Here is a 57,397-nt window from a genome sequence, read left to right on the forward strand (position 1 = left end):
TTCTTGTGTATGAGTTTATGCCAAAGGGAAGCTTAGAGAGTCATCTATTCACAAGTATGAATTGAAGACAATTAAAACAGGTTAAAGAAAACTTCTCTTGTTGACTAAGTTTAATTCATATTACTTGTCTTGTTTCTGAGCAGGAAGTAATAGCATGGAGCCGCTTTCTTGGAACACCCGGCTTAAAATAGTTATCGGTGCAGCTCGGGGATTAGCTTTCTTGCACGACAACGAAAATTTAGTCATATTCAGAGATTTCAAGACCTCAAATGTACTTCTCGACAGGGTCAGTTAGTTTTTGTTCGCTGACTTTCGTATGCCTTTTGTCGTACTGGAATCCAGAGCTAATACACTATCAAGTTGGGATAAATGGACAAATACTAATTTGGACCCCATCATTTGTTTTACGAGCCAAACTCATTTTGAAAAAGCTTAACTCCATCTGTTAACATGTAAACCTAAAAAAAGGCAATATCTTGATTCTCATTGTCTATTTCTTGGTGTTTTTAACACTATTGTCCCTGGACGAGTTGAAGAATATTACATGATGTTAGGAGTGCATAATAGTTTTAATGTACGTGCTGAATTCCTCGTAATTTTTGTAAGGAATTGCTTTTTATCGTACAGAATTACAATGCAAAAATATCAGATTTTGGCTTGGCCAGAAAAGGACTATCTGGGGGACAATCACAGGCTACCAGGATCATGGGCACATATGGTTATGCCGCTCCAGAATATGTCGCAACAGGTAACTGTATCTGCACATAATTGACAATTCAAGCAGCTTTAAAATATGTTTTTAATTTATTAGTGTTTCACAAAGCATAATATGAACAAGATTTGCATATGCAAGAAGGAAATGGAAACAAAATGTAGGGAGAATGAACGGTTTATTTGGTGTGAGGAAGTATTATTTGTTTTTATTTCACATGTAATTACTTAAATGACACCTGACTTCTTGATTTCAAAGACATTGTTTTGTGAAAATAAGCCAAAGACGAGAAAACAGAGAAAGTTTCCTTAAAAGGAACAGACCTTAATGTTATAGTAGTAAAGCAATGAATGTATTTGTGGAAATGAAGTTAGGAAGGTAATAAGGAATAATGGAGTCCAATGCTTTGACCCACCACAAACTAACATGTGTTTGAATTGTATGAATATTTGAACAGGGGACTTGTATGTGAATAGTGATGTGTATGGATTTGGTGTGGTGCTTCTTGAAATACTTACAGGCATGAGGGTAATTGACAAAAGAAGGCCAACAGAGCAACAGAACCTGGTTGAATGGAGAAAACCATGTCTCTCTTCCAAAAAGAAGTTGAAAAGCATTATGGATGGTAGGATAAAGGGTCAATATTCAACCAAGGCTGCTTTAGAAACAGCAAAACTTACTCTGAAATGCCTAAAGCCTGACCCTAGACAACGTCCTTCAATGAAACAAGTACTTGAGCGATTGGAAGCCATTGAAGATATTCATTGATATCCCAACTTAGATAATAATTTAACTTCTCATACTAGTATTGAAATGGTTAAAATTAAAAAAAAAAAAAAGAGTGGAAAATACCAATTCCAGCAATTGAGCAAGTTAGAACTCTGCAATTCAAGACTATGCTGTCATGACGTTGGCTATGATTTGTACTGTTGGGTGTGCTTGTTTCAAGGAGCTCCATTAGATTTTGTTCTTTTGAAACGAATTACTATTAGAATAGATGAGGAGAGATGAATTTACGAATAAATAATGTATTTGTATTTAATGATTTGTGTAGAAAACAGAGTAATGATTTGCAGGATTAAGATATTAATTCATCTCGCTGAAAAGAGAAGATCTGAAAGTAAAAAAAAAAAAATTTACATTATTGCCCCAAGTTTAGAATTGGTACTGAATGAATTTGCATAGGATTGAATTTGGTTCTAGAAAGAGTGGAACCGATCCTTCTCCATTCGCTTTATATATATTAGTGTAAACATAGGCGCTATCGCACATATGTGTATGTATTTTTTAAATATGCGTGATATTATATTAGTAGATCATAATGTTGTAATGTTATTAAGTTAATATATAAACTAAAATTATATTTATTAAAAATAAAGTGAAGTATATCAAAACAGATGAAAAAATAACCATTGATAAATAAAGAAGAAGAGATAGTCGATTTTATAAAAAATTTGTAAAAATAACGATCAATTTTTAAAAATTTAATAAATTATTATATTTATTAAATTTTTAAAAATTTAATAAATTTAATAAATTATTATATTTAAAAATTTAATAAATTATATATATATATATATATATATATATATATTATAGATAAAATAAAAAATTTGCATCACATCATACATAATAACTATTCTTCATATTTTTTATTTATGTCAGTGAAAAACCAACACGACAAATGTACCGGTCGCACATAGCAAATAATAAGTATTTTACCGTTCTCTCCCAAAGGCCTTGTGCAACGCATGACAACTCTCGCAATTCACGACTCAATTAGACATAAAGTTCACACAAATACAACGAAAACTCTTTTTGTATTTTATGAAACAGTTGGTGTGCAACAAGAAATTAACATAGTGTATTTACAATTTGTCAAGATTAGGCTTCAACCATTTCATTCTCATGCATTATAAATCATCCCAATTCCATATTCATGTTAAAATCAATTCACAAGAATACTCAAATCCTATTCCTAGAGCCTTTGAGCCTATGATTACTCATCAAATTTCAATTCCTTGAATCCTCAACAAGTGAAATCATGCATTAGTTTCAAGAATCTAAGATTACTAATGAACCAACTTCTATTCCTAGATACAAGCATCCATTAGGTATTTAATTTCAAATCTAGATTCTAAAGATGTTTCCCAACACCTCAAGAATCATAAATCAAGCATGGGAACAATCCACATCAAGCATTAAGCATGGAAATCAAATACTAACATGAATTGGAAAAGTATATAAATTAACAACACAATTTTACACAATAATTCAATGTTTTACATCTAATCTCAACAAATAGAAATTGCTCTCCATGGTGGAGAACTTAGGGTTTTACAAAATTGAAGAATAGGAAAGAAATTAGAACCATAAAGTAGAAACAATCTCTCTCCCAAGGTTCTTGAATACTTCTCCATGCTCCAATTACGCCTCCCATTCGCTTCTCCGCCTCCAATTTTGTAGCCCATCATCCTCTCCAACCCAAAAGGGGTAAAACCTCCATGGATGAAGAAGGAAACCCAAGAAGGAGAAGGGAGAGTTTCCCAACACCCCTAATAGCCTCCAAGAGTCTCTCCCAAGCACGCAGGGTGTTTCTATTCGTGAAAAATGAGGAATCCCCTAATACTCTCGTAGAAACATGATTAAATAACCATATTTGTGTATTGGGGTCGATATTCTCGCCCAGCGGCTTCACACTCGCCCAACGAGGCCTAAAATCGACGTTCTCAGACATGTAACTCGCTGGGCGAGCCATATTTTCGCCCAGCGACCGAAATACTGCAGTTCTGATCTGTCATTTTCGCCCAGCGAGTTAACAGCTCGCCCAGCGAGTGACCCTGACGCCCAATGGTCGTTTTTTGGCCTTCCAAGGGTGGTCTAAGGCAGTATATACATATAGGTGAGTCCTTTCTCCATGTTTACAGTGCTGGACTTAATCTCAATGCCCCCTCAACATGATTATTTGTGTAAAAGTCAATCTTTCATGTCCAATCATGCTTCCTTGAGTTTCAACTTGTTTTCCTTCACTAGAATTGCTTCCTATTGTTTTATTTCAGACACTCATAATAGAGATTAGAAATAAAAAAGTAAAAAACAACTAAAATACGAAACAATGCAAAAACAACATAAACTAGAGGATTAAATAAGATAAAAGCTATGTAGGATTGATTTTATTCACGAAACTTAACATTAATAAAAGGTGGAAAACAACGTTATCAATTTATTACACCTATTAAATTTTTATTTAAAAACTATTCATCAACACTTTTTTTAAATTAATTTACACTCATCAAATTTTTATTTTATATTATTTTTAATTATAAGGATATATTTGTAATTTTAAATTTTTATTTATTAAATTTTTTTTATTCATCACATCTATCAAATCATCACAAACTTTCACAAATCTTACCTCCATATCTATTCACTTTCACCTCCAAATCTTTAAAAAAAACACAACTTTTATCCTTAAATTTATTCAAATTCATCCGGTCACTCTCTTTTAAATTCATCATCTCAAATAAACAAAGCCTTACGCAATGTTCGTTTCTGGGTATGACATTGTTTAATGGTATTTGAGAGAGCGGATTTTCATGTATAAGTGCGTTCGTTTTTAATGATTTTCGCGGATTAATTCATCCATCCCCTCAAAACAGTGATGATACTATAGTGGAGTTAGGCAAATGACAAAAATGCCCTTGTTAAGTTCATGGAGGGGGAAGAAGATGAGTTGATTGAGTGTGGTGGGCGAGGAAGAGGATGAAGGGGTGGGTTGTGGTTGCACGGTGGTGGTGGTTGTGGTTGCACAAGGTGGCGTGGTGGTAATATGCACTGGTGCTACAAGTGTGCAAGTGTGTGTTGTGTGGATGGCATCGGTTACGACACCGGTGTCTTAACATTGAAGAAGATGACACCGGTTACGACACCGGTGTCGTGTGTGTGTGTTTGTTTTTTTACTTTTTTTAAACTTTTTTATTGACTTTTTTTAACTTTATTTATATAACTTTGTATAATTTTTTTAAAATTTAATTGGATAAATTTTTTTACATTCATAAAAAATTAGTTTTTTTTATTTTAAATTTTCATACAATTTTAATATTTTTTAATTTGTATTAATTAATTATAATTATTTTTATAACATCAAATTACAAAATTATTCTCTTTTTTCATCAAGGGTATTTTGGTAACTTCTTAATTCAATATATTTTTAGAATTAATTTTATCTATCACATCAATCAAATCTCTCACTAACTTTCATACAACTTATCTTCAAATTCACTCACTTTACTTTCTAAATCCACTCAGAAAAACACAAAAATTCATCAACCCAAATTTATACAAATCCATCTTCACACTCTCCCCCCATATCCACTCCCTCAAACGAACACACCCTCCATGTCTTTGATTCTCCTTTTGCGCACATCATGTCTAAAACCTTCAAGCAATTTTTAATCCAACAGTTTTTTAAGACCCACACTTTTAATAATTTTTTTTAGGTTCGCCTTTCTTCCTTCTTCCCCTTTACCCCCTTTAATCAAACTCTATCTATCTAGCCTATATAAAATAGGCAGTCGCAGACACTCTTCTCAAACCCTAAATCCTTACTATAGAATTCACGGAAAATATAAAATTTAGCTAGTCTTTGCTATTTCTATTTACCTCCTCGAACGTGGCAGCAACGATTTCTTAAAGAAAGAAACCAACAGAAACCGTAGGCACTACTGCAACCTAAATCCTTATGGGAATAACAACTGAAATTAATAAACATTGTCTATGGTTTTTATCTCAAATGGCAGCAGAGATAGTTAAAGGTGTTGTCACTTTCAATGACGAGGAGACGAATTCGAAGCGGAACAAAGAAATTAGGCTTAAATAGTAGTTTGGTCTTAGTTTTTGTTCTGTTTTTTCAATGTGGTCCTACTGTTTATTTTTTTTTCAATTTGGTTCTAATATTGATAAATTTTTTTCAATTTGGTCCTTTTCACTAACACCGTTAAAATAGTTAATGGATGTGAACAGTAACCGCCACGTGTCATTTTTGAGATTTTTTTTTTAAATTTTTTTAATTTTGAAAAAAAATGTATACGTGTCAAGCCCATATCATGCCACGTATCATTTTTGTGATTTTTATTTTTTATATTTTATTTTTTTTTAAATTTAATTTTTTAAGTTTAAAAAAAAAATCCACATGTCAAGTTAATATCATGCCACGTGTCAGAATCAGTTTTTTATATTCAATTTGATCCCAATATTCGTTAATTGTTTTCAATTTGGTCCTATTTTTTTTTAAATTTAAAATTTTTGTTCTTCTCCAAATTGAGACAAAATTTAATTTGTATATATTAAAATGTATATTTTTTGTTAAATATTTTTAATTTAGAATTAGAGTTAGTTTAAAATTAAAACGAAAAAAGCAATGACACCATTAATTTAAAATTTTAAGAGGTTAAAAATATTTAATTTTAAACCAACTGTAATATTAAATTAAAAATATGTATTTTAATAAGAATATCCATATAACATTTATATACAAATTATATTTTGTTTTTGGATAGGAACAAAAATACTAAATTAAAAAAAAAACTAGAACCAAATTGAAAACAAATAACGAATATTAGGACCAATGAATATAAAAAGTTGACTCACGTGACATGATATTAACTTGACACACGGATTTTTTTTAAATTAAAAAAATTAAATTTAAAAAAAATTAAAAATAAAAATAAAAAATCACAAAAATGACACGTGGCATGATATGGACTTGATACGTGTATATTTATTTTTAAATTAAAAAAATTTAAAAAATTTAAAAAAATTATAAAAATTATAAAAAATTAAAAAAATCAAAATTAAAAAAATAAAAAAAATCTCAAAATAACACTTGGTGGTTACTGTTCACTTCCGTTAACTATTTTAGAAAAGGACTAAATTGAAAAAAAATTACCAATATTAAAACCAAATTAAAAAAAAAATTAACAAAACTACATTAAAAAAATCGAATGAGAATTAAAACCAAACTACTATTTAAACCAAAAAATTAAATAAAGGCAAGAAAATGAGAACCAAACAGTAGCTTAGCAGAAAGAAAGAAATTATAAACGCTTCAGTTGAGATTACCAGATGAATAAAAACTAAATCAAACATGAGGTGCGCTTCAGTGATGGGACCGCTTCCGCTTCCCTCGTTGGCGTTCTCTGTCTTTCACACGCGTTCATTTATTTCTCCACTCCAACATGCAGTTAATTTACTGCATCACGCAACTTCAAATTATTCAAAAACAAAAATAAAAATGTCACTACATGTAGCGGGTTAAAAAGAGGTAAAAAATACCAGGTTAATTATCCTTTTAAAAATTAGGTGGGAACGGCAGAGACCCACTACACACCACCACACCGATTATCGGAACGACAACGACGTCACAAACTGCGGCAACAACGACGGCGTGGAGAACAAAGAGAACGACAACGCCTCGCGAACAAAGAGTGCCTTCTGTGGGGATAGGTAAAGAGAGCCACGAAAGCGTCCGCGAGTAGAGGCTTCTATAGGAAGAAGGAACCCTACCCCGCGAGCAGTAGATGTGATGAACGAACTCTAATCCGGGTGAGTTTTGTTTATTTTCACGCGAAACGACAATGAATGGCGTCGTTTAAAAAAAATACCCCTATGAACTCGCCAACTCGATTGCAAGCTCGCGAGTTTGGCGGAGCTTACCGAGTTCTCAGCGAACCCACCGATCCTGCTCCAAAGTCGAGTTTGCTTACGATTCAACTCGGGCAATGTTTGTGGGAACGTATAGTCGTCGTACGTTTTTTACATTTTTTACAAGTTAACAGTCGAGTTTAATAAGCATGACTATTTTCTTGGGTGAATTGATTTTTTTTAATAAGTCAAATCCCATTTATAATTTACCGTTTATAATCATAGGACGAAGCTCAAATATTTTATTCTCTTATTTTTGTTTTCAGAAATCTCTTCAGAAGTGTTTGATTGTGGTGAAGGTTGAGTGATGCAATGCGTTTGTTGGCTTCATTTGACGAGAGAAAATTGTGGGGATGCTTGTTTCTGTCAATTGGTTCTGTTTTCTTTGTTGGGTTTTTCTTTGTTGCTGTGATTTCCAAGCTTTTGCCACCTTCTCATGTTCCCCTCATTTCTGCCTTGCAAAATGACTGGTAATTAACTATTGATTGCTCCTAATATTGAAATTCGTTGCTGTTTTGTTTTATATGCTGATTATAGTGAGTGTGTTATATTGTGCGTCTCACGAACATGTAATTCATGATACACAATAAATGGTTACTGTATGTCCCATTCATGACATGAATCTGACTTGTTTAGTTTGAAATTTGTGTTTGGTGATGACTCGAATGTGGTAATAAATTAGACAAGGTTGTGTTCTTGACTTTCTTGTCACTTTGTGTATCCGGTAAGTGAAATATCGAGGGTTGTACCACGTTTGAGTCTGCTTGTTTCATACATCTCTGAGGGGAAAAAAGAGTTTGTCTTTTAGATCTATATTAGAATAAGAAAAGTGTCTATGGCTAATGGAAAGTTGTTCGAATAGATCCCAAAGTTGCACATCACTTAAGAGTCAAGATTAAGGGTAGTTTATGTACACCGTCTCATAAAACATTTAATACTCTAATACAGCCTAAACAAAACAGCTTGGATACTCAAGGCAGTGAATTTGGTAGCGTATAGCCTCACTGATGATGCTTTGAAAATAAAATATTGTTAGGGAAATGATCAAATCAGAAGAACCAACAAATTGTTGGACTTGAGGAGAGAGGTTGTTTTATGATGAAGTAGTTAATGAAGTACCATTTTACTCTTGGTCCAGCTTGATGTTTGTCCTAGCTTCCTAAGTAATTCTTTCTTTCTTTCACCCTCGTTTGGACTCTTGGACTAAAATAAGAAAGATAAATTTGACTTGTTTGATAATCTTGACAATTAAATATATGGTTGGAATAAATTCTGTGTTGTTGCTATCATTTTTTGTATAAGCAGTTTCTTTTGTAACTAATATTGTCTCTCTGACTGAGGAAGAAATAAAAACTAATTGTTTTTCTGATTTTGTTTTTAACAAATATAACAGGTACTACTGCTTTTTGGTGCCATTGACTCTCCCTATAATTGTTGTTGCTGTGTACTTTCATTGGCTCAGCATGAAGTTGTTCAAGCATGCTTAGCATAACCTTTTCAGATTTTGAAGGCAGAAATAAATGTATGCTGTTGGAGCAACAATCACCTATATCAATTGCTGCCTTGTTAGATATCTCTGCAACTTGCACTCCTCTCATCACCTAAAAAGAGCATAAGGATTAAGATGTTAAATGTGATTTGATGTGTGAATTAACATGCGAAATTGTTCCTATTTAATCAAAGGCCCCGGTTTTAAATCCTGAATATGGTGCTAAATATTTGCACAAGTCTTGTTTCCCAGAGCGATCTTATAAATTGAATGCACAGTACAAATGCATTTAAATATTGAATATGTAAACAAATATATAAAGGGTGCTTATATGTCTACTATAGAACAAGTTTACGTGCGGAGTTAACAAGGGCATGGGTGTGCTCCTGTTTATTGATTGTTTCCACGTATATTCTTTTGTTGATAAAGTTTAAATTATAATTCCTCTGATATATTATTGTTAGGAAAATTTGATCCTTTTAAATAATGTTTTAAATCCTACATTTTTGCTTTTGCTTCATTGCTGCAACAAACTTATAGGAGTCCCAAATCGCATAGTTCCATCCGCCTTTAGAGCACTGATACTTAAATCATCAATGGAATGGAATATAATGTCATTTGCTGTTCGGGAAGTTGATTTTAATGCATATGCTGTAGCGGGGAGGTACCCAATTTATTTGGTGCCTGAACTATGCCATTTATGAATTTTCTTTCTTTATATTTATAAAACTTTGTCTCTGTGTTTGCAATTCACAATATAGTCATACTTTCTTCTTACAAGATGTTCAAATGTTGTTGCTTTAACACTTATCTCTACCTTATAATGAAATTCCTTTTAAACAGGTTTATGTTGGACTCTTCAAGTTTCATAACCTAACAGTTCAATGCAGAAAAATATTGGAAATATTATAGGCCAATTGTTTGCTGGTTTAAATTGTTATGTAAGAAGATGTATGCTTGCCATTTTATCTGTGGGTCCTGTACCAAGTCATATTGCTTTCATCATGGACGGGAATCGGAGGTATGCAAAGAAGAAAAACATGGAAGAAGGTGATGGCCACAAGGCTGGATTTAATGTTCTCACGTCCCTCCTTAGATACTGCTATGAATTAGGAGTGAGGTATGTAACTGTCTATGCATTCAGCATTGATAACTTTAAAAGGAAATCTACAGAAGTTCAGTCCTTGATGGAACTGATGCAGAAAAAGATTGAGGAATTGCTTGAACAAGAAAGTCTCATTAATGAGTATGGTGTTAGATTACATTTCATTAGAGACATGCAACTATTGACAGAGCCTGTTAGGGCTGCTGTGGAGAAGGCAACGAGAGTTACTGCCCACAACAACCAGAGAGTTCTTTTGATTTGTGTAGCGTATACTTCTCGTCACGAGATTGTGCATGCTGTTCAAGAATGTTGCAAGGAAAAATTGAATGAAGTTCAAACGAGAAAAAAAGTGAAAGTTACAAATAGTGCGTTTTCAAGAATTGATCAGGGTCTGAAAGGAAATGATTTTGATTTGCTTTCTCAAGATTCATGTAAAGAATATCTAAATGCAATCAAAGCACGCAGTAGTGAAGTAGAATGTGCTGCGAGGAAAGATGGTTTGTCTGAGAGTAATGTCGAGAATGATATCGGTAACTACAGTGAAGCTCAAATGATATCATACAATGGACTGGTCGAAATGACTGAAGAGAGAAAGCATAAACAGGATGAGGTTCCTTTTATAAAACTGGCGGATGTTGAGAAGAACATGTACATGGCAGTTGCACCTGACCCAGACATCTTGATCAGAACTTCTGGAGAACCTCGCCTCAGTAATTTTCTACTTTGGTAGACGAGTACATGCCCTTTGTATGCACCGACTGCACTGTGGCCTGAAATTGGTCTAAGACACTTGATCTGGGCAGTATTAAACTTTCAGAGACACTATTTTTATTTGGAAAAGAAAAAGAAACAGTTTTAAGTGTATTCTTGTTGGCCAAAATTCAGAATATGCGCAACAGGTAAATTATAACTGCATACATTTGGCAATTGGAGCAGCTTTAACTGTATGTTTTTTGGCTGTAGTAATGACTACTAGGCATAATATGAGGAGATTATTTACATGCTATGCTATGTAATAATGAAATGGAAGCAAAATATGGTAAATAACGAACAACGTGGAATTAATTTCAGAATTCTTTATTTCGTTTTTATCTCCAACTTAAACTTATAATTACTAAAATACCTCTACATTTTTTGTTTCAGAGATTTATACAGAAAAACAAAAAAGAAAGGACTTGTGTCGTTTTCACCATTCCTGTAGTGAAAAACAAGAAATTATAACAAAGTCTCCTCAAACAATCAAGCTTTATGGAAGATGAAGTTGGGGAAGAGGGAGTCTAGAAATAGAAATCTAGTGTGTATAATGCTTGAACATTTGCCTATGAACTGTATAAATATTTAAACAGGCCACTTGTATGTGTAGAGTGGTGTGTGTGGGTTTGTGTAGTGCATCTTGAAATGCCTGACAGGCGTGAGTTGATTCAACGTCCAGAGAGCAGAAGAACCAAGCCTTGTTTCTCTTCCAAAGAAAAGTTGAAAACCATAATGGATGGTGAGATAGAGGGTCAATATTCGCGAAAGAAAGCGATACAAGCAGCACAAATTACTCTAAAATGCTTAGTACATGACCCTAAACAATGTCCTGCATTTTAATTTAGTGCCACTAGATTTGTTTAAAAAGGGGTTATCCCTTTTTTGTTAAGATATTAATTAAGTTGTGTTATTTTGTAGAGACCCCTATATGCTTTACCACACTCCACTGTTTGCATATCTTCATTTCTTGATCAACATCCAAAGTTGTGTGAGCCTTTGGGAACACTATATGATTATTTCTGCAGTAACTTTTTGACGCATATTGGTTTTCTTATCAATGAGGTCAATGTATTCTTTTGGTGCACCTTGGTATGTGACAACATTACCATACTAGTTGGATTTGACCACCATTTAAATTTCTGTGTATATTGGATTATATATGAAGAGGTCAATGTAATTTTTTGGGGGTAAACTCTTCGTGAGAAGAGACCATGGTTGTTATTCTACAACATCTATGTTTAAAGATGTTTTTGACAGCAAACGTTGTTCTGCCTATTATTCATTGTGGTAGCATGTTGTGTTTGTACTATATTGTTTAAGTTCTCACTTAATTCGATTATATTTTGTTAACTACGTGTGTGATATATGAAATTAAAATCTAACTATTTTTTAATAATTATTTGCTAAGTTACAAATATATAATAGATTAAGCGTGTCTTACATATATTAGATTTTAATAAAATTTATTGTAAATAATATTTTAATTCACAAGATAGTCGAACTAACTCATCTATGGTTAGTATCTTTTATAAGTACATTTGAATTAATACATTAAATAATTTCTGAAATAGTAATAAGTAAGTATTCAGGACAAATTTTTATTGAGATTGTTACATTTTCTTTTTGTTTTGTAGTAAGATTCTCGAAATTTCCACGTTGAAAGATTGGATCTCATTATAGTTTCAATGTTCCGTTATTAATTTTGTCAGGCTGTAGCTGAAAAAATGTTCAATTCAACCTGAATAACCTTTTTTTAGTAACTTGTACCATCCGGTTGGTTGGTTATTTTGATTTTGTAATTTATGTTTTATATTTATATAATTTGGTAAATAAATAAGTTAATCATTTAAATAATTCAAATCTTATGAATAATATTCTATTATTTCAAAATATCATTTTGTGGATTTATATAATTAAAAATAATAAATATTTTAATAAAAATTTTATAAAAATGATAAAAATACTAATACAATATTATTATGATAGATTATAAGTTAATCCATCTTTAACTTAAACCTGTTTAACCTAGGGCTGGGCAAAATAAACCAAACTGCACTGAACTAAAAGATTGTTCGCATGAACTGCACTGAACTAAAAAACAATTCAGATGAACTAAACTCTTATTCTTAAAAATAAACTGGACTGAACTGTACTGAATTACACTATAATATAAACTGAACTGAACTGTTATAAACTAAATTGTTTTATGAACTGCACTACGTCAGAACTGAACTGCACTATTTTTGGATTGAACTGCACTAATTTTTAACTTAACTACATTGTTTTTGAACCGTTTTTGAATCGAATTGCACTGATTTTGAATAAACTTCACTCTTTTTGAACTGAATTGTACTATTTTTGAATCGGATTGCATTGATTTTGAATTGAATTACACTATTTTGAATCGAATTGCACTAATTACATATGATTGTACTACACAATAATAATTTAAAGTTTATAATTTGAAAGTGCTTAGAAAATAATACTTGAAATATGCATCATATTTCAATACACCAATTAACATTTTTATAATTTATTTTATTTATATTAAAGTTTTCCGTAACTTAAAATGTAATTAAAATATTAAAATTAATATAATAAATATAAATATCGGTATTAAATTACTTTTTATATTTTAAAATATTATGTAATATTACTTTTTACTTTTACAATGTTTATTATGTTGCATAAAAGTTTTTTAAATGAATTTATTTTAGAAAATTCTCAAAATTAATATTTTTTTAACATTTGTATTCATTAATATTTGTGTGAAAAATGTTATAGAAATTTTATGAAGTTCTAAAATTAATATTTTAAGAATTTTTTAAAATAAATTCTCTTTAAAAAAGTTGATGCCACGTAATAAATATTTTAAAACTAAAAAATAATATTACATAAGATTTTAAAATAAAAAATACGTTAGTACCAATATTTTATACTAATTTCAATATTTAAGTTACAAAAAACTTTAATATAAATAAAAAATTATAAAAATGTTAGCTGTCACAAAATTTAATTTTTAAAAATAACTTCTGTAAAATCATAACATAAAAATAACATTACATAGTAAAATTCATTCAAAATAAAATAAGATATTGAATTAATTTATAATTTTTTTTAATAAATTAATTATAAATATTTTATATTTTTCTCAAAGAAAGAGTAAAGTAAAAAATTAAGAAAAAATAAAATAAATATTTCAATATGAAAGAGAAAGAATAGAACGTAAAACATAAAACACATAAGTCTAATTCTTATCCTAATATCAATATTTTATTTGAGGTATTTTGCTCTTTCAATCTACTATAGTTTAATAGTTAACTTAGTTAACTTAACATAAGTTTAGTTTCTTAAAACTGAACTATTTTATAGTACAGACCAATTATTATTATTATGAATAATTTAGTATATTTTAGTTTAATATAATACAATTAACTATAGTTTAGTAAATTATGTCTAGCCCTAGTTTAACCTATGAATTAAGTGAAATTAGATTCACTTCAACTCACATTAAAAAATAGACTGAATTTTTTTTTAATATAATCTGATTCGAATATACGATGAACCGGTTTAACTTATAGATAAAAATTACATCTCTAATATTGTGTATTCTTGTAGTTAAAATACCAATGTGGATTGTAATTGGATTTGAAACTAAAGTGTAAATTTTTCTTCTTCCTTATTTATTACTTGACTTATTTTAAATTAAAAAAATATCTAAAACTAAATTAATATGCAGAGGAACCTTTATTTAAAAGAAAAAAGAAAATATATATATATATATATATATATATATATATATATATATATATATATATATATATAGGGATTAGTTTCAATATTGTAAATAGAACAATATTTCATATTTACTGTTTACCGTATATAGATTCTTAGATTTTACACAAATTTTCATCAATTAATTTTTAAAAATAAGAAAACTACTTTATATCAATTCAAGATTGTAATTAAATGATTCTGATCTTTCTTTCTCAAAATTAAACCAAGTTAACCTTAGTTGTCTGTGAATTCGAAAACTAACTCATTATAATAGTCAAATTTTGTTTCAGCCTTTTTAATGAATACATATCTATTTCTGTTAGATTTATTTAAAAGCCTTTTGAATGAATACATCTTTTCTATTAGATTTATGTAAAAGCAACTTTTATTGACCGAGTATTTCTTAAAATAAAAACTAATAACCATATTGTTTTAATATTAATTACATTTACTTAATTTTTTTTTTAACTCAAAGAGAGTCTGTGAAAGTTTATCTGAGTTTAAATAGTTTACATAAAAAAGGTTCCACGTTGAGTTAATTCATTTTCCATATCTAAGATCTTAAAGTCTAAGAGTTAACTCGAGATAAGAATTTATATTTATCTAAGAATGGGTAATACTGGAATTAGATTTCTAAAGGTTCTAGATTTCTAGTCCTGGAAATATTTGTAGTGCAAAATTAAGAATCATTATATGATAAAAATCAATAAACTTATCTTACATAATACTTTATCATTAAACTAAAAGCATAAAGTTGATATATTATTTATTTATTCTTTTATTTTTTAAAAAGCTGCAAAATAAACACTAAATCTTGATTCCTAAGGGGTTTTTTTTTTTTTAACTACAAGCTCAACCTTTTTGCTCCATCTCCCTGCTCATTTTTTCTTTTATCGATTTTATTTTAACTTTACTAAAAACGATGGTAGATTTTCTTCGTTTTTGATATTTTAAATTATTGGTGTTAGTCTATGATCATAACAATAGTGACTTAGATATGCTTAATTGAAATTTGTCATTCATTTGGGTTCTATTTGTTCTGTCTTTTTCCTGGATGACATAAGTTTGATTTTTCTTCTGGGTAAGTGATTAATTGCATGCAAGTGCATCTGCTACTTCTACTGTCATATTTAGCCTATGATATTCATTATTTATCAAACAAACAATTGCAGATTCAACGAATCTACGTTGTTTTTTGTCATCAAATAAGACTAACATAAACACTTTGCCACGTCAGTTATGAGAATTATTCACTTGGCTTTGGGAATGAAAACGTGTTTAGTAGACGCTCTCAATTATTTGGGCTTTTGCTTCAATTCAGACCACATGTAAATTTTCCCTCCTCCAAGGTGACTACGGCGACTATTTTTATTTTTACTATTATTATTATTATTTTAATTTTAGGTGAGGGTTTTTCCGCTGGTTCTTCTTGTTTCTATACTGTATGAGATGATTTCTTTGTTACAGTGTTTTCATTTTGCTCCTTACTTTTATAAAAGAAGTGTTTTCTTCCTTTTAAGCATGACTTGTTTCCTTAATTATTCGTACTTTTGCTGTTTTTGTTTCAATGTTTAGTACTAATTATTGGTCCCCGGAAGTTGCTGTAAGATAGATTTCCAGAGCTTTTTAAAATGATTTTTGTCTTTGGAACGACTGGGTGTTAATTTTCCTGCACCTGCCAAGTGTTTGAAGGAATGCATGAATGAATTTAATAGTTGAATTTTTTTTCAATAGTCTCGTTGACTGCATATCTTTCTTTCAATACTGTTTTATGGGTCCTTATTAGTGCACTAGTACAGGTTTAACAGGGTTTTACTATATATTTATCAGCTTCTGGTTATCAACCCATCAGTGTTGAGAGGAAAGTGGTTGTTAGTTTTTCATTTTAATGACCAGGATTGCCTTTTCGCAAACCTAAACATATAATGTAGTTGTAGCATGCTCTTTTTATTGTCTGTGTCGCTGTAACATGTTGAATTTGTTTTTCATACGCAGCCTAGTTTACCACTTCTGGACATATGTTCACATTTTTTGTTGGCTAACTAAGTATTTTAACCTTATCCGATCTAATTAATTAAGTAAAGCTCTTGCTCTGATATTCTGAACATAACTTATTCTAGTAGCGAATACCTGTTTCATTTGGTTTTGAAAGATAATATTGGAAATTCTTGCTTCTGATTAAATCGTTTTGTATATTTTGTTGCTTTCCTGCATCTATCGTGGCAATAACATTTTCTTGCAAGATCAAAGCTGATGGATGTTGCTGAAAGGAGTAGTCATCGTATTCATTTTGTAGTCTACACTCAGTGCTATGATGACTGATTTTATACAAAATTTTCAACCCATCGCTTTAAATACAATGGAAACCATCATACTTGCATATGTGTGTACGAGGAGCAGTAGGAGCAAACACTAGGAGGGTTATGAAGACTATGTATGATCATTATGTGTTGCATCTGAGGATTTTTTTTCTTTTTCTTTTTCGTATTTTAAACAATTTATGTACCAATGGGAAATATTATCTTTTAAAGTCATCATAGATCTGTAGTCACAGCTAGTATATATTTCAGGCCTTTCATTTAGGAAGTGAGAAAGTCCCAACTCCCCTGACTTATAGGTTGAACTGTAACTAGGAATTGAACAAGTTATGAACATTTTGCACATTCTTGTTTTTCGTGCACTTTGTGCTTTTGAACTGAGCTATTTGTGATATTTTCTTTCAGAATTAGGGACGTTCAAGAAACCAAACGAAGCACATTTAGTTGATGAAATCATAGGGTTTCAAGAAGGCTCTGTTATCAGGTACTGGCATCAGAGTTTGACCATTTTTCTTCTATATGATTTATATGTATTTATCCAGTTAAAAATGAATTTTCTATTATTAAAATTTTGCATCTTTGTTGTTTGGGTTGATATTGTAGAATTGAAGCATTAAAGTGGAGTAAAATGTCAAAATTCTGCATTTAAGTTTCTAAATATTGTAGTCCTGTCATAGTAGAGTTTCATGCTTTTTATTTCAAGTTTAACAACTTACATAGGAAGCTGGTTTTCCCCCATTAAATGTGATGGTTGTATGTCTATTTGATTCAGGCTTTAAATGTGCTTTTTGGCATGAATTTTAGCCCCATTTTAATGGTGCTTGCCTTCAACTCCAAAGGTAAAAAATGAAACCAAAGTAGGATGAACACCTGATTTCTGTGAGCGTTATAATTCAAATTTTAATCACGCTGGACCAGAATACCTGCAACTTTATTGAACTGTATTAGAAACAAAAACACACCGCAGCTTTATCATCCTCCAGAATGAAAAACTTGATTTTTTATTGCACCTTGGAGGGAGAATGGGATTTACTCTTATCAGATTATTGTATTGTACAAGCCTTTAGAAATTTTATCGTATCACTCCCTAACCTTATACCCATGGTTCTGAATTGCAGTTGAGATTGTTCTTGTAGTTAAAGCCGTTGCATTTATTGTGATGTGGATTGTGGTCATTATAATTGCTATGTTTAAACTGAACATAAATTATTCAATTATTTTAACTATTGATATATTTTTTACAATTATTCATCAGTACATCATGCAACCTTCCAGTGCACCACCATGGAGTGCCTCTTGCACTCCCCAAACATCCCATCCATTTAACCATTGACACTTAAGGAATTACATTATAAGATTGAAATTTGAATCTTTGTTTCCTTTTTTTTTATTTGACAAAAATGTGAAATTGAATGGTGCTGAGGTTCCCTTGCGGTTCCATTGCAGTTCCATTGTAGTTATGTTATGAATGCATTATATCATTACATATCATTTTGTGGGCTGTTGCCTTTGTAGGCTGTTCTACAACATCAATATTGTGGTCACAATTGCGATTGCGAACTACAATTTAAAATCATGTTTATATCCTTTAAAACAGAAACGCTTCACTCTCCTCTATCTGCCAACAAAACTATTAGTCACACAGGGCATAACCTTAAATTTTCTGTCTTGGTCATGACCCCCTACATTGTGACCCATCATGTCTTCTTATCTACCCAAGCTACTTTAGGTATCCTATCATCGATGCTCTTCCCCTCAAGACACACAATGTCATCTAGTTGGATAATCTCTAAGGATACTGATCCTTAACTTTTCCACCAAAGTTTTTCTTACTTTATCTTTTGGTCTCTCAAATGTTTATCGTCAAGGGGCATTTTATTTTTCTGTTGATTTAATTTTTGGAGATGATATAAACCTTGAACATGTTCCATATTTGAAGATCGTCCCTGGACTTCCACTCCATCTGTTGCTGCATTTCAGGTAAAGCATAGTTGGAGATTGGGGATTGATTTTAATCTTATTTGTGTAAAGGGTGTGTCTTTTTCCTATGTTATTATGATTATTGTTTGGGAAAGTGGCTATGAAATGAAAGTTATATTGTAAATTGATTATATCTAGAACGAATGATTGATGACAATTGACTTTTGATGCACTATTAAGTGACTTTAAGTAATTGTGGTTCAGAAATTGTGCATTGAACTTTGCATTCCACTCTAATTTTAGATTTACTTTTCATTTAGACTCAGCAGCATCAGTTTTTGACAAAAATGGCACTTGTTCCCCATAATTGATTTGTGATCAGATTCAACTGTTGCAACATTACAGAGTTTTTGAATATTGATTGTTTACACATATATATTCTTTTGTTGATATAGTTTAAATTGTATTTTCTTTTTGGTATTATTTGTAGTAAAATTTTATCCTTTTAATCAGGGTTTAAAATCGTAGATTTTGTTCTAGGTTCATTGCTGCAACAAACTTACAGGAGTCCCAGCTCTCATAGTTCCATCAACTTTTAGAGTAGTGATACTCAAATCGTGAATAGAATATGATATCATTTGTTGTCTGGAAAGTTGTGTTTAATACATTAGCAGCAGCAGCGAAGCACCCATTTTATTTGGTTTCAAAACTACCCCATTTATGAATTTTTTATATTTATAACATTTTGAGTCTGTTTTTACAATTCACAATGTAGTCATACTTTCTTCTTACAAGTAGACCTGTACGTTGATGTTCGACTGTTGTTGCTTTAACTCTTATTTCTAAATTATAATGAAATTCCTTTTAAACAGGTTTATCTTGGACTATTCAAGTTTCACAACTGAACAGTTCAATGCAGAAAACTACTGGAAATATTGTAGGCCAATTCTTAGGTGGTTTAAATTGTTATCTAAGAAGATGTATGTTTGCCATTTTATCTGTGGGTCCTGTGCCAAGTCATATTGCTTTCATCATGGATGGAAATCGAAGGTATGCAAAGAAGAAAAACATGGAAGAAGGTGATGGCCACAAGGCTGGATTTAATGTTCTCACGTCCCTTCTTAGATACTGCTATGAGTTAGGAGTGAGGTATGTAACTGTCTATGCATTCAGCATTGATAACTTCAAAAGGAAGTCTACAGAAGTTCAGTCCTTGATGGAACTGATGCAGAAAAAGATTGAGGAATTGCTTGAACAAGAAAGTCTCATTAATGAGTATGGTGTTAGATTACATTTCATTGGAGACATGCAACTATTGACAGAGCCTGTCAGGGCTGCTGTGGAGAAGGCAACGAGAGTTACTGCCCACAACAACCAGAGAGTTCTTTTGATTTGTGTAGCGTATACTTCTCGTCACGAGATTGTGCATGCTGTTCAAGAATGTTGCAAGGAAAAATTGAATGAAGTTCAAACGAGAAAAAAAGTGAAAGTTACAAATGGTGCGTTTTCAAGAATTGATCAGGTCCTGAAAGGAAATGATTTTGATTTGCTTTCTCAAGATTCATGTAAAGAATATCCAAATGCAACCAAAGCTTGCAGTGCTGAAGTAGAAACTGCTGCAAGGAAAGAGGGTTTGTTTGAGAATAATATCGAGAATCATATCGGTAACTATACTGAAGCTGAAACGAGATCATGCAATGGGCTGGTTGAATTGACTGAAGAGAGAAAGGATATACAGGATGAGGTTCCTTTTATAAAACTTGCGGATATTGAGAAGAACATGTACATGGCAGTTGCACCTGACCCAGACATCTTGATCCGATCTTCTGGAGAAGCTCGCCTCAGTAATTTTCTACTTTGGCAGACAAGTACATGCCCTTTATATGCACCAACTGCACTTTGGCCTGAAATTGGTCTCAGACACTTGATCTGGGCAGTATTGAACTTTCAGAGACACTACTTTTATTTGGAAAAGAAAAAGAAACAGTCTTAAGTGTATCCTTACCGGCCAAAATCCAGAATATGTGGCAACAGGTAAATTATATCTGCACACAATTGGAAATTAGAGCAGCTTAGTACATGACCCTAAACAATGTCCTTCAATTTAATTTCACTAGATTTTTAATGTTATTATAATTTGTTGAAAAGGGGGTTGTCCTTTTTTGTAAACATATTAATTAACTTATGTTTTTTTGTAGACACCCTATATGCTATACCACACTCCACATGTATAAATCATAAGAAACTCAAAGAAGCGAGAAAATAGGTTTCGTTTGTATTGCATGGTATGATGGGTAGTCACATAAATGTGACTATTCCTTGTGTGGAACCAGAAAATTCGTTTCGTTGAAAACTATCAAATAAAGGTATGGTCTTTCCCCATATATTTTTATTCTCCATAAACATGGACTTGCTTTCGAGGTATTTGTTTTCAATGAAATTTGACAGTAAAAAATTTGTTATTTCAATAGAAAAACAAACTAGATTTTATTTTTAGTTCTTTGTGTTTAAATTTATAATTTAGTCCAGTTTACAATTTAAATATATCAACTTTATATATCTAGGAAAATAGTTTTTTATAAACAAATTGATTCTTTTAAAACAATTTTATAAAATAAGTATGATATTTGAAATACATAACAATCTAAATTTCATTCCCTTCGTTTAATTCCTAAGAGTCGGAAAAGAAAAAAAGAAGAACATTCGGTTAGACGAAAAGATGTTAAAGAGAAAACAGTAAAATTTAAGTCAATGAAATTTTAATAAATTTATTATCTTTAAACATTTTACATATATGATAAATCTTTTTTCTAGCGCCTTTAAAATATAATTATTATCTTTAAAGTTTACTGAGATTTATGTTATGTTCGTTTGAGGGAAAAAGAAATTGGAAAGACGGATTATGAGAGGTGAGTTTTATGTTTGTTTGTAGTTAATTAAGAGAGAGTGATAGTAGGATATATCACTTTTATCATCTCGTGTAATGGGAGGTGAATTGAGATGATTAATTGTGAAAATACATGTTTATCCTTTGTAAAATATTAAGCAAATACCGATTCATTGAAGAAGGGATTCGATCCTGCTATAGTTGGAACCGATCTAGGGATGGCTTGAAAGAAGAGATTCGATCCCATATAGCTTTAATCTGATCACATATCACTTGGATCCAATTCTACATCACTGGATCCGATCTCACATCACTTGGATCCCATCCCACATCACTTGGATTCGTTCCCACATTATTTGGATCCAATCCCACATCACTTGGTATTTCTTTTTCTTCTATTTTAGTGGTTAAAAAAATTAACAAAATAAATTTATTCATACAAATATCAAATTACATTACTTATTACATAAAAGGGTAAAATGGTAATTTAACTAATACTTATATCAAAACATATTTTTTAATCTATCATATCAATCAAATTCTTCACAAATTTTCACAAAATTTACATCCAAATCTACTTATAATTACCTCTAAATTCCTTAAAAAAATAACACATAATTCCCTTTCAAATCTACTCAAACTCATTCACTCCCTCTCTCTCAACTCCCTCTCTCTCAACTCCTCTTTTTCAAGTGAACACAGCCTTAGAAAGTTCGGGATCGTATCATGTCCATAGAGATATTGTGGTTCAGTTAAAACCTTTGGAAGTTTTCAAATTTGATTCTTTCATGACATTATTTTTGTGTACTTTGTTTCATTAATATGTTTCTTTCAAAATTTCTTAAAATATACATAAAAGACAAGTGCCGTACTAATGAATTATTGATATGTTGAATAGAAAGAAAGATTATTAATTGAATAAAGGGAGAAAGGTAATTCGATTGTCTTTCTTGAAAATGAAAATAACAAGAAACATGATAATCACAAGGTAAGGATTCTAGCTCAATCAATTATAAAGAAAGAGTTCAATTTTTTTTTTTTTTTAAAAAGAACTACCTCAACCAATTACAGAGAAAGTCAAAATATTTATTTTTATAAAAGAACAGACACATGAAAAAAGACTTAAAAAAAAAAGAGTTGTTATAAATATAATACAGTTGATTTTAGTCATAACATGCTGTTGATTGATTTTTATTATATAATTTATATTTTCAATACCTTGTAGGGTATGAGAAATTAAAAGAGTCTTGTGGAAAATGAGTTATACATTTATTTAGGATGAAAGTTAAGTTCACAAGTGGAAGTTATTTAAACATGCAAAGTAATGGCCTTATTCTGCATCTAGAAAAGACTTTTTGTGTTCCTAACTTTTATAAGAATTTGATTTTCATTTTAAGATTAATTTCTTTGGGTTTTTCTTTAATTTTTCAAATTTTGGTTTTACATTGTCAAATACATAAAAAATTATTGCTTTTGGTGAACTATGTAATGATCGTCATTCATTATTCTTCTCTTTTTTTCTTTTCTTTTTTGCAAAATAATAATTCTATCTATGAACATTACAACTGGGTTAAAAGGATGTATTGTGAATGAAGAATCGTGGTACAAGAGATTAAGACACACCCATTTAAAGACTTCCATGACTTCATCCTTAGAATGAAGTAGAGATGCTCATATCGAGAGTAATATATATATATATATATATATATATATATATATATATATATATATATATATATATATATATATATATATATATATATATATATATATATATATATATATATATATATATATATATATATATATATATATATATATATATATATATATATACACGATCTTCAAAAAGTTTAAAATTTTCTTCATATCATAATTAGATTTAGACTTAATTAGTTAGATGGTACACATTTTGGTTTGAATGTTTCAATTTAGTTTCTGTTTTTAAAAAAGTGTCAATTATGTCCCAACTTTTGAAAAAGTACCTCAATTAGGTCCCTTTCAGAAAAAAAGTACCACGTGTCAGTCTCTGATTTTTTTTATTTTTTTTTGCCACGTGTCAGGTTCCTGCACTGACAAAGTATTGACACATGTCAATAGTGTTATTATCAAATGTCATTGTCTTGATTTCAATTTAATCCTCACATATGTCTGTTTGTTTCAATTTAGTCCCGATTGGGAACAGTCCAAGTGTGAATCAAAGTTCCACATTGGATATAATAGACAAAGTTAAACACTATATAAGAATAAGGCCCATAACACTATTGTCTTAGGTTTTAGGTTTAAAAAGTGTGAAATGTCTAATATGTGTAAGACTCATATGATATAAATATATAGAACCACAATATCTAAATAACTATAACGTATAAAATATAAACCCAACAGTCCCCACGTATGTCTATTTGTTTCAAGGGTTAATTATGTTTTTCGTCCCTCAACTATCGCTAATTTTTGGTTTAGCCTCCATATAACGTTTGCACTATTTTAGTCCCTGACATTTTGAATTGAATGAAAATAGTCCTCAATTTTAAACTCCGTTAATTTCAATTGACACCTATCAAACGGAAGACCACGTTAGATTCCATTTTCAATTGAGTTAAAAAAAAAATTGCACTGCGTTATTTTTTTGGTAACGTTTGAGGGTTTGTTTCGTCGCGCCCTATTCCACCACGGGCACTGCCACGATGCAATCTGGAGAGGTTGCTTCTTCCTCAAAGTCTATGGCCACCACATACCACTGTCGCAACACCCACCACATGTGCGCCTCCCAACAAGGTGACCAAGCTTGTGCCCGAGTCTGCTATTTATGCTAAGTTACTTGAACTTGAGACCCACATAGATTCTGTTTTGGTTAGGAAGAAAATTGATGTGCAGGAGCATTTGAGAAACCCTCGCTGTATTAGGAGAACGCTTAGGATTTATGTGTATAATACATTTCCGAAACAGGTGAAAGTGGAACCCGGAAAGATTGATGTGGATGAGCTTTCTTGGGTTCTCAGAGTTTGAATGACCCTTCATTCTTCATGTGTGATGCTTCTCTCCAAAGGGTGTTTGGGGAGGAGAAGATGAAATTTTCTGTGGCTTCGCAGAAGATATCACAACATTTGTCACCTCCGCAGCCTATACACCTGGCAAGCACTAAGAAGCACAAAGAGATTAATGCTTTTGATAATCTGATCTCTGATTCCATAAAGAAGATCCATGAACACCATAGGAGACGAGCATTCTTCCTTAGCTTTAGTTATTCCCAGCGGAGTTTATTAATGCTCTGATACCTTCTCAAAGCAAGGATCTGAAGCTTGTTGCAGGAGATGTGAGCCATGATTTTTGACAATATAGTTTTAGGATAAAATTAAAATAGTTGTTAATTTTTGTATTCATAAAAAAAGTGATTGATTAGAAGGTAAAATAATAAATGTGAATCAGATGTAAATTTGTTTGAATGTTAAAATAACATGAGGCTTTTATAAAGACATTGTTAATTTGACTTTAGTTAGAATGCTTTCAACTTGACTAAAATTATAAATTCAATTGAGTTTGAGGTTATGCTTTCTTAATTTATATTAATTAAAGTAATATTAATGCAATGTGGTTTAATTTTGATTGATTGACATACCTCAATCAAAACCTACCAAACTTTAAATTAAAATTCGCTGCCGTGCTCATGAATTCAAAGCTAATTGATAATAAGTTTGAAGGATAATCATCAAGCTTATAATTAATGCAAAATCTTAAAGAAACAACAACCATATAGCAAGAGCTACCGTGATTATAAATTTGGCATTCAGTAAGGCCTGTAAAAGACACTTCATATGAGCACTCTTGCAGACTTGTATTGTATGCAACATATATCTCTACTAGTACATGTCTTCTACCCATCATGAAGATGGGTCTATGAGAAAAACACAAGCCAAGTTTAACTTCTAAGTGCATACCTTCAGCCCAAAACTAGATTCCAATAAATAAACAGAAAATAGTACAACAAGGAAACAAATCCTACTCTGGAACTCTTGGTTTCTATCTAAATAGTATACAAAATTATATTTACTTCTCAAGACCAACTAATTTGTTCCCTCGAAGACAACATTGACAGGAGAAAACAATACAAAAACTGACTAATATGACAAATTGACAATCTCTATGTACTCAGCAAAGGAATTTAGGAGATTCAAACCAAATCCCATGCAGCCATTACAATGTATCTTACTATCTCAATTTCTACTGTTGTTGGAAATAACTCGCAGATATCCAATATGATTAAAGATTCCCTGTGACATAAATGTTTCAGACTTCTTGTATCAGTTACTGGTAAAAATAATCATATAATAACTAATAAGTAGCATTAAGCATATACATCAGAAATGCTATTATGTAAAGATTAGAATGTATGTATGACATTACTAAAGAATAAGACCTCACACCACCTTAGAACCTTTGCTACGTCACTTCTCATTCTTCTCCGGTTTTCAATTTCCATTCTCCCAATCATACAATAGAACCCAACATGCATCATCCATTTAAAATTCTAACACCAACACCAATACAACAAAACACCAGAAAAACAGTAAAGAGAATTAGTAAAGAGAGAAGGGTGTTCTTCGATTGTGAAATCTCCAACGAGGGCGTTGGTGGCAGACGAGACTGGCTAACATGGAGGCCGTGGTGGTTGGGAAAAGAGCACGCGGAAGTAAGCACAGAGGAGACAAACCCTCGAGTAAAAGAGAGAAATCGAAGGAGCAGGCCCGCTGCCAACGCCGGCAAGGCACGCCTGTGGTGGGTGTTGTGGCGGTTGTTTGTGGTGGCCATAGACTTTGAGGAAGAAGGAAGCTCTCCATATCGCACCATGACAGTGCCAGTGGTGGAGCAAGGCGCGACGGAACAACCCACAAACGCTAGCAAAAAAATAACAGACGTGCAAAATTTTGTTTAATTCAACTGAAAACAGATCCTTACGTGGCCTTTAGTTTAACAGGTGTCAATTGAAATTAACGGAGTTTAAAATTAAGGACTAATTTCATCCGATTCAAAACGTCAAGGACTAAAATAGTGCAAATGTTAGGTGGGGGACTAAAACAAAAAATTAGCAATAGTTGAGGGACGAAAATCATAATTAACCCTGGTTTCAATATAATCCCCATATATATCCTTTTGATTCAATTTATTCATATTTTTTTTTCCAAAATACAGAAATATTGTCTCTCTCTTATAAGTATAACATTTACATAAGTAATAAGTTTGGTCTCAAATTTAAGAAAGAAACAATATTGCACTATTTTGAAAAAAAAAATGAGTATAACATTTATATAAATAATAAGTTTGGTCTCAAATTTCAAATTTAAGAAAGAGAAAATATTGCTATATTTTTAAAATGACATTATAACATATTATATTTTTCTTAATTATTAACCCATGTTTTGTTATTCATGACTTTTATAACTAAATTTTAATATAAATATTAATACTTAATTTTGTTAGTCATTTTTAATAATGAATATCAATATAACATTTATATAAATAAAAAATTTCTTATTAAGAGAGAGACAATATTTCTCTATTTTTTTTTAAATTGGGACTAGATTAAATCAAAAAGATATATGTGGAGACTAAATCGAAACAAATAGATATATGTGGACATTAAATTGAAATCAAAACAATGACCCTTAGTGATGACACTGATATGTGGTAGTACTGTCACGTGTTGCATCAGGAACTTGATACATGGCAAAACAAAATTAAAAAAAAAATTAAAAAAAATCAAAGACTGACATGTGGCAAACCGTTGATGACGTTGATAAAATTTTTTTTGTGAAAAGGACCTAATTGAGATATTTTTTTTAAAAGTTGAGACACAATTGATATTTTTTTTAAAAATGGAGACCAAATTAAAACATCCAAACGAAAATAGTACCATCAAACTATTTGTTTGTTTACCCTTAATAAATATACATAGTAAAGTTGAAAGTATTAAGTAATCTTTCATTTACTTATCACTTAATTCTCTCCATGGATATGTGTCCTAATTTTGAGTGCCATAGTATAAAGGATTCTTCCTTCGTTCAGAAGTTTTAATTCATTTGTAACATGCTTATGATTATTATGTTGAAAAAAAAAAAAATACTATCACATAGTTTTCCAAAATCAACAATTTTAGATTTATTTCACAATGTAAAATCAAAATCCGAAAAATTAAAGGATTTTTTCAAAGGTGCTAATCTTGAAAATGAAATCAAATTCTTAGAAAATTTATAAACATACAAATTATTTTTCAAATACAGAATAAAATACTTAAAACTAAACTACATGTCCCAACCACATGTGAACTCATATTGTTTTTTTATCAGGTGCTTAGCTCATTAGTTTCTTTAGATTTATCATACCCTATAAAAGATATTCAGAAATAGATTATCTGATGTGATAGTCATTCAAGTTGGTGGTTCCAATCATGATAACGGTAACAACAAAAACTAAAAAAAAATTGTTAAAGACTAACTAAATATACTTCAAAAAATCTAATAAATAAATAAAATAACTTGAACCAACTCTAAAACAAAAACCACAATCAAAATCAAAATCAGAAATTAAAAAATAAGAACTGTGATATCATCAACTTAAAGCGGACTCAAATGTATGAAAGAATTTTTTTTATTAAATTAAATGAATAAAATAAGACATTAATATCTATAAATAGATATATTCAGAAATAGTGATAACTAGATCATTAAAATTAAAATCTTACAATATTTTGTAATAATTGTAATATTCACATCTAACTTAACCAAATATTTTATTTTAATTATATATTTTTTAAGATTTAAATTACAAGAGATTAAGTAAATAAAAGATGATAAAAAGAAAAGCTTTGAATACCATGCAATAGAGTAAAATATAATGCTGACACGTGGGTGAAATGATATGTCATTGACAAATATTATACTTTATATTATTAAATAAATATACCGATTATACTTTATAATTTTTCTTTTAAGGTACTATAACAAACTATGACTTTTTAAATTATTTCAAAAATCATGCACAATTCATACTTGATACAGTCGGACATGGAACAGAAGACAATAAGGGACACTTATTTGTATTCTTTTCCTTTTTATACTATAGTCTAATAATAAAATGAATTTATTAATTTTCAAAATAATCACTTTTAAAATCATATTTATCTTTACATAACCTGTGATTAATTTAAAAGTATAGAAATGAAAAGGTTGTATCGTAAGGGAGTTTGTTTTGAATTGTGAGTATGACAGAAAAGAGTGTAAGATGGGTTTGCATTTGATTGGAATGAAAAGTATTCTAAACAAACAAACTTTTGGTTCTATTCATATTATCAGCGTTAGGAGTGGGCAATTTCAAAAAGTTGATGTGGACAGGTTTTTAATGCATCATTTATTGTGGTTGTTCATCATTATTACCTCTTTTCTTCTTCCCCAGATACACAATTCAACTTAACTTTTGCTTACCTAAGTGGAAGGTATTTCTCACCATACCAACTACACTAATTTTAACATTATATGTACAAGTCAAATCATTTTCTATAACTATTTTTTTATGTTATCTTTAGGTGAGTGAGTAGCTTTACTTTTTATTGTTTTTATAAAATATATAACTTAATTTCTTCTAATGTGAAAATTTATTTTCACTTTTGTACTCAACAACTTTTCTCCTCATGTGGGAATTTCATTCGCATTATAGCTCTTTCAAATGTCTGAATTGGTCATATGTGAAACCGTAACCATCAAACACAGCACCAAATGTTTTCATCCACGAGATATAAACAAATGCATAAATATACTAATTCATATTTAACTATGAACATATTAAATTAAATATTTTCAATCAACTAAGTCGTAAAAATAAAAATATTAATAATTTTTCAATTGTAAATTGTTGTAAATCTTATATCGACTAGAAATAAGGTCAATTCATAATATATAAATGGATGTAGATCTTACGTTACAAATCAATTTGTAAGGTTAAGTTAAACTTAAATTTTTTAACATGATATTAAAGTTATGAGTTAGAACCTATCTAAAGATAATTTATTATTTATTGGATTTATTATTCCACTCGTTATTGGATCATTCATTAATATTTAGTCGATATGATCTCCAAAATAAATGTCCAACTAAAAAATTTATAAATTTTGAAAGTTAAATATGTTTTTGGTCCTTAATTTTAAGTGAAAATTGAAAATTTCCTCTTCAAAATTTTGAAATAATTTAGTCTCGTAACTTTAGAAATGTGTGTACTTGATCTTTTTAACCAATTTTTGTTAAGTTTAGTTGTCGTTTCAAACTCATTTCATGATGATATTTACGTTAAATTCATCGTTTAACTTATTTTTGTTTCAAGGTTAGTTGAAAAATGCGTTTAAAAGTAAAATAAATTTAGCAAATTTGATTAAAAATATTAAATTCACCCAATTTTTAAAGATAAGAGACTAAATTGGTTAAAGTTTTAAAAAGAGACTAATTTCAATTTTCACGAAAAGACCAAAAACATATTTAACCTAATTTTTAATTACTTCTAATTAATTTTTGATTTTCATAGAAGTCTAAATATGTTAAACTTATTAGTTATTTTGCTCTCAAATAAACTAGGATACGAGAAATTATCATAGTGATTATACTCGTATAATTCTTTATTTATAATATAAATTATTTTAGTTACAAGTGAATTTTAACTTATAAATTGATATCTATTTTTAGTCATTTGATCATTATTTAAAATTTGTTTGATATTATTAATTAGAAAAGTATACAAAATAATCTATTAATATAATATAAAAATTTAAATTGACAATAAGTTAAATCCATATTGGGACATACATTTTTTTTTTCAAGAATAAAAAGAGTGAATTTTAAGTTCATATGAAACCAAAATTCACTCCTCAAAGGATTTAATAAGAAAATTAATTGTTGATCAGTAATCATGTAACAAATTATTAAAACATTAAATATATTACGGAGCTTTCACATTCTAATTCCTAACATCATAATGAGAGTAAATGCAGAGTCCTATTTACTTCCACCATGTGTGGACTGTGTATTAATTCTTGAAATGCACACAATTTTCCAGTCAAAACCAGATGACTATATACAATAAATGACAATCCCCAATGACTTGGTTATTGTTTGCATTGACTTCACTGATTTTACGATTGTTTTGTGCAAAAAAAAAAAAAGAAAACAAAAACATTTTTCTTGTATATAATGAACTGAGATATCAACCTTATTTTCCATTCTAATCACAACAACCCACCAACATAGTTATGGCTTCCTCACACAACTATGTTCTTGCTGTGTTAGTTTTGGCCACAATCCAATTCAAAGCCATTGCAGGTTCCCATGACCACCTTCAACACCTCAAATCCCTTCACTTCTCACTGTTCCAACATGAAACCATAAACAAAACAGGGTATATCATAGTGGAAGGTATAAAAGGAGGAGCAGGAGTGAGTCAAACCACAACCCCTTTTGGCACCTTATTTGCCTTTCAGGACCCTTTGACAGTTGCAGCCAACAGATCCTCCAAACTGGTTGGGATCTCAGAAGGAACTACAGTGACATCTAGTCTTGATGGCCTTCGAAGCATTTCAATTGCGAAGCTAACTCTTCGTTTGAAGCACCATAAAGGGTCCCTTTCTGTTGTTGGTGTCACTGATAACGTGAAATCCTCGAATCTTCCAGTGGTAGGAGGCACTGAAGATTTCTTGTTTGTGCAAGGCTATGTTACTTCTTCTCCTGTTGATCTTACGGGTCTCACTGTTACCTACAAGATTCAATTTCATCTTTACTGGCCTCCTTATGCAACTCCATCCTCATGATCATGAGGTAGATTGCATGTATTACTTCCATGCACTCACTGATCTGTGATGTATTCATTCTTAAGATGCTGCTTCAACTGGTTAATAATCAATCTTGTTGTTTTGTTTTTAAGTTAAAGTTAAGAATAAAAGCTGGAGTGAAAGATGTTTGTTAGTTTTTCTTAAGCTGAAAACCTCCTTTTAAGCTAAAAATGATTAGTAAAGTTATATTTCTTTTAGTGTCCAATGAAAGGTAAAATTAAGAAAATTAAAGATGACAAAATGCATTACAGTGTGATGGTCACTAAACAAGAATGAGATTGGAGGAGTCCACAATAGCAATTTTAAAGAGAATATAGAAGAGAAAAGTACTAAAGAGAGAGATAAAATAAATGTCTCTCTCTACCACGCTCATGTATCTTGATATTTAATTGATTTTCCATGTGTAATCCTTATGGTATAAGTTGGATTTTTTTTTTTTGTTTCTTACACCATCCGAAACATTTGACACCTGTTGTTGACCTATATCATAATCCTCTGTATTTTGGCATGGCCTGGCAAAAGCAATTTTTATGCTAAAGAATGTATTTTCTGCATACATAATTGGAATAGGCCCAAAGCCTAGTTTCTGGTTTTGTTCTTAGGGCTAATGAGTTCCATCTATAAGGTTGCAACTTAACTACACCATGTCTTTTTCCTTGAATTTAGTCTATCACCTTTTTTGGTCTGTATTTCTGTTCGTGTTCTGCTGAACTTTAAAATATTTACCTTCAATTGAGTCAAGACAGTAGTGTCCCTCTATTGCAGCAGCATCTCTTGTAAATATGTACGATCAATATTATCCAAGACATACCTATCAATTCTAGAGAGTCATTCTGTATACCATCTTAAAAGTTGTCATGTCTATGTTAAGCTGATATGAGTCCATGGCAAGAACTTGATCCAACTCCTCAGATTTACATAAGTGAAACAACACGAGTACATTTCTAAACAACAATTGACAGTCTCAGATTGATCATTCATTGATACTCCTTCACCCGAGACTATATGGTCAACGTATTCGTATTCAATTTGAGAAAGATCAAAAGAGCATTTTGAGAATTTTGCAAATAGTTGGTGTGCAACCCTAGAAGTTGGAACACAACTTCCAAGTGGTGTAAATGACCATTCCACGAAGAACTATATACTAGAATCTCATCAACAACGATGACAAGATCACATTTTCTCAGTAAACCAGTGAAAATCTCATAACCTCATTCATGAAGGAATGAAATGTAATTATAGAATTAATCAAACTAAATGGCATGACTATCCACTCATAAGGGCCATGATGTGTTCTAAAAATGGTCTTGTAACAATCCTCTTTGTTTAATAAAAGTTTGGCGGTATCCAGGGTATCCAGACTGTAAATCTAACTTGAAAATATTTTTGGCATGATATAATTCATTAATCAATTCATCTACTGTGAGCACAGGAAAACTGTCAATAATAATAACATTCAAGACTCTATAGTCTATACAAAACCTCCATGTTCCATCTTTTTTTTCACAAGGACAACCAACTGGAGATGAAAAAGGACTATTCCTAGAGGTAATGCGACCTTCCTGCAACATGTACCATTTTCTCATTTTGTTCTTTTTGGCTGTGAAGATACCTGTAAGGTTGTAGTTGCACTGGTTTGGCATTAGGAAGCAAGGGAATATGATGGTCATGTGACCTATTATAAGGTAAGTCTTAAGGAATAGCAAACACATCCTTATAGGTATGTAACAAAATAGCCAAATCTGGTTCTAAATCCTCTGGAATTGCATCCAGTAATCATCAGAGCAAAAAGGCACCATACAGAGTAATAAATCTGCCATTTAAACAACTTTAATGTTATTGCATTTTATTTACCCACAAGTACTTTGAACCCACCAGAAGTTGGCTCTAAAAATCGAGTTTAACATTACAGATTTAAAACAGAGGAATAGAAGCATTTGACACCGGCGGTTTCAGTGACTGTGAGGTAGTTCCCACTGTGCTTAGGGGGGCAATCAAGATTCTAAAGTTTGAAAACAAGCAGCATGAGGAGAGTCTATTAGATCACGCGTAGTCCTAAGGTATGAATGGTTTTTTTTTTCCTTGTGCTCCTCCTATTTCCCATACCATTTGGAAAATTTGACACATGTTCTTGACCCATAACAGAATTACTGACTTCCAACACTACCTTTCCTCCTTTGCTGATATGAGATAAATATTTGAAATATGTTTTGAAAAGAAAAGGAAAAAATAACCATTCTCTCTCATTCACATATACCAACTTCTATGGATTGTTTATGATATTTAGGATATTTTTTTTTTTTGGTCAGCATGATAATTAGAATATTAATTAGTTAGTTAGGTGGGTAGTTAGATATAAATGGTTGGAAAAAGATTGATAGAAGATATTCATATTTTGTGATTGTAAATTGAGGATCGACTCTTTTGAAACGAGAAATCTTGTGAAAGAAATCTTGAAAGACAGTTTTCTCATTTATTTTCTTTCCACTTCTCGGTTCCTAACAAAGGGTCTGCAGAAGATACAGTAATGAAACAAAGCAGTTTGAAAAGAATAAATTCTCTTGAAAGCATACAAAAAGAATAAACTGAATATGAATTTCCAATAACTTGAGGTGCTTCAATCTTATACAAGACACAAATAAAACATGCATATACAAAGAGGAAGCCAGAGCAAGAACTGGCGAAAAAGCATCAACCACTGTAGTGGGATATGAAATAATTTTGGAAGCTATAATAACTACAAAATTAGTATAATAATAGAATAAGTATCATAAGAAGTGTGGAAGGGACATTGAAGTGCAAAGATTCCTGCAGTTGAGGATTGTTAATTGCAAACAGTGATCTGGATATGGAAGTCAAGACCGGGGCTTGTGTAGGCGAGGTCTGTTGCAGAAAACGCGACCATTGGCCTTCACAAATGCTGCTATACCAAGACTAATGCTTGCCCACACAAGTGAGAAGAACAAGTGCTTAAAATCATATCTAACTGCAGAAATTAATTTATGATTGTCACTTGAAAAGCCATGTTAGACATATGCAACTAGAAGGCATAGGTTTCTCAACAGTATGCAGTTAACTCACCTTGCGTCAAGGACATGAGTGTGAAAAAGAAGCCAGTCAAAACCAGACCCAAAGCCAGAGGAAATGACTGCAATCATAAACAAAGAGATGTTCAAATTTTAATATGAAAAGCACATTCTTCAAACAATGAATATAAGTAATAACATGAAGTTAAGGCAGCAATAAGATATTATTAGTGATTAACGGTATAAGGTGGAGAGACAAAAATCGGCCGTATAAAAATCCACCCTAAACCCAAAAAGAAAAAGAACTTCTGTAAAATGTTGAAGAATTGAGTAAATAGGAATGAGTTTCGCCATATTTAAAAGACAAGTTAATATTTATTTATATTAAATTTCTGATAACTTTTCTAAAATCAAAAAGATTTAGTCTACAAATTGAACTTACAGCAATAGCTTCAATGCCTTGATTCTGAGAAGGATTATGTTCTCGGTTGGCAGAAACTATGAAATGCCCTTGTAAGAGATCAATTGAATCCTTTTACATTAAAAAAAGAAGTCATGAACAGGATCAATAACTGATGGACAAAGTTTCTTGATATGATCACAACTACGTGCAAAATAAGAATTGTCTACCATGGGGAGATATATGAACCTACATCATGATACTATTTTCAACAAAAAAATCTTAAACACTATACATTTATGGATTACTCAACTTTTTCATTATTTCTATTAAATATGACACTTTTAACTCATACTTGAATTTCTAAATGAGGATGTAAGAGCAAAATCAAACATTTGAAGGACCAGACAATAAGTAATGACAGCATGCACATATGAATTCTACCCAGGCATACAATGAGATGAGATAGAGACCTGTCTTGTTCCATCGCAGAAGTTATTCAAATAATAGCGCATAAGAGCATTCACACCATCATTTACTATCCCCTGCATTGTGCGATGCCCAAATCTGAATCCAAACAAAACTTAATGAGGAGGTGGCACAAGGTTAAATTTTAAACTTGGGAGGGTCATAATTGAAAATTATAAGAAATTGTTACGTCGTTATTGAAATTATCCCTATGCTAATGTAATTTCAACATAAAATAACATTTTATGGATGCATAAGTTCTGTTTAAGTTTTTTTATATGTGATGAACAAGGAAAGTGATGGAAAAATTGATGGGAAAATACCGGACAAAGTCTCCTTTGAGAGCAGGAGTGCCTGTATATTGAGTACTTATATCATCCCCATGATTAGCCCACACTGATAATAGAGCCAGTCAGAAGAGAATCTAGGTTAGAAATTCTATGAAACAATCTAAACAGGAGAAAATTTTTGAAATGAAAATAGCTAACAATACTGCAAAGATGTGTAACTTGAAAATTAGCAATACACGTACAGATCTTATACTTGTCATCTAGATTTGGATGTGAACTAATGGTTTCCTCGGCACCAAAGATTCCAATTCTTCTAAGCTGGAATTCTAGCATAGTTCGGCCTATCATGCTCTGCATATCAGTAAGAACATTATTGAGTAGGAAAATGATGCAACAAATGCACACATACCAAAAAATAGATAATGTTGAGCTTTTATTTTCATACTCAGCACCAAGTCCATACAGAAGGAATGAAGCGTTCAAAAAAGAGGGAATGATGAAGCGTTTAAAAAACTTGCATTGTATACACCAACCAACCTGAGTAACATTTGTACGGTCGAGGCAATCAATACAATTGGTTCTAACAATACCAAGTTGCTCCTTCATTTTCTCTCCCTTTTCAGTCAATAAAAGGTATCTACAATTTCAAAACAGAAAGGGATCAAAATTCTGGAACCCTTTAACTATAATGCCGTAAAAATGAAATTTGATTACAAACACAGAAAGGAAAGAACGTTGTGCAGCTAGACAACAAATTATATTATGGTCGACAATTATCCAAAATCTTATAACAAACAGCCCCGCAATATGCAACATAGTAAAACTATAAATGTTGAAGCCAACTTGGGCAATAGCAGGTAATGAATGCTAATCAAATCATTGAATATGAGAAAATTTTATATCTAAATGGTTAAAAACTTAAATAATAAAATACCATACCCATTTCTCTCAAGAAAATCAGATATTTGATCATAAAGGATTGAAAGACGATCAAAATGGATGTGCCCGCAGACGTGATGGAAATCGAAATGCAGATATCTAGAAAAAAATAAAAAGGGTTTGCACCAATTCCAAATAACAGATATATTTGTAAGTGTCTCTGTGTGTATATATATATATATATATATATATAAGTGAAAGAGACTCTTACCTGACATCATTACCAGATACAATTTGCATTGCCTTTCCATATTTTTCACATAGCCGACCTTCTCCTCCGTGCTATTAAGAAACCACGTAGAGAAGAAAATACACTCAAATAGATGCATGGTGATACATAAATCCATCCTTATTAACACGATATATTCTTAGGACATGCACAGCATTATACATTATAGAATGATAATATTTGGTTGGTACCATATTATTGACAGTATGCAATTTCTATAGTTACTTTTAAGGTTCAGTAACCAATTATAGACCCAAGAATCATCTGAGGCAATTGTCCTTCATCAGATAAGCCTTTTAAGTTTTTTGCAATGGAATAATATTCACCTCGTTAACTAGGTCAATAGCTAACACAGACCCATACTTTTTTCTTAAATCTAAGAAATGCCTCTCCAAGACTCGGGGCTGCATAATAACCAATGAAACAATAGTCAAATACATTTAGTTTATTACATGAAAACTTCAAGAAATACAGAAATAAAATAACAACTTACCCCTTCCTCATGATTCAGTAATTCATACTTCGGTTTATATGTTAAGTCAACAATTTGCTGCCAAGGCAGTGGAATTGAACCACGAACCTGCAAATTATAAACAAAAATGATATTATGTAAACGAAAAGCATGATAAGAGGTCATTTTAGCAAGTTAAAATATCACCATGGATTATGACTCGCTATCAGGCATACAAGTTATTATGATTTTCTGCAGTTACCAAAGCTTACTTTTCAAAATTTGACAGTTAATTTGCTTTTTTCAGATAACAATCGTTTATTTGCTACTAGAGAGGATAGCTAACTTCCTATGTAGTTTACTATCAATAACTTGAAATGAAACATCAAGAAGTAATTCATATAGGGAATGATGCAGTTCGACCAAAAAACAAAAAGGAATGAATAATTTTCTAAACATATGGTATAGGACTTAAAAAATGGTAATGTTGTTATCTAATACAAGGTAAAGTAACAATTTGTGAGAAAAGTTCAATTTATTAATTAAGCTAATGTTAATGAAAGAGTTATTTCAATATAGCTATGGCTCCTAATGATTTGAAATAGAATCAATACATTAAATAAAATGTAGAAAACCATTATATTACATTGCAGCATGATAGTACAAAGCATTACCTGAACAATTGATCCTGTATACCCATTGATCTTCATAATTTGCTCTGTTTCCACAAAATTAGCCACATAACCATCAGGATCAGCTCCTCTTCTCCACATTCGGGTTCCTTTCGGGAAATGATTGTGTTTGTATCATTAGCCAATCAATCAATGACACTAATTCAGCATAATCTATTGGGAGTTTTTTGTAGGCGATCAAATAACAGATTAACTGTTATCTTTAATACTGTAGCCTGCTAACCACTATCAACGATACACGCTTCATTACGCAGCCACAGATGACAACGAAGTTTTCTCACACAATTTTTGAAGTTTATAGATTATGTTAGACAACAGAGATTGTCTATTTTTAATTTTATCGTTAGCATTAAATGTTTGACAACTTTGGGATTGTTTATGGATTTTGGTAAAGGGTTGCTACAATACCTATATTTGCTCTCATTGTACCACTACGTAAATGTTACAATACTAAAATATTCAAAGTAATTATGTTATACATTTTTGTTTTTTCTGGGTTTGTGTATGATAGGCATAGACCGATACATATTGTCTACAACTTATCGTTTGGATGCATCATCTATATCCTTCAAAACACATCTCTGGCTCAGTCTGATTCAGCTTTGAAGCTGATCTGTATACACTCTTCCACATGAAATATTTCAATAGATTACTTGATATTAAATTTCTGAAATACTTATTAAGCTGCAAAAGGAATAAAGTAGCTTATTTTAATCCTTTTCCTTTTCTTTCCAATCCATTCCACTCGTTTCATATTGTTCCATGGAGTTGTGCTAATCTTTGCTGAAGTCAGCTTTCCATGGCTAAATTTCTTGTTAGAATCCCTAAGAATACACCATAATAAGATATTAACCCTAAAACATTTTGTTAGTTCTGAATACAGACAAAACTAAATGCTTTAATTATGAGAATAGGCTAGTTGTCTCATTTTATATAACCCTAAAAAACATTGAAGTTAACTATGTATTCAATAGTTCAGGAAATCCCTTAATTAGATCTTTGGCATTCTATTTAAGAGAAATTTTCTTTTCTAATTATAAAAAATTGCTCTTGACGCTGTATCCAAGCTCCGAAATCCTTGGGAGCCTGTGTAGTCTCGTGGCTTGCACTGTTACAAGTTTCTTCCTTCTCTCTTTCACTATTATCCTTCTTGGCTTGCAATGTCAAACTAATGTTCACTCTGTTGCCATTATGGTTTCTGTTGTTTCTGAGGAAATTACCTTAGTTGTTAGTTAGCCAGGGTATTAGTCTAACCGTTTTAGTTAGATGGGTATAACTAACTTGTAACTGTGCTCGGTATGTATTCTTTTCTGTAAACAGAGTCTCGCTGCTCTTTCGTATATTTTTACCTTTACATAATAAAATTAGTGTGTCAGTGTTTAGAGCTCATTGATCCTTTTTCATGGCTTTCGCCACAATTCTTGACGAGGTTTCTTCTTCGATCCCGGTCACTGCTCCAGCCACATTTTCCAATCGAATCACTAAAAAGCTTGATAAGAAGAATTGTTTGCTGTGTTGACAACAAATCGAACCTATTATCAAAGCCTATAACCTTTATCGGTTTGTTGTTTCTTTTTCTATACCGATGCTTATTCTTTCTAAAAGTGATCGTTATCAGAGTTTCATCAATCAATAGTACCTGGCTTGGGAAAAGCAAGAGCAATTGCTTCTTGCATGGCTTCAATCGTCATTATCGAGCTCAATGCTTGATCGTGTTCTTGGACCACTTAACTCTCATGAGATATGGGAGAAAATACATACATATTTCTGTCATCAAACTCACACTAGGGCAAGATAACATGAATTTGAACTTCATCATTCATTACTGAAAAATACCACAATTGAAGAGTACTTACTTTGCATCAGAAGCACTTATTGATACTTTCTGCTGTTTCTGCTGTTGAAGATCCAACTTATCATCGTGAACACTTGGTTCTATTTTAGAAGGCTCACCAAAAGAATTTCATTATATTATTCTTTAGTTGAAAGTCGTATTCATGAAATTTCAATTGAGGAAGCAGAAGATTTAATTCTTGCTTATGAACTTAGAAATCAATAAGTACAAGGTACTCTCATCCTTTACGATTCGTCTTTTGTGAATATAAGCTAAATTGATAAATCAGGTTCTCAAACTGATGCTGATAATCAGAACTTAGACTCAAATGTTAACTATCAAAAGTCTAATTCTAAATCTCGAAACCAGGGCCAATACGGTGCTAGCTTTGGCTAGGTCGAGGAGGAACTGGTGGCAAAAGCACTATTCAATGGAAAACAACCTCAGGCTATGATTGTAGATTTTGATCCAACACCAAACTCAACCAGGTTTTCTGAGTTAGGGGCTTTCTATCATGTAACAATTAACGCTCAAAACATTCAGCAAAATTCTCCTTTTAAAAGTCTTGATAAGATATTTTTTTGGTTATGGTCAAGGTCTGAAAATATTTTCATTGGGTTTCTCAAAGTTGTCCACACCATATAACAATCGTGTCTAGTTACATAGTATATTATATGTCCCTCGTATAAGAAAAAAATCTTATCAGTGAAAGCAAATTTGCTTGACAATCTGTACATTTTTGAGTTTTATTCTAACAAGCGTTTTGTTAAAGGATTCAAATGAAATTCTTCTTCAAGGTCATGTCGATGTCGGTCCTTATGGGCTCTATCAATTTTCCAATCTGTCTCTTCCCTCGGCTAAAATTTGTCCAGTTCTTAAACATTTTCCTTGTATAAACAACTTTTCCATATAGTGGCATCTTAGATTAGGACATCCTAGTTCAAATGTCCTTTGTCTTGTCTTTCAACAATATAATATCAACTTTCTTAATAAGGTTGAGTTTCCTTTCTGTCTGCATGTTACATGGGAAAATCTAATAGTTTACCGATTGTCTCAAACTAAGTATGTCTCTCCTTTGGAATTGATATATAGTGACCACCTGATGGAGACATGCTCCCATTAATTATCCTGGTAATTTTCGTTACTACATATCCTTTTTGATGCCCACTCATGTTTCACATGGATATATCTTCTTAAAAATAAATCTAATGCCTTAGAAGTTTTTAAACAGTTCAAAAGAATAAACACATTATTCCGGGGAAGGGGCTGGGGGTTGGAATTTCATGTATTTAAACCGTAATAGGATAGGCATTATTCATCATTTGTTACTCATCACCAAAGTGGTAATGTGGAGAGAAAACATTGTCACATAGTTGAAATGAGTCTTTCTCTTCTTAGTCAAACCTCTCTTCCCTAAACCTTATCATGCTCTCACCATTGTTGTTTACCTATAAATAATAGGTTATCCTATGTTCTTCACTTTGCTACTCCCTATACTACTTTTATTTCAGACTTTCCTAGATTAATTTTTTCTCAAGGTTTTTTTGGGTGTATTCACTTTCCTTTTCTTAAACCACACAATGCTTACAAGCTTGAGTTTAGATCAACTGAGTGTGTCTTCATTTTTAATGACCATAGATTTCCTTACCCTCATCTTTTTTTCATCTACTTATATACCCTCATCTTATAATTCAACCTGTGTTTGCTTATATTTTGGATATATTTCATATTAATTCTACTATTCGTGCAGCTTCACAAGTCACTGAATATATAATTACACCGTCCATCTCTTATTCTTCAGCTGAGTTCGTTATCTCAAATTTAGGAGCTTTTTCCTCCCATAATATTGAACATTTAGCTGAGTCTTCTGTCAAAATAACTCCTTTAGTTCTGACATTCGACTTGTCAATATTCATCCCATGATCACCAATCTAAAAGTAGGATTCTTTAATCAAGAATTCAACCTACTCTTCTCTGTCATGCTGAGCACAAAAGTATAAAACAAGCTCTACAGGACCTAAAATGGTTTGCTGCTTTATAGAAAAATAATAATTGGACTGTTGTTCCTTTATCTCCAAACAGGATTCGCGTTGGAAGCAAAATGGGTTTTTGAGTCGGAAAATGGAGATGGCTCAATAAACAATTAGGAGACTAGATTGGTGGCATAAAGATTTCTTTAAAGGTTTGAATATGATTTTTCAGAACATTATCTCCTATTATTAGACCTGTCATAATTCACATTATTCTCACTCTTGCACTTAGTCACAAAAGGCCTATATTTCACCTTGGTGTAAATAAAATTTCTCTATGTTGAAGCTGAAGATAATCTATAGTCTGCAAGTTGAATACAGCAATGTATGATCTCAAACAAGCTCTTAGAGCTTGGTTTGAAAGGCTGAAAACTACTCTTCTTCAGTTCGGATTTACTAACAATAAATGTGATCATTCGTTGTTTATACACAGGCATGCCTCTGCTAGTATTATCTACTTTAGTATATGTTGATGATATTATCATCATTTCCAATTCACAATCTCTCATACAACAAATCATTACTCACATGAATGTCATCATTTGTGTAGTCCTTGTGTATGTTGAAGCCAGTTTTGAGCCGTGATGATATTGGCCAAGTTGGGACATCATCAACATACACAAGAAGTATGACCAAGGAGGAACTAGAACCAAAAGTGAACATACACTAGTCATTCTTTGACTGCATGAATCCAAGAGCAATTAAGGTTGAAGAAAGTCAGGAGAACCACTACCGAGGCTTGTCGCAAACCATACAAAGATGTAAGCTTGTAAACCAAGTTTTCATTAGTATGATTTCCCTACGGAGACTTTGTATAGACCTCCTCAAATGAATCTCAATTATGAAAAGAAAACAAAAAACCATTGTTGACATCTATTTGAACAAGGTGTCAATTTTTGGTTGCTGCTGCTGCAAGGAGGATTCAAATTGATGTGAGCTTTATAAATGGGAAAAAGATTTAAAAAAATCAATGTCTATGTATCCCTTGGCCACCAAATCAATTTTATATTTATCTATTTATCTATCAGGTTTGTGTTCCAATTTATAAACCCACCCTATTGCTTATACAATGTCTTCCAGGAGGCCAAGTTACCAAGAGACCAAGTATGGTGCCTTAATTTCATCACTCAGGACACATTTTTCAAAAGATACAGCTTGATGAAAAAAGGCTCTTGGGTACAAAAGATCTTGTTGATGAAAGATTTATAAGGACTATGTTAGGACACAAATATAATTTTTTTGCTAGTGTACGGTTGGTGAGAGAACACAGTCTTGGGTGTGATAATCACCCTTGTTTCTTATCAATAAATTACAATATTCAAAGTGGTAAATCCTTTTCCACTTTTCAAACGGGGGCATATGAGGGATCCGAGATGGCTATAGGGATGACCACATCAATAAAAGGGGTTCAGCATTAGGTGCAAGGGAAAGAAAGTAATTAGTGGACATGTGAAAAAGGAATATTATTGCTAAGAATAAGCAAAGTTTATTAGAAATATGATCAAATCTAGTGAATCAAAGGGAAACATTATTACATGTACAATCAAATCATTTACACCGCGTATCCTATTTTCTAGAAAGAACTAATACCAATTCTGACTTTTTACAACTTGTAGGTTCATATGCCCTATAAAACATATCTATATAATGTAATGCAAAGTGCAAATCATCCTAACAATCTTTCGCATAACTTTTTGTTATTACCATCAAATTAACGACTTCATTAATTTAATGGGACAAAAGGTTGATTTTCCAATGGTAAACAAAGCATAAGCAAAAACTTCGTAAGAGCATAGATAATGAAGAAACAAACACAATTTTTTATTAAAACATATTAAATACCATTTCTTCTCGTGCATCTCCTAGCAATTAAAGTGATTTCAATGATATCTTTCCCGATAGCAGATTCAAAGTGATGAAAACCTAATTATTTGTTAAGGATAATCCTAAAAAAAATAATTAATTGACACTATAATTGGTCAAAATTAAGCAAATTACTCAAACAAATATTACTTGTCAAAAAATGAGTAAAGGAATACATATACAACGATGGGAAAAGGATACTGCCTTGGACGATAGGGAGTAAGTATGGGTCAAGCTGCATGCATAGAATTAAAACATTAATTACTTAGTAATATAGAATGCATAAGCAATCAAGGAACCAAAAAAGTATAAACAAGTTTAAAACAGCCTACCTTGTTCTCTATGAGCCCTTCCAACAGATAATTATTCCATAGAAATCGAGGCTCTGCCTGTGTTAAAGCATATTGGTAACATAAGCAAAAAATAGAAAATAAGGAAACAAAATAGAAAATCAGATTGAATCACCACAGCGACATTGTATGCGTAACATTGAAAGACCTGAGGGTAGTGATGAGAGCAAAATTTAGGAGAGTAACTTTACAATTTTGGGATTCACACTCCGGTAGTAAAATTCTTCTTTAACAAATTACTCAAATTACTAGACAAAGGCAATATATTACCTGTCTCCAAAGGGGAAGCGACTTAGAGTCTTCACCAAGGTCATTTAGCCTTTGGGTACTGCAGCGCATAATATTAAAGTCATATCATAAATACAATTTTGCAATTCTTTTTTCTTGCAATCGCAAACATAACAAGTTTTTCTAATAATGTATTTTCTTACCACAAATGTATATTTATTTTGTAAATGATTAATCTATATAGAAAAACTTAATTAACCACTTTTTTAGGATCTTCACTTCCAGTTATATTTTTTTTTTAATTCACTAAATTCAGACTTGAGGGTTTATTTAAGTTTAAGAGAATTACTATATTTCCTTTGAAACCAATATAAGAGCATCTCCCAGGAGTTATACACCAAATCACAAAAATAAGATATTAGTTTTATAAGATCTCCCCAATGAAGTATAAAGTATGGTAATCTAACATAAAAAATAAGAATGAGTCATAAAAATTTAAAATTTCTTTTATATTGCAACTCCCAAATAAAAGATAAATAAAAGTGTGACATTCTTGCACAGTAAAAATTACAAAAAAAAAAATCATATTGATATCCACAAAAATTAAATTAAAATTAAGGTCTCATAAACCTGCAATGGAGTTGCTCTTTTTGTCGTATTTTAATCATGCATCTGATTATATTGTAAACATTTCTCACCTTCAAGATCTATCAAAGTCAATTTACTTTTAATGCATTCGATGTCTATGATTTCACCCGATAGTTATTCACTTATAAGAAATTAAATCTGATTTCTGTACTTTGAGATTTCAATTTTCATTAATTTCATATGATAAAATTTGATATGTACGTTATATATACAAATGTTTATATGTATTATAGTATTAAGTATTTCCCCTCAGGCTAAAAAATTGAAATAAAAGTGTCAATATTTTAATATAAATACTTTATATTAAAATGTAGCATTAGATAATTAAAAATAGTGAATATCATAGTCAATAAATTAATAAGAGTAATTTAAATATTAATAAGTTCAATTAATAAATATATCTTTCCCACTTAAGTATGAATGCATTTATAGATAATTTAATGTAATATTTGTGGGTACATTTGTATCAATAAAATGAATTTTGGGTAGGATGAGAATGACAAACTAATCATAAATTATGATTATGGCTTCTAAGGTGATAATAATAGGGAACATTAACCATCATACTTTCTTTTCTTATACGAACCAATCCACAACCTTCAATTTAAATTGAAAGCACTAGCAATATACTTCTAATTAAGAATGGTGTAATTTATAACTCTCTCTCTCTCTCTCTCTCTCTCTCTCTCTATATATATATATATATATATATATATATAGATATATAGATATATACCTTTTAGTGAAGATTACCAATGATATGTTTGAGGTTTCGATTGATTACGTTTAAGTATAGACACTATCAGTCGAAGCAAAATACAAGTTTATTAAAAGAGACATTTTAAAATTACACTTCAATTCCTTCTCATTAGTCATTGCAAACTTAGCGTGAATGTCCTCAAGCATGCACGAATACACGCTTTAGCCATTAAAAAACAAAGCCTGATGTGATTATCCTTAATTCCGTGATAAAAAAATTGTAATATACTAATTAGTGTTACAGAAAATAACGGTATGTTTTCTTAAATTTCAATACGTATTGCATGGTTGCATTGCACCCGCTTGCTAATCGGAAGATTATTTCCCTATGAATAAATAAGATTCATGTCTGATTCGCTGAAAATTTAGATGCTTGCTAAAAATATTAGAAAAAAAAAGGTTCACCTGAGAGTTAAATTGGCATCGTACGAGAAGAACAGACCCGTAGTCTTCTCAGCAACTTTTAATATCCCAGAAAAATCGATCTCTGTCTTCTTCTGACAGATTACACAACGATTATGAGTTTCAAATTGCTTATTAACATAAAATCAACGAAACAAGTGGAACTCTGGCAGTTACCTGTTGTTCAGAAGGGATATTACGGTGGGAACAATCACATGGAAAAACCTTTAGAGATGAAACTTTGAAAATTGGATGTCCCAAGTAGGATCCAACACATTCACGCTCAGTTATAGCCAGCAAATACGATCCTAAGGCATTTAAAGTTGAACCCAAAGTAAATGGTCAAATGGATATCTACTATTGAAAAGGAATACATCCATGCAAGAAAGAAATATCATGATCAAAATCAAAAGCACTGTCAAAGATGAAAAACCAGAGACTTTGAGCATAACTCTAGTAGTAAATGAACCAAAAGCAACTAATCACACTCGATCATCCACTCCACTAATGTATACTATTTATTTAAGACAATACTAGAAAAGAAAAAAAAAAAAAAAGAGAGAGAGAGAGAGAGAGAAAAATGCACAATTCACCTTGGCTCTGCTATTGCTAAGGCTAATGTTCACTTACCCTCCAAAAGGCGCAACATCCCAGCCACCCCATAAACTGTGAAAACCTTAGGAACTCGAACGGTGCTGCTTTCAGTAATCTCGTCTGTAGAAAGAAAAAAACACATAAAGCGAACACTCAGTTACACTGAGAGCACATGACAAACAAAAAACGGGAGCAAAATATCAACGAAAACAGAGTAAGAACGAACCAATGAGCTTGATGGAGCCATCTTTTCGACTAATTGACAAATAGGAACCAGAAGAAGATCCATCTGTTGGTTCAATCACATACTGATTCGGAAATTCCCAAAGCCGCATTCGCGTATATAGCTTCTGTCCAGACTCTGCTTTCTCCATTGACATTTCCACCACACTGAACACAACACAAACACAATTGTTCAAAAACCAAGAAACTACAATAATGTAACGTCAATTTCAAATTCAAATACGTTTCTGGAGTTTTACAGATATGCAGAGGCAATAATCCAATCAAAATTACTCAAACTAGTTCAATCGAATCGAAGAACAATGTTCCCGCGAAAAATTGAATTGAAAGTAAAGTTTCAGAAATTTGTCGCACTTTATGAAACGCAGAAAGAGGAAAAGAAAATGTTCACCTGGTTGAATAGTGAAGATTAAGAATGCAAATTAACGAGGTCTTAATAATTATAATGCGACGAAGAGTTACGAGGAGGGAGTAGTGTGCTTCGTATGTTTTGAAACTAAGGGCGTGTTTGGAAGCTTTGCCAATCGCCACAAGTTAGCGAGATAAAGATGGCCATGCTAAAGGTTTGTATTCGTAATGTCCAAACGCGCTTGCGGCACTGAAGCGGAAACTTCGATTGGCCCTGCTATAATGGTGCCGAATGATTGCAATTTGAGACGCGTGGAACGAAACTACAGGTCTGTGAGAGGTACAAGGCTACCACTATGGAGAACCCTATGACGTAGTCAATTTAAATTTAAAATTTGATAACATATATCCACCACCTTGTTCTAGTTTAGACTCGTTTTCCTTTTATGAGCATGATTCATGGAAAGCTTTGATGAGTATGATAGATATTAATAATTATATTTTTGTTATTTTTATAAACAATCATTTTATATGTTTGTTTTAAGCGTGATTTAATCTCAATTGTTGATTTTTTAATATCAATCCTAAACTTATTCTAATGCATTATTATTTTTCATTATAATAAATAAATAATATTAACATTTGAAACATGTTATATATATACTTAGGTTTTTCTTTTTTGTGTTCATATTTATTTTTTTATTTTAATTTTTAAATTTTAATTTTTTTCAAATTAAAATAATTTATTTTATCCATTTTTCTCTTTTAAGTAATCATTTCTTCAATTTTTTTTATTTGACGATTCTTTTAAAATTAATTGTTTTTTAATTATAAAACTACCTATAAAATAAATAAAAAATATTTACAATAAAATTATAAAATGATTTATATTTAATTTTATAATTAAAATAATAAATAATAATAATTTTATTATTTTTATTATCATAAAAAAATACACATACACATATATTTTTACTAATATGTATAATAAGTATTAATACTAACTCGTATTAGTGTAGATTTACTTTTGTTATAAGTAACTCACATAGAGATAGTAGGGATGGCAACGGGGCGGGGCGGGTACGGGTATCATGATCCCATCCCCATCCCCATAATAAAAATTCATCCCCATCCCCATCCCCAAACCCAACGGGTATACAACTTTTGACCCATCCCCATCCCCACCGGGTAACGGGTATTTTCTTATACCCATACCCATACCCATTTTTTTATTGTTCCATATATCAATTAAATATTTTTTATAAAAAAAATTTAAAAATCACACCAACGGAATCATGATACTATCAAAATATTCAATATTAAAATAACATACTCTTTTTGATTTTCATGATGTCAAATATTAAGAAAAATATTATAATAGTATAAATCTCAAATTAAAGTATCAAATAACAACTAAATAAAATTCAAATAATTATATAAAAGCTAAAAAATTACACATTACTAAAATTTTATAATAACCAAAATATTTATTAATTTTACAAATGATCAGTGGTTTCATTTGCATTCGATCCACCTACACATAGAAAAAAAATGAAAAATTAGATATGATATAATAATTGAAATTGAAAATTTTAATTACTAGAATATAATGTACCTTCTTCATCAGATTCATTTTCACTCATGAGAACATCTTTTCCTTTTAATTTTTTAACACCTACAAACACCAAATGTAGAATATTAGATGAGAATTCACAAAAAATACTAACAAAAAATATTAATAAATTTGAGTAACTTACCTTGATGGTTTGAGTTCCATATCCAACTTCTTGTACACATCAAAGCCTCTATAGTAATATGATGAAGTCGACTACGGTGAGAAGTTAATATCTGACCACCAGTACTAAAAGCAGATTCAGAAGCTACAGTTGTTATTGGAATAGCTAAAACATCCCTTGCAATTGCTTGAAGGGTTGGAAACTTTAACCCATTTGTTTTCCACCATGATAGGATATCAAATTCTTGTGTAACCGGCAAATTATCTTCTTCCAAGTAATAATCCAACTCTATTTTCATAACTGTAGTTCTAGATTTTTTCTTTTTTGCCATAAACTCTAAAAATTCATTCGCATCATTATCAACATCCTTTCCCAACTCCAATGATGTAGCTCTATAAGAAGAAGTTTCATTCTTTTTTGATTGATATTCCAAAACCAAATCATAGCACATTTGACGAATCCTACTAAGTTTCAGATCAAAATCATTACCATACAATTTATAAAAATAATATTCTAACATGTCCATCTTGTACCTTGGATCTAAAACTGAAGCAATTGCCAATATATCATGAATAACACTCCAGTAACTTTCAAATTTCTTTAACATTTGTATTGCCATATTTCAAATTTAACCCAATCATTTATTGCAATCTTGATCTCACAAATCTTTGGGAAAAAGATGTTGGCAGTTGGGTATTTGGAGCCAGAAATGATTTCTGTGATGTCATTAAATAATTTTAGCCTTCGACAAACATCCTTTGCAAATTCCCACTGCATATCAGTTGGCAAAGAAGTGTATTGAGCTTCACGTTGCTTTAACCTAAAAAACACATCCTTATAACATATGGCAATATCAAGCATCTTGTAAGTAGAATTCCATCTAGTTGGGCAATCCAAACTTAACTTTTTAGTGAAAGAAATTCGCAATTGTCTAGCTGTTTCCTCAAATTTTTCCATTCTTTTAGGAGTTGCTGTCCAATATGCTACACTTTCTCGAATTTTTTCCACCCCTTCTTTTAGGACGGCTAACCCTTCTTTCACAATCAAATTAAGGATATGTGCTGAACAACGCATATGAAGCAAAGACCCTTTCTTAATGAGTGTGTCCAACTTCAACTTATCCTTAATTTTTTCAATCATGCTATCATTTGTGCTGCAGTTGTCTAAAGTGATAGTAGACAATTTTGTATCAATATTCCAATCGAACAAACAATCAACTAATACATTGCAAAGTCGATCAGCTGTGTGAGGTGCGGGAACATAAATGAACCTATAAATTAAGCAATATTTTGTAAGACATATAATCTTTCTAGAGGTGCATAAAAAAAATTACTGGAAAATTTATAAATTAAAAAAGGTGTACCTCAAAATTATATTTTGCAATGTCCAATTGTCATCAATATAGTGAGCTGTGATAGACATATACCCTTTCTTTTGATTGCTTGCAGTCCACATATCCGATGTAATTGCTATTCTTCCTTTATTTGTATCTATCAACTTCATAACAACTTGTTTTTCATGTTCATAGATGCCGAGTATCTCTTTCTTTATCGTATTTCGTGAAGGAAGTTGAAATAATGGTTGAATTGTTGTCACGAATCTAATAAAACCAATATGATCCACTATTGACAATGGATATTCATGCAATATAATCATTGTTGCAAGTTCTCTCTTGGCATTTTCTTCATTATAAGCTCCACAAGCCAATTCCTTTTTGCCACTTGAAATCTTAGAAAAAAGTGTTTTTTGTCCCCCTTTTCCTTTTGCTAAAGCCTTCTTTTGAATACATATGTTTGTATGATGGTGCAAGTGCTTTGTTCCATTCTTTGTTTCTCCACCAAGCAGTTTCTTGCAATAGTTACATTTAGCTTTGTATTTTCCATCAACTTTTATCTTTTCAAAGTGTTCCCACACAACACTTTTCAATTTCCCTTTCTCAGGCTCTACTTGTGTTGTTGAATGTATTTCATCATGAACTTCTGAAGGTGTTTGCGTAGATGGATTCAATGGAGATTGACTGTCATTATTGGAACTTTGAAAGGGAGTTGGTTGTTGTGAACACTGTGGTGGACTTGGTACCTGCAAATCTTGATCTCCTGTGCTCATTTTCTCTAGAAACTAACATACGTAACAAAAAAAAATCAAACAAAGTAAAAAGGTTAATTTCTTTTTTAACAAAATATAAAAGGAAAACCAATAATCAAGTTTAAAAATATTTCAAATATTTTTTATACTATTAAAAATTTATATTATACCACTTAAACGAAATAGCACAAATAACAAAATTAAATTAATAATAATTCAAATTTAAACATAGATTCTTCATCTTTTGATCTTGAATTAAATTAAGGATTTATGCAATTGAGCACTTAAAATTGAGAATTAAACATTATCATGAAACAAAAAATAAATAATAAATAAAATTATCATAAAGGAGTAAACATAATTAAATGTGTGACCCAAATTTGAGAATATCCATTTGAACATAACATAACGGAAAAAAAAATGTATAATTAAGATTATGATAAAAGGAAAAGTACCTTGAAGATCTGCTTAAACCTTAAAGAACAAGCCAAACAATTAAAAGAGAGTAAAAAAGTGTATAACCAAAGTAACAAAAAGAAGAGCTACAAAATAAGAGTCAAACATTTTCATGAAAATAAATAAATAAATAAAGATAATCAAATGTGTAACCTAAAAATTATTTCATAGAATGAAATTGAGGAACACCTATTTGAACATAACCATGTACAGAGAGTAAAAATTATGTAATAAGAAGAAGAAAAATTACCTTCAAAATTAAATCTTGAAAAACAAACCAGACAATTGAGAGAGTAAACAAAGTGTATAACAAAAAACAAAGAGAATGAGAAATATGTTATATATATATATATATATATATATATATATATATATATATATATTATATTATATTATATTATATTATATATTATATTACTATGTATATATATATATATATATTATATGTGTGGATATCTTATGTTTATATATATATATATATATAATTATTTATATATATTATATTATATTATATATTATATTATTATTACTATGTATATATGTGTGGATATCTTATGTTTATATATATATATATATATATATATATATATATATATATATATATATATTTTTATAGATATATATTTATTTTAAGTATATATTATATTATATTATATAATAATATAAATATAATAATATATATTATATTATTATGTATATATATTATATGTATATGCGTAAATATTTTATGCTTTTATATATATATATATATATATATATATATATATATATATATATATATATTTCTTTTAAATTTTTATAAATTTGTCATGTTATAAATTTGTTTATAAAAGATCTCACTAGTTAAATGATTAATTTGTTTTATACGTATATATTATATATATTATATTATATTATTATGTATATATATTATATGTATATTATATTATATTATATTATATTATATTACATGTATATGTGTAAATATATATATATATATATATATATATATATATATATATATATATATATATATAAAAGTATATTTTATTTATATGTATATATACTATATTATATTATATTATATTATATTATATTATATTATATTATATTATATTATATTATATTATATTATATTATATTTTGTGTAAATATATTATTTATTTATATATATTTTTTAGATTATTTAATAAATTATAAATAGTTTAGTAATTTAAGCGGGGACGGGTATTTGGGCGGGTATATATATATCCCCATCCCCATCCCCATCCCCAGTTGAAAATTTCGGGTATTACCCATACCCATACCCATACCCAGTTAAAGCGGGGATTCCCCGTCAAAACGGGGACGGGTTCGGGTGATACCCACGGGCACGGGTTTATTTGCCATCTCTAAGAGATAGTAATATGCTGGCTCGAAAAAATTCATCATTATTTTTATATCTAAATTCAACGGGTATCAAACTTTTGTCACTCCAAGAAAAATTAATATTATCGACGATTAAAATTCGTTGGTAATGGTCAAAATTTATCGCTAAATCAGAATTACCGCAGATTATCGATGGTCAAAAATCCATGAGTAAAACTTTTGTCGATAAAATTTTATCGACGAAAATCATATTTCGTCGGTAAATCAGAATTACTGACGGATTATAGACGATCAAAAATTTTTCAATAAAACCCTTGTCGGTAAAATTTTATCGACAAAAATTATGTTCCGTCAGTAAATACTAACGAAAAAATCTGTCGAAAAATCCGTCAATAATTACCGATGGAAAAATCCGTCAGTAATTACTAAAAATTTCACGATAAATAGCATACATAGTTCATCTTCTTCCTCCTCCCATTTTCATTTTTTTCATTTTCTTCTTCGTCGTCGTCCCTAGCGTTGTCGTTGCCATCGTCGTCATCGTCGCAGTCGTCATCTTTGTCGCTACCGTCATTGTTGTCGTCATCTTTTTCTTATTATTATTTCTCATTTTTCTCCTTCTTCTTCTCCTTCTTCTTCTCTTTCTCCTTCTCCTTCTCTTTTTTCTTCTTCTTCTTCTTCTTCTTCTTCTTCTTCTTCTTCTTGTTCTTCTTCTCCTCCTTCTCACCTTCTCCTTCTTCTTCTTCTCTTCTTATTTTCTTCTTCTTCTTCTCGTCTTCTTTTAAGGCGAACTTTGCTTGAGAAATTTCGTGTTCCTTTTACCGACGCATAAATCCGTTGATAAATTCATCGATAAAAAAATTAAATTATCAACAAATTTTACCAATGGATTTTAAGTTATGTAATTACCGATAAATTTATCTGTCGGTAAAAAAATTTAAAATATCAGCGGATTTTAATAATAAAATAATCCGTTGGTAATACAAATTTTGGCGAGAAATTTCCTTCTCCTTTTATCGACAGATAAATTCGTCGGTAAAAAAAATTTGAATTACAAACAGATTTTTCTATCGATAAATTAAATCTTGTTACCGACGAATTTTTTTTCAGTAATTAAAATATAAAAATTTGTCAATAAAATATGTCAGTAATGCAAATTTACTGATTAAAACATATTCGTTGGTAAAATTTTGTCGGTAATTTCAATTTTTTTTTGTAGTGTGTTTCATCCCCATCCCCACCGAGTAACGAGTATATACTCGTACCCATACATGTACCTGCTTTCTAGATGTTACAATATTAATTAATTAATTTTTATAAAATAACACAAAATTACGGTAAAGAAGACCAAATATTTAATATTAAGAGGAGGGTTGTTTCTTCGATATCAAATATTTGGAAAGAAATTATAATTGTATACATTTTAAATTAGAATACCAAATAAAATATCATGGGAAACAAAAATTTGTTAAATTTGCAAACATTAATGAAACCTAGTTGATAAATTTCAAAATATTTTTAAAGAAATATAAAAGGAAAACAAATATTTAAATTATAATGTATTTTAAAGGTTTATTTACTTCAATTTTTCAAATTATAATGAATATCTTTTTTTACACTAATAAAAATTATAATACATCACTTGATAAAAATGATGCAAATAACAAATATTAAACTGATAATAATAAAATTTTAACATAGATCTTGTATCTTTTGAATTTCAATATATGTTAGAGTGTGATAAAAAGAAATTCATGACAATTACATTAAATTTTTATATTATAGTAAATAAAATTTATATATACAATTATTACAAAATTACAGTATGATAATGAGTTATAATATATATATATATATATATATATATAAAATATAAAATAGTATTCTACATGATAAAAATAAACAAATACAAACATTAAAAAATTACCAAATGTGTATCTTATAAATAATTTGAGAGACTATTAAATGAAATCGCACAAAGGTAAAAAAATGTATATGTAAGGGTATGATAAAATGAAAAATACTTTAGAGATGTGAGATTACTTTCAAATATCAACATAGTCAATAGTTGAGAAATAATAAAAATTGTTTTAGTGAAACAAAATAATTTTCAAATGAAACAAAAATTAATAATAATGGAGTAAATAATATAAATGTTTGATATTACTTAGTAAATGAAAGGTTTATGCTATTAAAGACTTATATTGACAGTGTTAAAAATTCTTATTTGAAAGAAAAATATACACTAAATAAAAATATTAAAAAAGAATACAAATATTCAAATGTGAAAGATAAAAAATATTTAATTGACATACATCATTTGAACATAATTGCATAAAGTTTATGATAAGATAAAAAATATATTAGAGATATGAATGAATTTTATGACAAACCAAACAATTAGAAGAAAATTGACTACGAATATTTTAATAATTTAAACGAAAACGGAGATATGGTCGGGACATGTATTATGGCGGGTATAGAGACGGGACAGATATATAAATTCACATACCCATTCTCACACCCATTTAATAAAGTCAGAGATTCTTCATATCCATATTCATACCCAGTCAATGCGAGAATTTTTGTCAAAATGGGAACATGTTCAGACAATGCCCACGGAAACAGATTTATTTTCACACCTAATTTTGTTTAAAGGCAACATAATATTATTCTTGTCATTGAAGTAAGTAAAGGGGCATTTCATAGGATTTTTTGAATTTCTTTATATTTTGAGGTTGGAAAAATGTAATTCCTCATTATTTTTTTTACCTTTTAAAAAATAAACTATGTCGTGGAAGAAAGGTTTTGAGTTGAAATATTGAGTAATTTTACTTTTATATATATATATATATATATATATATATATATATATATATATATTATTTTTCAGTTCTTAAAAAAATTCGTTTAGTATGTTAGTATTTTTATTATTAAGTTTGTTAATAGAAGTTCAAATCATTAAACAAGTATATGTTTTCAAGAAAAGATACGTTAGATTATGAATATTTCAAGAAAAGATAAAATTTGGGGACACGAAAATTCAAAAGTCAACCTCAAACCAAATTTGAAAGATAATTGATATTTTCGAAAATATTTTGATTTGAGGGAAATTCAAATAAGAGAACGATGAATTAGTTATTAAATGAAGTAAATCAAAGAATGGTTTTTAAGACATCGTCTATTAAATATATAATCGTTACGCATGTGGGTGACTCTTAAGCAACATTAACATGAAGTGAAAATTACAAAAGATTTTATTTTATTTTCTTTTAGTGTTAACTGTGGCATTTTTATATTTAAGGATAAAGTTGTAAAATTTTTCCTATATAAAAGTCCCCTACATAATAATGATCAATAAAATAACCTACCTTAAATATATCCCTTCAATTATCTATCTTTTCTCTATCTTTAGTTAATATTATTTTTTAATTTTCAATAACATTTTATGTTCATTATTACTTATTTTTATTGATTATATTACCATAAAATTTTGTTAGTTTATTAGATAAAGTGGAAATTTTTTATTTAGTAAAAAGTAAATATATATATATATATATATATATATATATATATTTATTGTTTATGATATTAATTGAAGATCAAATCGTTCATTGAAGTATAATAATTATGTTTTTAAATTCAAACATTTACAAAAATTACAGAAATATTACTTCAAATCGTTCATTGTAGAGATTTTGCTTACTTCAATTAAGTTAGATAATTCAAAATATTAAAAATATTAAAAATATTTTAAATAGAAAAGTTGGTTGAACAAATAAAAGGTGGATGTTTATTATATGTGAAAGGCTTAAATATATTGGTCTCAATTTTTATAAATTTTGTTTATTTTGGTCTTTATTTTTCTGAAATGTTTAAAAGGTTTCTAATTTTTGTAAATGGTGGTCAATTTGATCATTTTTCTAGATGTCATTTAAATAGTCAACGAAAAGTGAACAAATATTACTTCATAGTTTTTTTATTTTAAAAAAATTGTTTACATGTCAAATCAGCAATGTAACATATAACAGTATAAGTGTCAATGTCACATGTCAATTCAGTATTACTGTGTCAATGTCACATGTCAATTCAGTGTCAGTGTCACTATTAGGATGAAGTTTAGTAGGTGTCATATTAATACACTCATCGTGGTGAACTAGCTGAAAGGAACCACACATGAATTTATGTAATCAAGCAAACATACATACAGAAGAATTCCCTTGAGAATCGCTTTCATCTATGATAGATGTTGTCAATAGCACGAACTTGGTCAATAAATGTAATGTTGTTAGTCTTGGTCATCGCCTCTAACATGCCAACATTATTAATAAAAGAATGAAAAATGGACGAACACCAATATTTGGATAAACATTCTTGCACACAAGGATCAACCCACTCAAAATCGGATCATAACAAAAAGTTATTTTCAACTTGTTCTAAACCAAACATCCAAA

General features: G+C 30.4%; 5 protein-coding genes across 14 annotated transcripts in view; 4 read left to right on the top strand and 1 right to left on the bottom strand.

Moving 5' to 3' along the window:
* The window catches only part of LOC114175734 (probable serine/threonine-protein kinase PIX13), a 2,909-nt gene extending 1,107 nt beyond the window's left edge, over positions 1-1,802 (top strand). Inside the window, exons 3-6 of one of the 3 annotated variants that reach the window (XM_028060521.1) lie at positions 1-54; positions 144-271; positions 628-748; positions 1,170-1,802. The exon at positions 1-54 is cut by the window's left edge and continues 82 nt beyond it. In XM_028060521.1, coding sequence (XP_027916322.1) covers positions 1-54; positions 144-271; positions 628-748; positions 1,170-1,480 — 614 coding nt within the window. In that variant the 3' untranslated portion in view covers positions 1,481-1,802. Of the gene's footprint in view, positions 55-143; positions 287-627; positions 749-1,169 lie in introns of all 3 variants that reach the window. The other 2 variants (XM_028060520.1, XM_028060522.1) reach the window with 2 other exon arrangements.
* A 5,132-nt stretch (positions 1,803-6,934) lies between these two features.
* On the top strand, positions 6,935-11,688 carry LOC114178393 (dehydrodolichyl diphosphate synthase 6-like). 2 transcript variants are annotated; one of them, XR_003603318.1, is made up of 4 exons: positions 6,937-7,315; positions 8,808-8,936; positions 9,747-10,907; positions 11,152-11,688. XR_003603318.1 is itself a non-coding variant. In XM_028064257.1 (3 exons), exon 3 carries the CDS (start codon positions 9,788-9,790, stop codon positions 10,736-10,738), a length of 951 nt encoding a protein of 316 aa, XP_027920058.1. In that variant the 5' UTR covers positions 6,935-7,315; positions 8,808-8,936; positions 9,747-9,787; the 3' UTR covers positions 10,739-10,935. The 2 variants fall into 2 exon arrangements, 1 of the variants encoding a protein (XP_027920058.1); XM_028064257.1 differs by lacking the exon at positions 11,152-11,688 and having other exon boundaries at positions 6,935-7,315; positions 9,747-10,935.
* A 3,766-nt stretch (positions 11,689-15,454) lies between these two features.
* On the top strand, positions 15,455-21,158 carry LOC114178121 (dehydrodolichyl diphosphate synthase 6-like). 7 transcript variants are annotated; one of them, XM_028063840.1, is made up of 4 exons: positions 15,455-15,619; positions 15,776-15,887; positions 17,262-17,340; positions 19,649-21,158. In XM_028063840.1, exon 4 carries the CDS (start codon positions 19,690-19,692, stop codon positions 20,767-20,769), a length of 1,080 nt encoding a protein of 359 aa, XP_027919641.1. In that variant the 5' UTR covers positions 15,455-15,619; positions 15,776-15,887; positions 17,262-17,340; positions 19,649-19,689; the 3' UTR covers positions 20,770-21,158. The 7 variants fall into 7 exon arrangements, with proteins under 7 accessions (XP_027919641.1, XP_027919640.1, XP_027919645.1 ...); XM_028063839.1 differs by having other exon boundaries at positions 15,522-15,619; positions 15,711-15,887; XM_028063844.1 differs by lacking the exon at positions 15,455-15,619 and having other exon boundaries at positions 15,670-15,887; positions 19,649-20,810; positions 20,975-21,158.
* Positions 21,159-30,901: 9,743 nt separating this feature from the next.
* On the top strand, positions 30,902-31,961 carry LOC114176187 (dirigent protein 19-like). The gene has a single exon (XM_028061139.1). It carries the CDS (start codon positions 30,950-30,952, stop codon positions 31,502-31,504), a length of 555 nt encoding a protein of 184 aa, XP_027916940.1. The 5' UTR covers positions 30,902-30,949; the 3' UTR covers positions 31,505-31,961.
* Positions 31,962-34,123: 2,162 nt separating this feature from the next.
* LOC114177261 (phosphoinositide phosphatase SAC6-like) lies at positions 34,124-47,126 on the bottom strand. The gene is made up of 20 exons (XM_028062535.1): positions 46,955-47,126; positions 46,765-46,848; positions 46,312-46,442; positions 46,138-46,229; positions 44,368-44,425; positions 44,080-44,136; positions 43,949-43,982; positions 43,727-43,807; positions 38,003-38,109; positions 37,371-37,457; positions 37,204-37,281; positions 36,860-36,930; positions 36,649-36,747; positions 36,247-36,346; positions 35,952-36,060; positions 35,743-35,815; positions 35,425-35,518; positions 34,994-35,083; positions 34,607-34,673; positions 34,124-34,511 (listed from the first exon to the last, which is right to left on the bottom strand). Exons 1-20 carry the CDS (start codon positions 47,106-47,108, stop codon positions 34,381-34,383), a joined length of 1,797 nt encoding a protein of 598 aa, XP_027918336.1. The 5' UTR covers positions 47,109-47,126; the 3' UTR covers positions 34,124-34,380.
* Between the last annotated feature and the right edge of the window lie 10,271 nt (positions 47,127-57,397).

This window comes from Vigna unguiculata, chromosome 3 (genome assembly GCF_004118075.2).
Source record: "Vigna unguiculata cultivar IT97K-499-35 chromosome 3, ASM411807v1, whole genome shotgun sequence".
NCBI lineage: Eukaryota > Viridiplantae > Streptophyta > Magnoliopsida > Fabales > Fabaceae > Vigna > Vigna unguiculata.

Bases quoted from the DNA above. Each gene is read 5' to 3' on its own strand.
- LOC114178393 (XM_028064257.1), top strand. From the start codon at position 9,788: ATGCAGAAAAATATTGGAAATATTATAGGCCAATTGTTTGCTGGTTTA.
- LOC114178121 (XM_028063840.1), top strand. From the start codon at position 19,690: ATGCAGAAAACTACTGGAAATATTGTAGGCCAATTCTTAGGTGGTTTA.
- LOC114176187 (XM_028061139.1), top strand. From the start codon at position 30,950: ATGGCTTCCTCACACAACTATGTTCTTGCTGTGTTAGTTTTGGCCACA.
- LOC114177261 (XM_028062535.1), bottom strand. From the start codon at position 47,108: ATGTCAATGGAGAAAGCAGAGTCTGGACAGAAGCTATATACGCGAATG. The intron at 36,061-36,246 runs GTTGGTTGGTGT...ACTGATATGCAG, and splicing joins ACCGTACAAATGTTACTCAG to AGCATGATAGGCCGAACTAT. The intron at 35,084-35,424 runs GTCTCTATCTCA...TTAATGTAAAAG, and splicing joins TCTGCGATGGAACAAGACAG to GATTCAATTGATCTCTTACA.